Here is a 63,354-nt window from a genome sequence, read left to right on the forward strand (position 1 = left end):
GAAATAATGGGAGGGGTCACCCAGGCAATGATCCTTATTATGAAAATTAGTGACTCCTTTTCATCTGTGAAATGGTGGAAAGTATGTAAATGGCAGCCTTTTTCCTGTTTTCTCTGCCTCCCACAACCTAATAATAATGCAACCACAGTTTGGTCTGTTTCCAGTAGACATTCTTTGTATTCAACCAACCTTCCGCTCTCAACAGCTGGAAAGTGATCTTTCCTATGTCAGCTTGCTTGCCATGAGGGTTACTAATATCCCTCTTGGGCCTGCCTCCATTCTGCTTGGCTACATCATGAAACAGGTTAGGGGGCTTTGATCTTCACTCCTTTGTACTTCTGTTTCACAGGGCACAGACATTTGCAACAGGGGAGGCCTGAATAATAATGCAAATATCTGCTCTATCAGTATTCCAGCATTACTATGAAACATAAAGCCATTAAGGGGGCTGTTCTGAATGCATAGGGTTGCCAGCTCTGGACTGGGAAACACCTGGAGATTTTCTCAGTCTTCAAAACCACTCTCATCGTCAATGATTACCTTTTCATTAGCAAGTTTTACTTAAGCAGCCCTGGCTTTAGGTACATTAATCAGTGCATGTTAATTTTAACCAGAACAGTTTCAAGGTAAGGGCAGATTTGCTTAATTTTTGAGGGGATTTTGGTTTGAGTATAAGTGGCAAAGAAAAAGATAACATTCAAAATGACCTTTCTATTTAACAATGCCTAGTAGTTCATGCTCATTAAATTGCAAGATTTCTTACATTTTGGCACTATCTCCAATTATAATGCCAAAAATTAAAATGTTATGTTGGAAACCAGAATAAAACAGGAGTCCAGTGGCACTTTAATGACTTACACAATTTATTTCAGCATATGCTTTCATTTATATATACAACAGAAGTTGGGGGCAGGATCTTCACTGGGTGTCTGAGACGCCAAACAATTTCCATTCTAGGACATGTTTGTCTTATTAGGAAGAGAAGCCGAATGGAGAGGGGAGGATAGCTCTTCATTAAACTGCTTCACTTAAATTGTCTGTTTAAAGTATTTTTGTTGTACGAAAGGGAGAAACCATAAACAGAAAAGAAGACCAAGTAGGGAAGGGTATAAGAAGAGCCATGGAGAGTCCAAAGGGTCCGCTAGGTGGAGAAGTGGCAGAAGAAGCTGATCTGCCTACCCCCCTCCCATTTAAAGACCCCTATTGATCAGCTGATCAGCAGGGGTATTTAAATGGTGGGGAGAGGGTTGCCTTGGCACTGTCTCTTTAATCCGCCTGATCCCAGGCAGGCAAAAGAAGCGTCTCTGCCTCACTCTCAGGCTGCCTTCCCTCACAGGGGAGGCAGCCTGAAATTGAGGCCAAGCCACCTCTTTCCTCCACCTGAGTCTTGGACAGGGGAAAGAAGTGGCTCTGTTCCTCTGCCTCGCTCTCAGGCTGCCTTCCCTCACAGGGAAGGCAGCCTGGGAGTGAGGCTGAGCTGCCTCTTTCCTCCATCTGGGTCTCAGGTGGGCAAAAGAGGCAGCGCTGCACTGGCTGGCATGTGGGAGGGGTGGCTTGCGTTGCCCCATAGGCCATGCAGCACCCTAGACAGCCACCTACATGGCCTACTCCCATGCACCGGCCATGGGTATAAATCCAATATCATCATCATCTTCTCTTCTCTATACTGCCACGCTATTCTGGCTAGTCTTCCATTTAAAATGGAAATTTAATTTTAAAATTTAAATTTAAATGGCAATATATAGCAAACTAGATTTTTCCCCCCCAGGAGGACAATTTTTTTAAAAAAAACAAACACCTTCAATCACATGTTAGTTTCAGCATGAATTCCTCATGGAGATATTACTAGCTTCAGGTTCTCATTTACTTACATTTAACATAATGCTTACATTTAACATGAAAGGGCATCAGTGGCCTTAAAGGCCATTTGCAGATAAGAGCATAACCTCAGAGCCTGTGTCACTGTTAAAGGTGTCTTTTCCTTTTCCTTTGACCTTCTTTACTTTCCCTTTCAGTTTCTTCTTCACAAGCCTGTGGGATCATCTGAGAGAATTTACCCCCTCTAAAGTTAAATGTGGCTGTGTTTGTCTTTTTGGGCAACTCCCTATTTACATAAATGCTAAATTTAATACCATTACGGTCACTGTTCCCTATCAGTGCTATCATGTTTACATCTCTCACCAGGTCCTGAGCATTACTGAGGAGGACCAAGTCCAGGATCACCTCTCCACTGATCTGCTCTATGGCATACCCCTTGAGAAATCTAATCTCTTTTTCATGACTTGAACACATTGACCTATCAATGTGCATTGTGTAGGTAGATAAAATAACCTATTATGGCACACTTATTTCATCTAGCTACTTTTCTTAATTCTTTTGCTGTTTTTAAATCATCCTCTAACCTTTGAATGGGCAATAACAAACTCCTAGAGTTAAGCTTCCTTTTGGGTTCACTATTTCCACCCACAGGATTTCTATAAGCGATTCTATTTCTCTTACATTCTCGGTTTTACTGGACTGTATACTCTCTCTGACACAGAGACCCACTCCACCTCCAACCCTTCCCTCCCTATTCTTCTGATATAATTTATATCCAGGAATTACTGTATCCCACTAATTTTCTTCATCCCACCCAGTTTCTGAAATGTCCACAATGTTTATGTTCTCCTCTGATGCTAAGCATTCCAGCTCCCCCCATTTTGTCTCAGACACATCTAGCAGTTAACATCTATAATTCCCTACACATGTTAGGCCTGCAACCTTCCTCCTGTGGCCTCTAGACCTTGCTAGGCAATCAATATTGTTTATCACCCTCTCAATGGTCAGTTTGGTGTAGTGGTTAAATGTAGGCTTCCCAAATCCCCCGCTTCGGCGGGGGACCCCAGATTTGGAGACTCCTCCCCCCACTCGCCAAAAATCTGGAAAGCGGGGGGAATGGCGGCCCTTCCCACCCAGCCCCGATCCCAGCAGCTTCTCCTCTCCCCTTCCTGTTTCGTCTTCTTGCCCTTCCCGCAGATGCCTCTTTTTCAACCCCCATGCGTCATCCCGGGTTGTGAGGAAAGTGGGGGGGGGGGGCTGTGAAGAAGGAAGGAAGGAAGGAAGGAAGGAAGGAAGGAAGGAAGGAAGGAAGGAAGGAAGGAAGGAAGGAAGGAAGGAAGGAAGGGGGGAGCGAAAGAGGGAGGGCCGGCGATGTGGAGCGCCTGGTGCGGCCGGAGAACGTGAACGGCAGAGACACGGCCGGCAGGAAATCCAGCCCTTTCCATTTTGCTGCAGGTACGACCAGCCCTGGCCCTTCCCTTCTCCCTCTCCTCCACCGCCTCCTCTCCAGGTCTCTTGTGGGGACTCTTCCCTTCCCTCCTCGAAGGTGCTGTTTGTTTATCTTAAGGCTGGAGTGGAAGGAAGGGATCATTTTTCTGGCGGCCTCTTCGGGCTCATCCAGGCTTTGTGTGTGGAGACGAAAGGTGGAGACTGGCATCAGTACCAGTGTGCCCTCTAAGCTGCGGTAGTGTGAGCTAGCCCACAGATTTTTAGCCTCCAGCTCACACATTTTTTGTCTTAGCTCAGGAAGGATGACCCTAGAGCACAATAATTTATGCAGTAGCTCACAACTTTAATACCGGTAGCTCACAATTTTAATGCCAGTAGCTCACAAAGTAGTTTTTTTGCTCACAAGACTCTGCAGCTTAGAGGGAACACTGATCAGTACCCAAACTGGATGGAAATATGGGGCCAGGGTTATGGCTCAGTAATTAGACCTTTCTTCCCCCCTCTCCCTTGGGGAGCTGTTTTTTGAGGTAGAGGCACCAAATTTTCAGTATAGTGTCTACTGCCTCTCCCCAAAGTACCCCCCAAGTTTCAAAACAATTGGACCAGGGGGTCCAATTTTATGAGCCCCAAAAGAAGGTGCCCCTATCCTTCATTATTTCCTATGGAAGGAAGACATTTAAAAAGGTGTGCTGTTCCTTTAAATGTGATGGCCAGAACTCCCTTAAAGTTCAATTATGCTTGTCACACCCTTGTTCCTGGCTCCGCCCCCAATGTCTCCTGGCTCCACCCCAAAGTCTCCTGGCTCCACCCCCAAAGTCCCCAGATATTTCTTGAATTGGACTTGGCAACCCTAGTTAAATGTGTGGACTCTTATCTGGGAGAACTGGGTTTTATTCCCCACTCCTCCACTTGCACCTGCTGGAATGGCCTTGGGTCAGCCATAGCTCTCATAGGAGTCGTCCTTGAAAGGGCAGCTGCTGTGAGAGCCCTCTCAGCCCCACCCACCTCACAGGGTGTCTGTTGTGGAGGGAGAAGATGTAGGAGATTGAATGCTGTTCTGAGTCTCTGATTCAGAGAGAAAGACGGGGTATAAATCTGCGATTCTTCTTCTTCATCCACTTCCTTCTAGAACAGTTAACAGCTACCCCTTCATTTCAAAGAAAGGAACCATTCTGAATTTGAGACATTTAATCTCTTGTTGGCTTTCTCCCAGGTTTAGTTTAAAAAGTCCTTTGCTACCTTTTTGTTTTTAACCATCAGAAGCCTGGTTTCTTCTCGGGACAAGTGGAGGCTGTCTCTTTGGTACAGGTTCTGCTTGTTCCAAAACCCATTCCAGTGCTTAACAAACCTCCTCTCTGCACCATCATCTAAGAGAGCCAGTTTGGTGTGGTGGTTAAGTGCACAGACTCTTATTTGGGAGAACCGGATTTGATTCCCCACTCTTCTACTTGCACCTGCTGGAATGACCTTGGGTCAGCCATAGCTATCACAGGAGTTGTCCTTGAAAGGGCAGTTTCTGGGAGAGCTCCCTCAGCCCCACCTACCTCACAGGGTGTTTGTTGTGGAGGAGGAAGATAAAGGAGATTGTGAGCTGCTCTGAGACTCTGAGATTCAGAGTATAGGACAGGATATAAATCCAATATCATCATCTTCTTTTTCTTTTTCTTCTTCTCCTCGTCCACACACTGAGACTCCTAATTTGTGTTTATTCTAGCTGGCCCTCTGCGCATGAAACAGGCAGCACTTCTGAGAAGTTAAACTACTTTGTTGCACAACAGCAAAATTGCAGCATGCATGCCTTTGCCAAGATATCTGAAACACTAAATAGAAAGATCTTCTATTACAAATGGTCCATATTAATAGAAAGAGAATTAGTGTCGTTTTGAACATTTGGTTGGACACAGACAGGAACTGAAAGTGGATGGAAAACAGCTTTGCTTCCAAGGGTGTATATCCACACATTTCTTTTGTTCCACTGCCTCCTCTGGTCAAACCAGCTATGCAGATTTTTGGAATGATGCTCAAACTTGCAAAACTAGTTTACTAGAGACCAAAATGGGACACACCACACACCCACCACTCACATTCATCTTCCAAACTGCCTTAAAGAAATCTCATAACAATGCTGAAAAGGTGCAATCTTGGCCTTCAAAGCTATTAACAACCTGGGATTGTTCTTAAAGGGATGTCTAGTCCCACACTAGTCACAACTAAAATCTGAAGCTCTTCTTCATATGTCACTTCCAGAAGTAGCCCCTGGGAGGCAACATTGGACAGGGCCTTGGACAGTGACACCAAAACTATAGAGCAGTGGTTCCCAACCTTTTTGGCAGCAGGGACCAGTCTTGTGGAAGACTGCTGGGTTTTTTGCCACCCCAGGCTACCCTGCAGCCCCATGCCTGCCCCCCATGGTGGTCTTTAAATAGGGGGGGGGGAGAAACAGGGGGTGCTTCTGCCATGTCCCCACTAGGGCCAGTAAGGTGGCAGAAGCAGCTGATCTGCATCCTCCTCCCATTTAAAGACCCCCTCCAATCAGCTAGGGCTGCTAATCCCGCAGTCCGGGCAGGGAATCTCCTGCCCAGGAGGTTCTCAACCCACAGACTCACATCAGGCCGGCAGGGGGAACCTCTCCTTGCGATGACGTCACTCGGAAGTGACATCATCAAAATAGCAGCATCCTTGTGGGACCGCTCTAGGTGTTTTCAGGAAAATTCTATGGTTTTCTCAGATGCTCAAGCCATTTGGGAGGTTAAAACTCTATGGACTATAGAGTTTTAACCTCCCAAATGTCTAGAGCATCCGGGAAAAAACATAGCGTTTTCCCGAAAACGCCTAGAGTGACCCCACATGGGGCGCCGCCATTTTGATGACATTACTTCTGGGTGACGTCATTCATCTTGCATACGCGCATTGCGTGCGCGAATGTCCCCCGCTGGGGGATGAAGAGGACTTGGCAACCCTACAATCAGCTGAGGTTGTTGGGATTGGGGAAACCCTACTTGGAGGAGAGCACATGCCAACACACCATCCCGCCCCTCTCAGCTTCCTGAGTCTGTGACCTGGGAAGCTGAGAGCACCATGCCTGTGCAGCCTGGTTGCTAATAGCCCGCGGACCAGTATCAGTCCATGACCTGGGGTTGGGGATCACTGCTATAGAGCTCCTCTGCCAGGGAAGCTGCCCTTAAGCCTTCCCTGAGGTTCCCTTCCCTCTGTAAATTTTATTTGTGTGCCTACCCTGCAGTTTTTAGACTAACAGTTCTGCTTGTTGAAGGAAGTTTGAGTCCAGTAGCATCTTTAAAGACCAACAAAGTTTAATTCTAGGTATAAACTTTTGTGACCTGAATGAAGTTCTGCTTATTGTCCTTTTAAATATAAATGTTTAGCTCATCTTTTGAGCAGAAGAGCATAGGAGCAGTTGACGTGGATGAGACCAAAGGTCCCTGTAAGTCCAGCATTCTGTTTCACACAGCTGTCAACCTGATTCCCTGAAAAGGCTACAAGGAGGGTACTCAAGTCAAAACCTCCTCTTTTCTGTTGTTCCCCAAAACTCATATTCAGAGTAGGGTTGCCAGGTCCATCGTGCTGGTAGGGGGATTGTAGGAGCATTTCACGGGGGGGGGGGGGGGACACACCACACAATGCGCTGACATCTTTCAGAAGTGACATCAGTGACACCTAGGGTTGCCAAATCCCCTGCATTCTCCGGCGGGGGACTTTTATGTGTGCACAAAATGATGACATCATCCAGAAGTGACATCATCGCACTGACGATGTCTCACATGGCTGCTCTAGGTGTTTCCAGGAAAATTCTATGGTTTTCCCAGACACTATAGCAATTTGGGAGGGAAAACTGTATGGTACAATAGGTACCATAGAGTTTTGCCCTCCCAAATCGCTAGAGCATCTGGGAAAACCATAGTTTTTTTCTGGAAATGCCTAGAGCGGCCACACACAACATCACCAGTGCAATGACATCACCCAGAAGTGACATCATTGCACCAGCAATGTCAGGGGAGGTTCTCCCCGCCACCCAATGTGAGTCAGTAGGTTGGGAGCCTCCAGGGTGGAAGAACCCCCGCCTGGTCCAGGGACTTGGCAGCCCTGGCAACACCAGGGGTGACCTCAAACCACAGAGTTTTGCTCAAAAAGTACAGTATTGCCCCCTCCCCATCACCAATGTGTTGATATCACTTCTGGGTGACATCAGCATGTTAGGTGTGGCAACACTGTTTGGGGGTGGGGATTTCTTCCTGCTAGTCAGCTGGCCAGTAGTGGGCAGGAGTCCACAAAAGCCAGGGATTCCCTGCCCCCCACCTAGGAAATGGTATCCCTTATTCAGATAATTATTGCCTCTGAACTAGGGAGGCATTTCAGCTCATCTCCAGACTACAGAAATCAGTTCCCCTGGAGAAAACGGATGCTTTGGAGGGTGGACTCTGTGGCATTGTAACCCACTGAGGTCTCTATCCTCCCCAGCCTCCATCCCTAAATCTCTAGGAGCTTCCCAACCTGGATGTGGCAACACTACCCCCCCCATCCCCCATTGGTGGTCAGGGGGGACCTGGTAACTCTCCTCTGAACATTTAGTTATTGTGGCTAATAGCCACTGATAGGCTTGTCCTTTCCACATTTGTCTACTACCTTTTTAAAGCCAACTAAAACTTGTGGCTATTACCACACCCTGCATCAGTAAGTTCCTCAAGCCAATCATTGGTTCCTTTGTCCTGTATGTGCCTTTACCCAGGCATAGATGGCTTTAAAGGGGAATTAGACATGTTCATGGAAGATAGGTCTATCAATGACTACTAGCCATGGGGACTATACAGAATATTCACATTCAGAGGCAGTTAACCTCTGAATCCCAGAGTCAGGAGGCAACATCAAGGGAAGGCCTTAGCCTCTATGCCCTGTTGCTGGACCTCCTGAGGAACTGGTTGGCCATTGTGTGAAACAGGATGCTGGACTAGAGAGATCACTAGTCTAGCAAGTCTCTTTTGTTCTTATATGTATATATTTGCCAGTCAGTTTTAGGAGTTTTAGTGTTATGAGAGAGAGGGAGAGGGAGAGGGAAAGAGAAGAGAAAGGATCTCTTTATCCATTATTTCCACTATGCCCCCATCTGGTCTTTCTTTTAAATTAAAAAGCTCCAACTCCTAAGCTTTTCTTTGTAAGGAAGATGCTCCAAACTGCTGGTCATTTTGGTCATCTTTCTCTTTTTGGATTATTGTTGGCTCACACCTTTCTCTTCTTTGTCAGCAACCTTGAGGGCTAAAAACCCCTAAAAGGCAGGGTGTATCTAGCTCAAATAAATAAAAGTGAAAGAAAGTGGAATGTGGGGAGGGGTGCATAAATAAGTGGTCATGAGATCGTTTCATGGAATGCTCACATCCTGAGGAGAGAGAGCCAATAAATGTTGTTGTCCTCAGCAGCTGCACTAGGGTTGCCAACCCCCAGGTGGGGGCAGGGGATCCCCTGGTTTGGATGCCCTCCCCCCGCTTCAGGGTCGTCAGAAAGTGGGGGGGAGGGGAGGGAAATGTCTGCTGGGAACTCTGTTATTCCCTAGGGAGATTTATTCCCATAGAAAATAATGGGGAATTGATCCGCGGGTATCTGGGGCTCTGGGGGGCTGTTTTTTGAGGTAGGGGTACCAAATTTTCAGTACAGCATCTTGTGCCTCTTCCCAAAATATCCCCCAAGTTTCAAAATGATTGGACCAGGGGGTCCAATTCTATGAGCCCCAAAAGAAGGTGCCCCTATTCTTCATTATTTCCTATGGAAGGAAGGCATTGAAAAGGTGTGCTGTTAGGGAAACTGCTCTCAAAATGAGATTGGGGAATTAGACTGAGAGACAGCTGGCCCAATAGGAATCTTTGTTATCTGTGTATACCAGGCTCAACCATTCAGATAGTCAATGCTCAATAAACTGGACTCTAATTTAATAAAATCAATTGTAATTTATTTGAAACAATAGTTCTTTCACACAAGGTACAAAAACAATCACACATTCACACAGGTCTAAAGAAACATAGAGAGATCGATAGGGGTACATAAAAGGATGGACATACAGGGTGATACTACCTCTCGCAGACTCCAAGGAAGACTCCGATGGCGACGAATGAGGGAATGGGGGAATGGACCCGAAACTGATCAGGAATCGGGGATGGATCTATACAGCAGGATAAGGGGGTTGCTGAATAGAGAGCACACATGAGTGGAGTTGGGTCAGAGGTTAAATAGGCTCCCTCAGACCCTTCAGGGGCTGGGAGGTCTTGGGGAGGAGCAGGGGGAGGCTCTGCGATGACCAAGAAGGCTGGACATCCCTTGCTGACACCTAATTGGATGCCAGTTTTGACCAATGAAGTTCACCTTAGTCTGGTGAAGCTGGAAATTTCCAAGCTGCAATGCTGCCTGGGGCGGCTCCAAGGTATTAGACTAGGGTGAGAATGGAAATGGCTGGATACTTAAGGTTAAATGGGATTATCTGGGAAGGTGACAATAGGGAATCAAATGCTGGCCTAGGTACCACCCGGGTTAGACAAAAGACTTGATGAAGACAGGAGATGTCCTTCCTCTTACCTCATCTTCTGCTGGGCAAGATTTATTGTTCTGGTATTGCTGAGCAATTAGGATCAACAGTGGAGCTATTAATCCATTCATGGGGTAAATGGGTTGCTTGCAGGCTCAGGGTGTGTACGTGTGACTTTCCCGCTAAGAAGGAATGAGTCCAGCCTGGCAGGGTATGCTTGGGTCAGGAAAGCAAGATGGATTCTGCTGTTGTTAGCTTTAGGTCCATGGAGCCAGGCTGGAAACATGGTGGCCTGGCTTCTTCCACTGCAGTGGCCAAGACTGGGCACACAAGGAGCAGCTGGAGCATGTCTGTAGTTCTGGCTAACACTCTTCAGAGATGTAGAATGCAAAGCTGCCATATAAGCCTTAGAAACTGTAAGCAAAGTCCACTTCTTAGAGCAGATGTGTGAGAGTCAAAACTCCAGGCACCCTGGCAACCACACTGGCGATCATGATGTCCATGTGTATGAAAAGTAGGGGGCTTTTCCTCACAGTGCCGTCCCTTTAAATGTGATGGCCAGAACTCCCTTTGGAGTTCAATTATGCTTGTCACAGCCTTGATCTTGGCTTCACCCCCAATGTCTCCTGGCTCCACCCCCAAAGTCTCCTGGCTCCACCCCCAAAGTCCCCAGATATTTCTTGAATTGGACTTGGCAACCCTAAGCTGCACTGAGAGGCCCATCCCACAATTCTTTGTATTGTCACAAAGGATTCTGGGATACTGCTTCCAGACTGCGCACAGGTCTCTAAGCGCAGGTACTGTTGCTCAACTCTAATCCTGATTTTTCAGTACTGGCATGGGAAAATATCTGCCCACTGTGAAAAACAGGAAGTTGGGCATATAATGAACAATTCTATAATTGCTACTTTGCACACACAGTGAAGCCCACAGTCCTGCACCCCACAATCAAAGCATGACTGCTTGTACATTGAGATATATTGGCCATTACCTTCCTACAAGAATTAAGCATGATCACTCAAGGGAACAATCTTAAGGAGATCTATATAATTAGTCAGATTTTTAGTTTTTCCACAAACTGTTCAGCTCCACATCCCAGCCAGCATTTTTGACTGAAAGGAGACTGACACAGAAACCCAACAGGTCCTCAGGCACTGCACGCTACATTTTTCCCATGCTGATAACAGTCAAAAGGCTCCTTTGAGAAGCAGGTGAATTAAGATCTACTTATTGGTGCTCCTTCAAAGCTGCTCCTGCATTTTTTCTTAAGGCACATTTCGCTGTGCCTTGGAGGAAAGTTTTTACTCACAATGTGCCAAGAAAAGCAGGCTTGTTACACAACAGCACCTCCAATCATACAGGCTTATTTACCACACACACAAACACACACACAGCAGGCTGATGCGTCGATTGACACAGGAAAGCTGTAATTTTCCTACCTCAGATCAAAAAGCTGAGAACACAGAAAACTAAGATCATAACAGGAAGGTGATAAGAGAGGGAAAGAGGGTTTCTTAGAAATGTCTTGGGGCCATATTTCCATATCCATAACTTGGCACCACCCAGTGAGTTGATTGGCAGTTAATTCCAGGCAGACAAAGATGTTAATTCTGCATTTGCACAATGCTTAATTAATTTACTGAATTCACAGACAAGATGTAGAGAATGGCTATTGGCTTAGGCCCAAACTACATGTTACTTTTTTTGTTTACCCTAACCCAGCTCACTTAGCCTGCAGCAAGGCAGCAACTGTGGAGAACTGCTTTTTAAAGCACCGCAGGGGCCACGTTCCACTCAGGAGCATAACATGTTCTCCCCTGCCCCTCTGTACCTTCTTTGACCCACATTAGACCTCTACTGCATATACAGATCCAAAACAGGAAAAACACAAGCCTCTTCTAGACCATCTGGGCTCCAGAAAATGGTACCACTCCTCCTCGCCCTCATTTCATGGTCTGGAGCCGAATCAAGTTCCTGTAGTGCTTTACAAAGTAGTTCCCTGCTGTGACAGGAAAGCAGGTTCACACTCTATAAAAATCATACTGTGTATCTTGGCCTTTACATGGCTTCAAAAGAAGACAGAATGACTTCATAAAGAAGGAGTTCTTGAAGAAAAAGCTTCTTGAGGACCCAGTTTTGATACGAGGTCCATTTGACCAATGTTTATTACAAAACTTTGGTTAGTTTGTGAAAACAGGTTTCAGTTCAGAGCCAGTTTGGTGTACTGGTTAAGTGTGCTGACTCTTATCTGGGAGAACTGGGTTTGATTCCCCACTCCTCCACCTGCACCTGCTGGAATGGCCTTGGGTCAGCCATAGCTATCACAGGAGTTGTCCTTGAAAGGGCAGTTTCTGGGAGAGCTCTCTCAGCCCCACCAACCTCACAGGGTGTCTGTTGTGGGGGAAGAAGATATGGGAGATTGTAAGCCGTTCTGAGTCTCTGATTCAGAGAGAAGGGCAGGGTATAAATCTGTAGTCTTCTTCTTCTTCATTTGTACCCCATCTTTCACCCCCACTGGGGACCCAAAGTGGCTTAAACCATTCTCCTCTCCCCCGTTTTATCCTCACAACAATCCTGTGAGGTGGGTGAGGCTGAGAGAGGATGACTGGCCCAAGGTCACCCAATGAGCTTCCATAGCATGACTGGGGATTTGAACTTGGCTCTCTCATAGATTCCCATATACAAAGAGCCACTTTGGTGTAGTGGTTAAGTGTGTGGACTCTTATCTGGGAGAATCAGGTCTTTATTCCCCACTCCTCCACTTGCTGGAATGGCCTTGGGTCAGCCATAGCTATGGAAGAGGTTGTCCTTGGAAAGGCAGCTGTTGTAAGAGCTCTCAGCCCCACCCACCTCACAGGGTGTCTGCTATGGGGAAAGAAGATAAAGATTGTAAGCTGCTCTGAGACTTATAGTGAAGGGTGGGATATAAATCCAATATCATCTTCTTCATCATCCAATACTGTTAACCACAACACCACACTGGCTCTTTATCACATAACCATCTGCTCTCGGTGTGGCAAATGCACCCTGTTTGGGTTCAGTATCAATCCCAGGAAGTGCATGTTTCACTAACAGTCCCCTTGTCTGGATATCACTTACTTTAAGTGTTTATGAAATGCAAGTTTTCCCTGCCTGCCCGGAACTAAAATGCAGCAGGGGTTATCCAGTACCTGGCAGGCTACAGGATAGGACTGGTGAACTGTGCTTGGCTCCGTTGTGCAGCCCTATCATTATGAAAGCCAACTGTAACCACTTTATAAGCACAGCGAGGCCAACAATCACACACAAGTCTCCCAAAATAGCAGCTTCAGTCTCAGTTATAATGACAGAAGGACCACCATGAATGTTTAAAAGGGCGGTTCTTCTTTGAAACCCACCAAACTTCTGTTGCAAGTCTCTCCGTGTCTATTAGTAAGACTGCTGCAAAGATAAGATAGGATGATCCTATCTTGAGTTCCTTGGGAAAAGGACTGAATACAAATGTAGAACAAAGCAGGAGTCAAGTTGCATCTTTAAGACCAACAAAGTTTTATTCAGAATGTAAGCTTTCGTGTGCTAGAAGCACATTTCATCAGACAATAGGATGGAATGGCAAGCAGTCCTAAATATAGAGAAAGTGGGCAGTGAATGAGTAAGCAAAATCATGGAAAAGTTTGTTAGCAGATTAAAAGAATCACAATTAAATGGGTGACCTCAAAGTTGCTGTTTTGCTGTGAAGAAACTTCAAGAACAGAATGGAAAGGGAAATTGCTGAATTACAAATTATTTTGAAACTTGGAACAAACACCTCCCCAGGACTGAACAGGGATACTGTTTTTTATTACATATACTAAAACCACTTTCACCAAGTATAGCCAGCTATATATCCACAGTATTCCAATGTATTTCTCTTTTAGAATAGTGTATCAGAATAATGTTTATTTGTATTGACATACTCAAATAAGGGATATTGGCTGTTTATCTCATTACATATACTAACCCATATTCCACTATATTTTAAAGTATACTTTTTCCTAATGGCAAACTAGAATGATGTTTATATGTGTTTTACATATTTAAATTAACCTCTGAAAAACTAATACCCTCATTTTAAACCCAGAGCTAACATTACAACAGACTCTTATTTATTACACTTCATATCTAATAACATAGACATCAATCTGCTATTCCGACTTTTATTGCCGCCTTGTTGTTGCAGTCCAATCAACACAAACTAGCAAACACCAGACCCCAAATTGTGATTCTTTTAATCTGCTAACAAACATTTCCATGATTTTGCATACTACGGTAATTCACTGTCCACTTTCTCTATATTTAGGACTGTTTGCCATTCCATCCTATTGTTTGATGAAGTGTGCTTCTAGCACATGAAAGCTTACATTCTGAATAAAACTTTGTTGGTCTTAAAGGTGCACCTTGACTCCTGCTTTGTTCTACTGATTCAGACCAACACAGCTGCCTACCTGGATCTGAATAAAAAAGTGATAAAGGAACTAAATTTGGCCTTACAAAATGTTAGTGCGGCAACACTCTTTGATGTCACAGAAAGAGGCAGACTTCTAAAAGGACCAAGTGGAAAAAATGACCCAGGTCAGTAGTTCCCTCCTCTCACCTTCTCAGGATACACATGGGGGAAGCTTCTCACACTTGTCTCCCTCCCTGACACCAATCAACTTTCATTTCTTTATGGTTCTTGCCTCTTCTTTTCATGTCAGTGCACAATGGGTTGCAAGGTGTACAGTTTAAGTCTGAGATGAGTGCCGGGGTTGATCTAAAGCTCATTGATGTAGATGTTAGTTAAGGCACTAACAGCTTTCTGAAGGACAAAGGTAGTAACTGAAGGACAGCAAAGCACTTGCTTGGATCCACCTGAGTGCTTCTGCAGATGGAAGGATTTCCGCCCAGGGAGACGAACCTTCTTGCCTTCCTTTTTCCTGCTGTAGTGCAAAATGCCTGCTGTTGTGGCCTCTCTCACATGGTAGTCAAGACTAGCCACAGTTTTGCCCTCTGGCCCAGCCAGTCAATGAGGCAAAATCTGGCCAGTCACTCACTAGCATGGCACCCCATGGTCAAGCTCACAGGGGTATCTCAGTAGCATACCAAGAAGCCAGGTGTGTGGGGAAGGACCAGTGCAGACTATCTCCAGTTAAACAAGACTGTTTCTACCAGACTCAGGGGATTGCAAAAGTCAGGATCTAGGTGCACTACGGAAAATAAAAAATAAATACACGATCTAACTAAATTCTAGGTTGCATCAGATTGGGATAGCTGCAGGATGCCCTCGCTCTGGTGTACCCTTCTTGTGTCATTCCCCTCTGCCAGCCCCCATGGCGAACACACGCTCCCCAGATTTAGAATCCCAGAATTGGAAGGGACCTGTAGGGTCATCTAGTCCAAACCCCTGCACAACGCAGGAAATTCACAAATATGTCTCCCTAAGTTCAATGCAAACCACCCCGTTAAATGTCTGCCGTGAAAACCTCGTGATGCAATGTCACCCCAGGGTCAGAAATGACTACCTTTACCTTTTTAAGTTCACAGGATCAGCAATGCTGTCAAATGTCCATCTAGCCTCTGTTTAAACACCTCCAAAGAAGGTTTAAAAATCTTCCACAAGGCAGCCAAAAAGGAAGCCCCAAACAAAGAAACAGTTCCCCCTTTTCAGACCTCACCCCTATATGTGCTTGGGGGCCTTCAGCCAATTAAGCTATGGGCCACCAGCTCACCAAACCTGCACCTTCCAATTTAAGAGTTTTTAACACGTGTCCTCTCTCTCCCAGCTGGAAAGGATGTCCTGTGCTCCTTCTACCTAGCCTTGAAGACTCCTCCTGGATTGGATTCCATGACCACAATTGTCAAGGCATCTCCTGTCCAGTATTCCCTCTAAGCTGAGTTAGTGTGAGTTACAGATTTTTAGCCTTCAGCTCACACATTTTTGTCTTAGCTCAGGAAGGATGTCTCTAGAGAACACTAATTTATGCAGCAGCTCACAACTGTAATGCCAGTAGCTCACAAAGTAGAATTTTTGCTCACAAGACTTTGCAGCTCAGTAGGAACATTGCTTCTGTCCCCCCCCCCTGCCTTTCATCTCACTATAGTCCCCCCCAAAAACCCCAAATTTCAGGGGGCATTTTGTGCTGCAGTGAGAGGCATGTAACTTAAGGGTAGAAATCCTTTCATCTGCAGAAATTGCTGGTGAGTCCAACCCAATGAGGAGGAGGAGGAGAGATTGGATTATACCCCACCCTTCACTCGGCGTCACAGACCGATTTACAATCTCTTTTCCCTTCCCCTCCCAGATACCCTGTGAGGTAGGTGGAACTGAGAGAGCTCTGACAGAAATTGCTCTTGAGAAGAACGGCTCTGTGAAAACTTATGACTGACTCAAGGTCACTCCAGCTGTTGCATATGAAGGAGTGAGGAATCAAACCTGGTCCTCCCAGATAAGAGCCCACGCACTCTTGAAGGGGAGAAGGGAGAAAGAAGATTGTGTGAGCCACTTGTGGGAAGGGCGGGGTATAAATCTTAAATAAATAAAATAAAATAAAATATTTGAGGGGGATCTCTGATAAAAAAGCTGGAGGTTTCCCAAAGACAGTGTTAGTGACTGGCATGCTCAGTTTTGTGGCAATATCTCTCCTGCTCATGCTGTAAGAGAGCTTTAGGACAAAAATACAGATATGCAATCATAGAGCATGTATCACGTTCTCAGGGTGCAGGCAGGCAGAAGTCCAAAGCCAGTCCAAGATCAAAGTCCAGGAAGTCAAGCAGGAGTCAAGTCACCAATGCAGAATCACAAACCGGAATCAGAAGTCCATGTCCTAAAGCCAAAAGGTCAGGGTGCCAAGGAAATCAAGCAGGTCAGGATCAGAGATCAGGATGCAAACCATTGAATAGACTTGCTTCCACAAGGTTACCAGGTCCTGAGTGGGAGCTATATGGGAGTCTCAATCAGCCTGCTCCCTGGGTGGCAGTGATTCTGCTAGAACTCAGGGCTGAGTGATCTGAAGCATCGGCGTGCCTCATGTCTTCGCTCTGAAAGTTCTTTCCGGAGCCTGCTTCAAACTCTTGAGAAGATTGATCATCAACAGCTGACACTGGTGCCTGGAGAGTGATTGATGGGCCAGCTGCTGTTTGTTCAGCTGAGGAACTGGCTGGCCATTCTTCCAGGTCTGTTAACTCTTCCAGCTCCTCCTCGTCAGGGCTCATGACAGCATGACTGCAGATGCTGATGAGTAGGGCTACCCCCTTCTTTCCCAACAAGCCCCAGAAGGATATAGACAAGCTGGAATGCATCCAGAGGAGGGCGACAAAGATGGTGAGGGGTCTGGAGACCAAGACCTATGAAGAACGGTTGAAGGAGTTGGGCATGTTTAGCCTGGAGAGAAAGTGGCTGAGAGGTGATATGATCACCATCTTCAAGTACTTGAAGGGCTGTCACATAGAGGATGGTGTAGAATTGTTTTCTGTGGTCCCAGAAGGTAGGACCAAAATCAATGGGTTGAAATTAAATCAAAAGAGTTTCCAGCTCAACATTAGGAAGAACTTCCTGACCATTAGAGCGGTTCCTCAGTGGAACAGGCTTCCTCAGGAGGTGGTGGGCTCTCCTTCCCTGAAGGTTTTTAAACAGAGGCTAGATAGCAGCAGTGAAGATCCTGTGAATGTAGGGGGCAGTATTTGTGAGTTTCCTGCATTGTGCAGGGGGTTGGACTAGATGACCCTGGAGGTCCCTTCCAACTCTATGATTCTATGTTCCTTTTTAGAAGACTTCTAAAACTGAACCTCGGCCTGATTTCTTGGCCACCTAACACCAAGTAGATCATCTGCGAAAAGCAAAGCATTTTCTTCTCTTTGGATTTAGTGACCAAGCCAGACTGCTCATGAGAGAAATCCCAAACAAACCTGGCATTTAAAAAACAACATCCCTGAAACTTAAGAGAAGCGTACTGCTTCTAAGTCATAGATATATAAGCAAGAATGAAAAACCTGTATACTGAAAACAGCTGGCACTGGTTAATATTTATGGACCTCTGCTGTGACGACTGTAAAACTGCTGAAGACATTGAGAGAGAAGAGGTGCCTTTGCATCAATTCGGCTTTGGCCTATGTGATCTGAAGCATCTCTTACCAGTATCTGAAGCATAAAATCCTATTGCTTCTGCTTAATTGCCACGTCCAAGTAACCCTGCGCTAGAAAAAGAGAAGTCAAGCAAGTCACCACAAGGAGCCAGCTTCTTTCTCCTGCACAGTCCAAATGACAAGGCATATTAAATCCATATTAGTGCATCCATTCTTAGACAAAGAGACAGTAGGGAAAACCTGGTCATTTTATTCAGGCTAGTAAAGAGTAAGGATTCTACAATATGATTAAAAGCAGGAAATCCAAAGAAGGGACGGGGACTGTGCTCACTTCCTGCTCTTGACATCCAGCCAAATATCTGCAGTCACATGGGTGCTCATCCACAGTTGGGAAGTTTCCCTGAGTGCACAGAAGGAACTTCACGTGCACCCTCATACACATGCAGCATTTGCTAGAGATGGTCAGCTGGATGCGGGGGTTGTTGGGAGAAGGATACTCAAATCCTGATTCAGCGCATATCCTCTTCGCTAGGAACAAACAGGGAGATGGTTTTTTGTTTGTCTATTCATTGACCCATTTATGGTTGCTGAGCAGGTTCCTTCAGCAATAACTTCCTAACTGTAATGTACAGTTGGTGCCAATAGGTTTTGCACATAAAAGCTCCCACATAGACCCACCTGGGTATACCACTGCTCCACTCTGCAGGCAATTCTTTATACAGCTAAATTAGTCATGTATCGTGTCAACCAACTAATCAACAAGTCAGTCATAGATTTTAAAAGTCCTAACGTCCATGCAGTCCTCAGCAATATTGGTGGTAGTGGAAAATGCCATCAAGTCACAGCTAGGTTCATGGTAATCACGTAGGGTTTTCAAGGCAAGAGATGTTTCAGATGTGTCTTGCCATTGGCTGCCTCCATGCCACAACCTTGGTATTCCTTGGAGGTCTCACATCCAAATTCTAGCCAGGATGACCCTGCTTAGATTCTGTGATCTGATGAGATTGAGCTACCCTGGACTATCCAGGTCATAACCTCAGCAACATTACTTAGCAGCATTTCTGGTGGCTAATCTCTTTGCACACATAAAGTTTTGTAACACAAACAAATGCAGACCAGTTCAACCTGCAGTCAAGTCACTCCATGCCAAACCAAACAGACCCAGCGATCAGCTCACACGATTCCCACCTTTGAATACAGTATGTTCTACTGTCAAATATTTCACTGTGGCAGACACAGCATATCTAGCAATCACAATCCTTTTTCTCTCTACTTAGGCACAGGATATGTGGGTTTTAGCATTTCAGATGGGCTACAGTGACCCGCCTGTCTGTCAGTGACTGTTATAGTAATTGACTCAAGAGACTAGCTATAAAACCCCTCCCATTTGCCAGCCTGTACAATGGCCTATGACTCAGGGGTGGCCAACAGTAGCTCTCCAGATGTTTTTTGCCTACAACTCCCATCAGCCCCAGCCATTGGCCATGCTGGCTGGGGCTGATGGAAGTTAAAGACAAAAAACATCTGGGGAGCTACTGTTGGCCACCCCTGGATGTTATTGGTGAATGACATGGACATCTTCCATTTCTTTTGGGTAACAAAGCCAGAATCATTGCAGTGTGATCTTTCTGAAATACCAGAAAGTAAAGTATCATAGCCATGTGCTGGGTCTCTTGCCTCTTCTCCTTGGAACACGAACACAGACACACACACACACACATGAAGACTGACATCTCTTGCCTGTGGAGTTCATAAACCCAGAGAAAGCTTCAGTGATCTGAGTCACAGTGGCCCAAGGTAGCAGGGTGTGTGGCTGAAACACCCTGGAAGACCAAATTCTGTGAACCTCCTCTGCCTTCCAAGTCATGATTGTGTCAACAAGCTACATTGGGGATGACCATACTTGTTCATAGTAAAATATTCCATTAAAAAAGTACTCCTAAGTGACAATGCAGTGACAGCAGAACTATTCCTCAGCCACGCTTGCTTAAGAAAGATGCCCCAGATAGCCTTTCTTACTAACCAGGCACTATGAACCACTGTGCTTCTCCGATCAGGAGTTAAAAAACCCAAAACCAGAGTAGAAAACAAGCAGCATTAGCTACATTCATGCGTGTACCACTACTCCATGTTTGCTGTCAGGAAAAAGGGCCTTCAGACAATCTGACACTGAGTTCCATAGAATTCTGGTTCAAAGGAGTTATTGGAAAGGTTACTAAGATTGAAATTTACATACTTAGCTCAACTATTGTTCTAACACATCAATGCTTTAAATATTTGAACTTAAATATATTCCCTGGCTTTTCTCAGTAGAGACCCTAAACAGCTTTTCACATGGTTCTCTCCTCCTCCACTATCCTCACAACCAAGGACAGATTGGGAAGGCAAAATGGTCCAGGGAAAGAGCCACGCCTCCTCCTTGGCCACACCCCTAAGGATAGAATGGCTGGCTTATGTTGAGGACTTCTGCGAAGCAGTCCTGCACAAGGCAAGGAGAGCTGGCCCAAGTGGCTTTTAATGGCCGGTCCACCTCTGTTCACAACCACCACCTTGCAATGTAGGTTAGACTGAGAGATTGTGACGGGCCCAGTGAGCTTCCATGACTGAATGGGGATTTGAATCAAGGTCTCCCAAATCCTAGGCCAACGCTCTGACAATTCTATTATGCCAGATCTCAACTTTCCATTTCCCCCCCCACCAAAATGCTTAGCCTAAGACAGAGTTTAATTAAGGTCACAAAGAAAGACAGAGTTTAATTAAGGTCACAAAGTAATATAATGAATTTTCAAGGGTACGGACATTTTGTATATCTTGTAGAAAAAATAAAATAATCATACTTTATACCAAGTAGGACCATTGGTCTGTCCAGCTTAATATTGTCTGCTCTGACAAGCAGCTGCTACTTCAAGTGGAGAGGTCCTTCCCAGCACCTGCAATCTCAGACCCTGTAGTTTAAATGAAGATGCTGCAGCCTGAACAGTAGCTATTGTATAGCTTGTGCAGAACGTAGCCATAGCTTAGTTGAATGGCCCATGAGAGCCACAGGGTAGTTAACACATGCTAAAAACTTCAAGCTTTCATTGTGCACCCGCCTGAAAATGCCCTATGATACGTGTGACTGCTTAAAAGCTGGAGAAATAGTCTGTACTGTGTCATCCCAAATTACTGTGCAGATACATTTGCTGTTATACCAAGTGCCAGGGTTTCATATCCCTAAAATCTGCTGGAATAGCCTTGGGTCAGCCATAGCTCTCGTAGAGTTGTCCTTGAAAGGGCAGTTTTTGTGAGAGCTCTCTCAGCCCCACCCACTTCACAGGGTGTCTGTTGTGGGGCAGGAAAGTAAAGGAGATTTTGAGCAGCTCTGAGACTCTGAGTGAAGGGCGGGATATAAATCCAATATCATCATCTTCTTCAGTACATAAAGGCTTGGATCCCAGACCCAGCTTGTCCTTAGGGGAAAGAGGGGGATTTTTGATTATTTCCTCCCCCAGCTACTCCTGGGACCCCCTCATCACCCAGGAGCTGTATGGGGGGGGGGAGTTGCTGCAAGAGGAGGGAAATCAGCAAAAAAATTAACTTTGTCCTTTCAGCCACTGAAATCTATTTGGGCAGGTAGGGCTGGTGCTAGGTTTTCTGGTGCCCTAGGCAAGTCACCCACTAGTGCCCCCCCATTATTAAAAAAATAGGAAAAATGAAGAGCACCAAGCTTGAAACTTTTCACATTTTTAATTTACTGATTTTTAATTTTAATTTTTTTTTTTTAAAAAAAAAAACATGTTCTAAATAATTGTGAGAATAAGTGCTTGCCAGCCACATCAGGAAGGAGGGCGGCAGGACTGGATGAGGTGATAGGCCACGTCACACATTGGGGAGAGGGGGGTGGCTTGGCTTTGTTGAGGGCAGCTTGGTAGTGGGAGAGGACGAGGTGACAGTGGTCAAAAACCAGAGTCATGCGTTGGGGAGGGAGTGCCCAGCGGTGCCCCCTAGGCCAGGGGGCACCCTAGGCAAGTGCCTACTTTGCCTACTCCCACGCACCGGCCCTGTATGTGGGATCCAATGCAGGGAGACCTTACCATAAGTGACGGGATGAAACTCTGCTACAACGCACAGTCTGAAGTGAGACACAGGGATTTGTTGTTCATTAACAAACCTTTCGCAGACCTCTCTGTACCATTCTACCCTTAACTCCTCAGAGGAAACAGATGGTAGATGCGATTTTGGCACCAAATGACACCAGCATCCAAACAAGAAGCACTCCGATGTCTGTTTGCATTTCACACAGGTTAGCAAAAAAAGGAATTTCACCTTTACTATACAGAAGACCTTATAGGGAAACCTGAAAGGATGGATTACAGACTATAGCTTAGTTTAAAACCCATTTGAGTCCAAAAGGTTTGTGTCCCTCTGGCCTCTCATTGTACTGCCACATCAACTGAGATTTAAGAAAGGGGACCAAGATCAAGGCCAGAGAGTTGCAGGTCTGCTAGTGGAACAATTTATTGTTTCAGAAGCCAGTGATTTACTTTTTGTCTTGATACCATTAGGATTCCAACCAAAAATAATGCACTGAAATAATGATTGGGGACCCCTGCCCTCTGCTAAGACCGTGTAGGATCCTACAAGCACCAAGAGCCAGTTTGGTGTAGTGGTTAAGTGTGTGGACTCTTATCTGGGAGAACCGGGTTTGATTCCCCACTGCTCCACTTGCAGCTGCTGGAATTGCCTTGGGTTAGCCTTAGCTATCATCACAGGAGTTGTCCTTGAAAGGGCAGCTTCTGGGAGAGCCCTCTCAGCCCCACAGGGTGTCTGTTGTGGCGAAAGATAAAGGAGATTGTAAGCCGCTCTGAGTCCCCACTCCTCCATTTGCACCTGCTAGCATGGCCTTGGGTCAGCCATAGCTCTGGCAGAGGTTGTCCTTGAAAGGGCAGCTGCTGTGAGAGCCCTCTCCAGCCCCACCCACCTCACAGGGTGTCTGTTGTGGGGAAGGTAAAGGAGACTGTGACCTGCTCTGAGACTCTTTGGAGTGGAGGGCGGGATATAAATCCAATATCATCATCTTCTTCTTCACCCATAATAAAAAAGTTAAAGGTAGTCCCCTGTGCAAGCACCAGTCGTTTCTGATTCTGGAGTGACTTTGCTTTCACAATGTTTTCATGGCAGGCTTTTTAACGGGGTGGTTTGCCGTTGCCTTCCCCAGTCATCTAAACTTTCCCCCCAGCAAGCTGGGTACTCATTTTACTGACTTCAGAAGAATGGAAGGCTGAGTCAACCTGGAGCCAGCTACCTGAACCTAGCTTCTGCCAGGATCAAACTCAGGTCGTAAGCAGAGCTTAGGACTGCAGTACTGCAGCTTTACCATAAGAACATAAGAGAAGCCATGTTGGATCAGGCCAACGGCCCATCAAGTCCAACACTCTGTGTCACACAGTGGCAAAAATTTTTATATACACACATACACTGTGGCTAATAGCCACTGATGGACCTGTGCTCCATATTTTTATCTAAACCCTTCTTGAAGGTGGCTATACTTGTGGCTGCCACCACCTCCTGTGGCAGTGAATTCCACATGTTAATCACCCTTTGGGTGAAGAAGTACTTCCTTTTATCCGTTTTAACCTGTCTGCTCAGCAATTTCATCGAATGCCCACGAGTTCTTGTATTGTGAGAAAGGGAGAAAAATACTTCTTTCTCTACTTTCTCCATCCCATGCATTATCTTGTAAACCTCTATCATGTCACCCCGCAGTCGACGTTTCTCCAAGCTAAAGAGTCCCAAGCGTTTCAACCTTTCTTCATAGGGAAGAACATACCACTCTGCGCCACGGAGCATCCATAATACCCGGGGTCATAACCAATGACAACAATTAGCATATAGAAGAAACAAGATACAACCCCTTTTTCAGAGAACGCATCACTCATTTGTTTGTGACAATGGCCACCAACTTAGGTGGTTTATGTCTATCAACCAAAATAAAACTATTATGCTCAGAGGGGAAGGGCAAGAGCATTTCCCTCTTACTCTTCTGGTAGGAGGCCAGGAGCACCTGGTTGGCCACTTTGGGAAAACAGAAGACTCAATGAGATGGATTTCTGCCCAAGCCATAAGGGACCTTTGTGCAGTTTTAGAGCAGACTGAGATGCCCATGACTACGCTGGGTGCAACCAATCAGGTTGCAGCAGCTTTAGCCCACAAATTTCTCCATTTGGAGGCCACCAACCCAGGTTTCTTAGCACAGACGCTGCTAAATGAAGAGGGGCAGGGACATGCTGGTTTGATCTTCTCCCAACCCCTTTCTTCTCTTGTCACTTAGCTACACCAACCGATGAATGGTCTCCCACGTCATGACTCAGTTACCAAGCCTCAAATACGGGGAGGAGGAGACTGGCCCAACTTTATTTCACTTGTTCTTTCCTGGCCTCACACGGAAAGAGCTTCAGCCACTCTACCCAACACTGCGTGCCTACACAGCGACACAAAGATACCTGCGAAGCAAGCAGGGTAGTACCATTGCATTTTTTATCCCAATTCACTTCCAAAGGTGTCAAAGCAACCTACACAGGTCTCCATTTTATCCATATGACAGGCAAGTGAGGTAGGTTAGACTGAAAGTGTGGGACTGGCACAAGAGCCTCTGGTGGCTGAGTACAGATTTCGAACTAAAGTCTCCCAGAGCCTAGTCTGATCCTCACTAACAACATTGGCTCTTGCAATTCAGTCAGTGTTATGCTGAAAACAGTGTTACAGGGTGCTGCTTGGTTCAACTCTGCACAGAGGCCTATTAAATATCCAAACAGCAATACTGACCACTGGCTCTATAAAAGGAATGTGTGCATGTATTATTAGATCACATTATTTCAGGCAAAAGACTTTTCCCATCAACTGATTAGATATACTGCCTATCAGAATTTAGAAAGCCAGTCAGCATCCATTTAGTTTAGCCAGGCAAGAGGAACTGTTGTGACTTCCCGCATGAGTGAAAAAACAGACCGAGGACTGCCAAAGGAAAGAAAGGGATCCTAAAATAAGTAAAAGGAAGGTCAGAAAGAAGGGCTCTGAACAAGACCACCCAGAGCAGTGAATATTCACAAGGGCTACAGCACACACAAAAGTCAAGTGCATCAAGAGATGCACAACTGTAGGTGAAACCTACAGCACAAATAACTTGGCGATACACATTGGGATCTAGTCCACCCCATGACATAGAGACTCACAGGGAGGCCTTCATGATATGTGAACTTTGGCCATGCTGCACAATGACTATAAAGTAATTTAATGAAAAATATTTCCAGCTCGCAGGAAGAAGTTGGCTATAGTTTGAACTGGGGGAATACCACCTGAAACTGGTTAAGGCGTATTAGAATGCGACAGCCCAGATCTTCCCAAATATTACAATTCAGTTAAAATTGCGGAAAATCAACTAGGTCTTAGCCAATGTTCCCTCTAAGCTGCAGTCTTGTGAGCAAAAATTCTACTTTGAGCTACTGACATTAAAGTTGTGAGCTACTGCATAGTGTGCTCTGGGGTCATCCTTCCTGAGCTAAGACAAAAATATGTGAACCAGAGGCTAAAAATCTGTTAGCTAGCTCAGCTAACTCAGCTCAGAGGGAACACTGGTCTTAGCCTCTTGAGGAAGGCTTTTATCTTTCCATGAGGTGCAAAGGTGGCAACTAAAAAGACACACTCAACATTTCATTCTAAAACTACGAATTACAGCCACCATTGCATGTCCTGTGCCAGGACAGTGACACAAGCAACTGCTGAGCTCTGTGTAATTTTATTTTGTTTTCCACCATTGATGGGTGTGGAAAAGAGTTACAAAAATGGTCACAAGGACTTTGACTAAAACCAGTTTGCAGTGCATTGCTTCGGCAGGTTGGTGGGTGAAGGTTTCCGTGGAAAGAAACTTCCAGGGGGTTCTTTTTTCTTCCTGCCTCCTTTCATATTCTCAAAGGCCTCTTCTCAGGTCTCTTGTTCCTTTCTCAGTGACCTGTATCAAATAAGGTTTTCCAGAAAACTAAATGGCTATTCCCTCCTTCCCCAAAAGGTGAAAACCTGAAGGCTGTACTTTTCCACCATTTCATGCCCTGCAGTTAATCACATTCAGGCGATGCTGAGGCCACCGAACACTTTGGTGAGTTCTGAGGATGTGCAACTGCTACCGCACCCACGTACTGAAGGTCTTTTCCCCACTACTGGGGCTATTCATTTTTAAGGAGTTCAGAAGGTCTTTGATTCTTTCACCGGTGCTTCCCTTCTTTCTCCTTGCAGCCTTGCTGGCATTTTTTGCAGTCACTGCTGGGAGAAGGGTTGCCATTCCCCAGGGTTGGCCACTGCTAGGAGGGCCGGTGCCCTGATGCAGAAGCCAGGCACTCTCTCTGGCCAGACTGATAAATCGTTCGAGTTGTGTCACATTGACGTTCCTGCTGATGTTGAGGCTCTGCTCAAAGGGATTTTGTATGTGGAGTGGAGAAGTGTCAGGCTTGTTTTGCTCCTTCCCCTGCAGAGTTCAAAGGAGAAAAACTTTTAGCATACACATGACACTTTGTGTAATGCCATGACCTGGAGTCGATGTGCAACTGCAGCTCACTGATTAAAGCAGACTTCTAGCAGGTGCTACACAGAACACAAATGTTATCTACCAAGGTGTCTTAGAGAAACAACTCAAGTGCAAGAATAGAAGAAGATTATGAAGAAATTGGATTTATACCCCGCCCTTCACTCTGAATTTCAGAGTCTCAGAGCAGCTTATAATCTCCTTTACCTTCCCTCCCCCACAACAGACACTCTGTGAGGTAGGTGGGGCTGCGAGAGTTCTCACAAAAGCTGCCCTTTCAAGGAGAGAGAGCTATGGCTGACCCAAGGCCATTCCAGCAGCTGCAAGTGGAGGAGTGGGGAATCAAAGCTGGTCGTCCCAGATAAGAGTCCGCGCACTTAACCACTACACCAAACTGGCTACAGTACTGTAGCTGCATTCTAAAACATACAGCATGATAAGACACGTGCAGGATTTCCAAACATACCAATAGAAAGGGATACAGACTCCACCTCCTCTGTCACAGAGACATAGTTGGACATGAAGAAGTCCAATAGGGCTGTTAGCTAGACTCCACAAGTCAGTGGTGTAATATACCAGCTTGTCAAGGGACTCATGCTCTGATCGAAGAGTACTGATGAGGAACTGTTCATGCAACGGATCCTCCCCCTCCCCCTTCAAAAGCTGCTTCGGACGGTCATGGGGCCTTAGGAACAGAATGAGATGTTGTACCAGTGTGTGATCACACACACATTTGGACTGCAGCAAGGGGCAATGACAAGAAACTGCCCTCTTCTGTTGGAATGGAAATTGCCCCCCTCATTCTTCTGCAAGTGCTTGCTCTCTTCCTAAAGGTGCTCACATAAGAGGGGATGGGGATGCTGCCAGTTTCTTCTTGAACTACAGCCCACCACCCCCGTGCACTTTCATCTTGCTCAGTTCCTGAGGGCCTTCCAGTCCTAAAAAACTATTTGTTTTTGAGTGCTCTTTCTAGGAAGCAAGCGACGCAAGAAGAAACACAGTTAACAATATTGCAGAGAAAAGAACAAAACTGTGTGGCACTAAACAAAGGGTAGATATATTGATACAACATATATCTATATCGGTACAATTCATAAAAGTACAAAAGTCCCTCTAGGAGGGACGAGACAAGCCAGAAAACTCTGGAACATTTGCATTGTAAAATTGTAGGACTGGTGCCCCGATCAACAAGTGTATTATTAATAGCGTGACTAATAAAGCCATGACGCACTGAATTGTGGAGGAAAGCCTTCGGCTGAGGAAGGTAGTGATACTGAAACCGGTCCCTTTGGCTTAGAGTTTACTAATGACATTAACTGAAGACTAATCTGCTGATTTATATCTGCAAGTACCCAGATTGGACACTTTGATATCAAGAGACTTTGTTGCATTTTGGATTTCAGAGACTTTTGCACCTGTATGGGTTTATGTATGGCTATTCTGGATTAGAGAGACTTTTGTACTTGTGAATTGCACTGATATAGATATACGTTCTGTCAATATAGTTACTCTTTGTTTATTGCCACGTAGTTTTGTTCTTTTCTCTTTCTAGGAAGCAGCCAGGAAGAACAGGGCAGAAGTATCAAAACTCTTCCATGTAATGGGACAAGCATGCAGCATTCCTTATTCAGGAGGTTTAGCCCCTATACAATACAACAAAGTTGCTTCGCTGTTATGTACAGTTATGAAGGAGGAGCAGAAGGAGGAAAAGATTGGATTTATATCCTGCCCTTCACTCGGAGTCTCAGAGTGGCTTAAATCTCCTTTTCCTTCCCCTCCCCACAACAGACATCGTATGAGGAAGGTGGGGCTGAGAGAGGTCTTTCAAAAACTGCTCTTGAGACAACAATTCTGAGTGAAGTTGTGACTGACCAAAGGTCACAGCAGCAGCTGCATGTGGAGGAATGGGGAATCAAATGTGGCTCTCCCAGAGTTCATGCACTAAACCACTACACCAAACTGGCTCTCTAAGAATGTAAGAGAGGCCATGTTGGATCAGGCCAGTGCCCCATCCAGCCCAACATTATTGTGTCACACAGTGGCCAAAACCCAGGTGCCGCCAGGAGGTTCACCAGCGGGGCCAGAACTCGAGAACCCTTCCTACTGTTGCCCCCCAAGCACCAAGAATACAGAGCATCACTGCCCCAGACACAGCGTTCCACCAGATAACACCAAAAGGGATTCCCACCCCAAACAGGTGGGTTTACAAATGCCAAATTTGACATCTCTTCAAAACTCAAGACATTTGACCACAGTTTGGAGAGTTACCAACAGAGATAGAACAGTCAAGTATTTTTTACCTTGCGAATGTTTAGTGAATGCTTATTAAAAGCAAAATTCCCGAAGTATTCAAAGAAGTCACCCAGCAGCACATCTGAAAAACAAAAAGAATGTAACAGAAAGGAAGGAAGAGGCCACAGTTTATACTTGACTGGTGAAAATATTGACAACCAAGTTCCTTACCCAAACTCTGTGTGTTTCCTGTGGGCTTAATTTTGTTCAAGTTGCTAACAAACGTGCAGTCATGACCTTCAATTACCTGCTTATCTTGTACATCTGAAACAAAAACAAGCCAGCTGGAATTATTCCATCTGAGCAGGGCACAATTTTACAAGTTAGGCATAATGAGATTATGTGCAAAAACAGTTTAGATAAGCATATTTTACTGGGCAAAGGAGCCAGGAGACATTTGTATGATAGATTAATGACAACTATTACAGTTATTTTTTTTCAGTTATTAATAGAATTTAGATGGTGAAACTTCAGATAAGTGCCCAAAGGGGAAAGGGCTATACTCCCAGTTTTTAAATGCATGCACACCTTTTCCAGTCTCCTTCAACATTACCAAACACCTGCTCTGCTTTGAAATGAAATTAAGGATATGGACTTCAATGCTGTTTTCAATGTTTTGGTGAAATGATAAAAAAGCACATGACCTTTGTGAAGTCCAGAATAACTAGCCCTTTCAATGGGCAGCAACTGTATTTTAAATGCGGAGGAGGATTTTACAGCCAATGCGGAGGAGGATTTTACAGCCAATGTATTAATAACCAAGAGGCAGGCTTTTCTAACTGCTAGTGTTAATGGGAAGAAATGGTGCAGAAATTGCACGCACATTATTGACCCTGAACAGTAAAGTATTCGTTGCTTTTCCTTAGACTTTGTTTCCAATAAAGAACACTGGTAACATGCATCCTAAGTTGTATGGGGAGGGATGGTGGCTCAGTGGTAGAGAATCTGCTTGGTAAGCAGAAAGTCCCAGGTTCGATCCCTGGCATCTCCAACTAAAAAGGGTCCAGGCAAATAGGTGTGAAAAACCTCAGCTTGAGACCCTGGAGAGCCGCTGCCAGTCTGAGTAGACAATACTGACTTTGATGGACCGAGGGTCTGATTCAATATAAGGCAGCTTCATATGTTCAAGTCCAGAACAATCATTAATTCAATCAAACTGGAGCTTAAATCACTAGATTCTGTGGTACTCTGAGATCATTTTAACAATTGTTATGATCTGGTTACCATTCATGTTGCTAAATTCTCAAGTTAGCATCAGTGAAGGTCCAGCTGTGCTTAACACAGTTAATACAAATTATATGCAAAGTATGCCAATGATGACACTTAACAGTAATTAACATTACACAGCAAATCCCAAGAGTTCAAAGAACTTTATGCGCTATTCCAGTATTTCTTACAACAAACTTTATGGTAAACCAGTACTGCCACCCATCTATTTTAGATAGTGACTGAGGACAAGAGGACAGCACCAGTGAGTGCATGGCTTTTTACAGGAAACTCCTTGTCTCAGCTGGGAACCTCCTGTCTTAACCACAACATTATACCAATTCCCAGGGCTATTTTTTGTAGCAGGAACTCCTTTGCGTATTAGGCTACACACACCCCTGATGTAGCCAATCCCCCAAGAGCTTACATGAGGCCCTGTAAGAAGAGTCCTGTGAGCTCTTGGAGGATTGGTTGCGTCACGGAGTGTGGCCTAATATGCAAAGGAGTTCCTGATACAAAAAAACCCCCCTGCTAACTCACATGACTTTTGCATGCATGTGCTTAAAACTTAACACTTAAAACTATTCTAAATGAGATTTTTTTTAAAAAAAAATCCTCAACAAAGCTGTCTTTGAATTAAGATGTGGGTAGACTTTCACTTTACATTCTGTAATTTGGTATGGACTGCCCCCCCCCCAGGTACATTCCACACATGCCTCTCATCAAGGGTGCATGCATGTAAAATGGCAAAGATATCCCGAGGAAAGGATCAAATCCTCATTTCAAAGTTATCAGAGAGTGCCACATGAGCATTTCATATATGTAACTGAATGAGAGTCTCGTATTTCAAATTCCAGTACCGACAGCCAATAAGATAATAATGTCAAATGAGAAGGAGCCTTTAGAGTTCATCGCCACTAGCCCAGTGTGTACCAAAATCAAATCTGCTGCTTACCTGCGAGCTCCTTCAGGTGATCCAAGGCTGGAATAATGGGGGGATTTGTCCTTTGCAGAAAAAACAGAACCATCATTGTCAGGGAGAAATTTGTAATCCATGCGCCAGGAATGCTACTTGTGAGCCCGTGGGCCCGCGCCCAGCACCGGACACTGAACACAAGAGCTCTCACGCGTGGATCGAGGCTGCCATAGATATAAAGAAGCTCAGAACTTCGCATGGCAATTCTGTTGGAACAGAGAAGGTCAAAAGCAGAAAGGATCAGTACTACTGAAACTGAGAGACTATGTATTGTAATACTGGACCTAAGAATATTTTCAGCTTTTCTACTGTAATGCAGAGAGATCAAAGTTAATACTTGAACACCTCCTCCCCCTACAAGAGCCCATATGCCAGTTACAATCAGAATGACCAGCAGCATTAGTGGCTCCTTCATCACAACAGATAAGGAAATGGATGGGAAGACGCAGGATGTCAGTGACCGGGACTGTACCATCTGGGGCAGCAGTCAAGGGGCAGCATGATCACAAGAGGGGCTAAACATGGCTGGCAACACACACTGCTGCAGATGGCCAAACTGCAATTTTGTCCTGAGGCACAGAAGTCACTGTGGCTAATGTAACAGATATTCAGCAAAAGATGAAGGCGCTTGATTTTCACAGTACATTTAGCTCTGTAATTCTACGGTAGGAATCTGTATATAATCTTGGCATTTTCCTGTATATGGATAATGGAATGTGAAAGTTTTTTAAAAATTGGTAACGTGAGGATAGAAAGAATGGACTTAAGAAATGCTATTCTTAAGAATCCTGCTCCCCCTACCGGCCACATTAAAGAAAAACAACTATAATAATCGATAGATCCAAGAGGGCAGCCGTGTTGGTCTGAAGCAGTTGAACAAAGCAGGAGTCAAATTGCACCTTTAAGACCAACCAAGTTTTATTGAGAACATAAGCTTTCGTACGCTCCCTAAGCACACTTCATCAGATGAGGGGATCGGGTATTGTGGGCTGAAATACATGCAGCTTGTTGTTTAAGAGTGCAAACTGGCTGTGGTCACATGATAAAACAGTGTGGCTTGGCCATTTGGTCTGGATAGCCTTAAAAAGTAATAAAGTTCCCTGCCAATTGGTGTTTTTGCAAATCACAGAAGGACATGTATTTCCTAGTTGTAGGCTACCTAATTTACAATTTCAGCCCAAAATACCTGATCCCCTCGTCTGATGAAGTGTGCTTAGAGAGCACACGAAAGCGTACGTTCTCAATAAAACTTGGTTGGTCTTAAAGGTGCAATTTGACTCCTGTTTTATAATCATCGAATCCTACTGCTTAAGTCTATCTTTTACCTGACCTGTATTAAATGACTGGCAAATATTTAAGCCAAACTTGTTTCATACATCACAACATAACCATTGTTTATTACAAAACTTTGGTTAGTTTGTGAAACCAGGTTTCAGTTCAGAGCCAGTTTGGTGTAGTGGTTAAGTGCACAGACTCTTATCTAAGAGAACTGGGATTGATGCCCCATTCCTCCACTTGCAGCTGCTGGAAAGGCCTTGGGTTAGTCATAGCTCTCGCAAGAGTTGTCCTTAAAAGGGCAGCTTCTGTAAGAGCTCTCTCAGTCCCACCTACCTCACAGGGTGTCTGTTGTGGGGGTGGGGGGGAGGCAGGTAAAGGATATTGTGACCGCTCTGAGATTCAGAGTATAGAGCGGGATATAAGTCTGATGAAGTGTGTTTAGAGCACACAAATGCATACATTCTGAATAAAACTTTGTTGGTCTTAAAGGTGCACTTGACTCTTGCTTTGTTCTGTCATTCACAAATAATCATCCAAATCCTGGTTTGCCTCAACATATGTCCACTCCACTTTTTTCACTCTTTTCCCCACCTGCCCTACAGAGACCTAGTAAAGTTTCCCAGACTGCACTGAAGTCAGGGTACTGCCAGGGTTCCTGCATTCATACGTTACACAAAACCACATTTAAGATGTCATATCCAGTGCTATGTCCCCCAGAGGACCATTGCTGGTGGAGTCATTTGCATTCAGACAGTCACACTTGGTAATTTCATTAAACCATGGTTTCTGAACCAAGTGAAAGAATAAGCTGGATCAATTCAATACACAGATCAAACTTGTATCCTTTGGAAGGAATATAGTTGACAATGTTGCAGTGTCTACAAGAATAGTAGAAAAGCAGAATTTCACCACTGCTCAACTATTCCTTATCAGTTTTGGAAGCTTAGGCTAGCCAAGTATGCAAATGCTCAGAAAGTCAAAACATAACTGAGGCTAGCTTGACGTATTCCTATATTCCCTGTTGTCTCCACCCTCTTGGAACTGAGGCCACCCCCATTGCCCTGCCCCCAAGCACCATCATCTCCCTTCTGCAAGTCCTTAAAGAACATCTTTCATCCTGGGCTCTTAACTTCCTTTTTTGCTTTCCTGTGCTGTTTCTAAGATTCTTGATTTCATTCAGTTTTTTAAAAAAGATTTGTCCTAGCAGCTGAGGCATATTAATTTTTAGAGTTATCCTTTAAGATCTGGGAATTGAAAGGAATACATTTTGTTATGAAATGTCATTTTTTCCCATGCTGAGGGAAAACTGACTTCCATCAAAGCACAAAGAGAAAAAAAACAAGGAATGCCACATAACCAGGGCGCTTTTTTTTAGCAGGAATGCACAGGAACACAGTTCTGGCTGGCTTGGCATCAGGGGGTTGGCCTAATATGCAAATGAGTTTCTGCTGGGCTTTTTCTACAAAAAACCCCCTATACTAAACAATGGTGATGTCAGGGGGTGTGGCCTAATATGAAAATGAGTTCCTGCTGGGCTTTTTCTACAAAAAAGGCCCTGCATGTAACTATAAGCATAATCCAATCTCACAGGATTATTATGATGGTAAAATGGCAGAGAGAACTGCCCTGAGATTCTTGGGAAAAGGACAGGATAAAAATGTGCCAGATACAGAATGCTTAGCATGCATAAGCATTTGCTTTTTGATTTTGATAGCTGCTTGGCATTGCACATTTCAGAATGCATCCTCGTTGGATACACATCCCTCAACTAGACTCCTAGGCCTGCAAAAGGAGGAAAGCTGACAAGAGATGCAACATCACCATGAGAATGCATGGTAGCTGGCTTGAGGTTGACTCAGCCTTCCATCCTTCCGAGGTCAGTAAAATGAGTACCCAGCTTCCTGGGGGGAAGTGTAGATGACTGGGGAAGGCAATGGCAAACCACCCCATAAAAAGTCTGCAGTGAAAACGCTGTGAAAGCAACGTCACCCCAGAATTGGAAACGACTGGTGCTTGCACAGGGGACCTTTCCTTTCCTAATTCCTTGGAGTAATTGAAGAGGGGAAGGATATGTGATTTAAAGAAACAAAAGCTTTTAAAAACTTTTACCTGTTATTAGATGTCAAATCACATTGAAATCCTGAAGGCTGATGGGAAAATCTCACCAATGGACAGCGAGCATTAAGTATTTTTTGCACACCAACACATCCAGGGCCAAAGTTATCAATGAACTCCCCGATCACATAAAGAATTCTCTGTGTTGCAACCCGTGCAGAAGGCGCTCTCTTCATCTGATAATGCAAGTTAAAGGCACCTGTTTTCTAACACAAGAAAGATAAAGGTAAGTCACTATTTTCTGGAATAAAGTTATGTCCTATAATATTCCAGGTTCCTACAATCACTGGTGGTGTTGTTGTTTTTTAATACAAAGGACACAATCCAGAGATTTTACTCAGAACTGCCACAAGTACACTGTGGAACAAGAACTACGGCAGTGACAAAGATATATTATCCATTTCCCATTGCTGGGTATCACACATGGACCAGCTCAAACACACACGCTGTCTGATCCAGTCATAGTGGATATTGGAAGAACCCTGTTTGTTTTTTAACTGGGAAGGGGGAGTCACTGCAATCTTATGTCTTGGTCTCTGACTGCATCTTGCCAATGCTGGGTACAGAGCAATATGCACTCATGCACATTTGCTTTTCACAGGTGAAAACAGGACTTGGTTGTCTGCACAGAGTACTAGATTTCAGCCATTGGCCACACTCCAAAGACACCATTCACAAGCATTGCAGGCATGCAAGTGTGGAAAAGGTTAAGTAGAACATCCATATACTCCCGTAATCCAGGCAACCACAAAGCCATGGCCATTTCTTCTGATACAAGTACATGCCTCATCTCAAAAAAGCAAGGTAGGCAACACATGGCACTGGGGGGCACGTTTACATTTTATCATAGAATCATAGAGTTGGAAGGGACCTCCAGGTTCATCTAGCCCAACCCCCCCCCCGAACAATGCAGGAAATTCACAAATACCTCCCCCTCACATATCCCACCCCATGACCCCTGCTCCACACCCAGAAGATGGCACAACCCCCGACCCCCCATCCCCCAAAACCCTCCCAGCATCCCTGGCAAAACTGGACTGGAGAAAAATTGCTGCCTGATCTCAAAGTGGCAAACAGCACTTTCCTGGGTGTGTAAGAAAGGGCCATGAGAACTAAGCACTGATCCAACCCTTCCTGCCCTCCTTCTTATGATCTACCTAAATTCAGAGAATCAGCATTGCGGTCAGATGGCCATCTAGCCTATGTTTAAAAACCTCCAAAGAAGCCCACCACCTCCTCAGGAAGCCTGTTCCACACCAGCACAAAGACGCCACCAATCTGTCGCTTTCTATCTAAGTTCTTTTCACCAAACGATGTATGCAAAAACTGTATCATTTAAGCTGCGTAAACAGAAGTTGCATGCTTAAAACGGCTTCCTCTTCAGGTGTGGAAATCACCAGACTTTCATCAGGTTGGTAATTTCTGTTGATAAACGGGGCCCAATTTCTTTGGCTAACGGCAAGCTTTCCAAGTGAACAGAACAGCTGGTGCATGTCTCTATGATAGCAGCGCGCATTCTAGCACCAATCTATCATAGTCTCTCTCCCCCCAAAAAATATTCATTAGGACAGGAGGTAATTCATATTATCTGGGGCCCAGAAGAGGCACACCCTGGGACTTTTCAGCACCCCAAAATGCAAGTCTTAAGGACAGAGGAAACTTTCAAATTGGTGTCAGATGCAGGATGAAGACCTGAAGCAAGACGGAATGGTCAGCAAAAACTGGCTTTATTTAATTTTTTATTTATTTAGCTAATTTATATTCTGTTCTTTCCCATGAAGGGCTCAGAGCAGAGTACAGCACATTAACAGGAACAATAGTAAAGCATAATAATTAGCTAAGAAAAACAACAATTAAAACAATAAAATCCATTAACTATAAAATCTGTTTATAGTAAACTATACAATTTCAGCAAGGGGCATGAATGGGCTCTTAAAATACCACTGGTGGTATTTAGGACTACTCTGCTATACCCTGCAAGTTCTGGGTGTATAACCATTCAACATGATTACAAATAAAATTTAAACCCATTTTTTTTTTCAAAAACAAACAAACACCCTAAACATCAACAGCAGAAGAGGAAGAAGTTTATCAGAGTGAGGGGGAAATGGCAGGGAGGAAAATTTAGCATAGACCAGCAGTACTGACTCCACAGATCACATTTGCATCAGCTGAGAGAGCCACATGGCTACTGTAAGCCATACACATCACCCCAAACAGTAACAGATAGCTATAACATAACGCTTAATTATTAGGTTATCTCCCTGTTACCACTGTGTATCAGGAATGAGGGGGGAAGGGCTTTCAAGTCAGAGTGATGACACAGAACAACCTGCAAACTTCTGAGTTCTCCAGAACTCTTAAACCACGTTCTCCAGAACTCTTAAACCACGTGTCCTGCTCTAGAGAAGCAATATATCCTACCATCACCCTAGATCAGAAGTACTCAGCAGCTTCCAAAATATGACTGCAACACGTTCCTCAGCTTAGGTTAGATCAGGGGTGGTGAAACTGGCTCAGGAGCCACATGTGGCTCTTTCGCACATATTGTGTGGCTCTCAGGCCCAAACCACCCCATCGGCTAGCTTGGAGAAGGTCTCTCTAAATCACTTTTTCAAGCCAAGCCAGCTAGTAACTTGGAGAATGCAATTAAAGTTAAGGTTGCTTTCTTTCCACCTCCCTCCCCTCAACAATTTGCCTTTCTCTCTCTATCCCTGTCTTGTGGCTCTCAGCTATCAAGTGGTCATGTATTGCGGTTCTCCAACATCTGATGTTTATTCTATGCGGCTCTTGCGTTAAGCATGTTTGGCCATCCCTGGGTTAGATGAACAGAGCTGGAGAAAGACCTTACCCTTCTGGTAGTGCTTTTCCCAATTTCATTAAGGTCCAAAAACATGTCTAAATCACATCCTAGTTTGCCAAAAGTGTTCACAGAAGAGCCAAAAGGCTTCACGATGCAGTCTGGAAAATAGGCACCTGCAATGTCTTGAATTAAGGAACAGGTCAGAAACCGGAGTTTAGTGTTTTCTTCGGTCAGCTGATATTCCTCGGTGAGCATGTGCAACTGGTCATTCACCTGGACAGGAGGGAGGGAAAAACCAGTTACTTGTGCTTCAGACCAGAACCCTAGGAACTGAAATACTATGATCTTCCTTGTGAAACAAGTAATTGTACATTACAAGATATGCAGAAGAAGACTCTATGGCACAGAGAGTGCTGAAAATAAATTTCTTAGCACCTTTAGTTTCCATATCCATTCTTCAAACATCATGGGAAACAAGCAGGAAAATTTAGCATAGACCAGTAGTATTCACTCCGTAGATCACATCTGCATCAACTGAAAGAGTCACATGGCTACTGTATGTCATACACTTCACCCCAAACAGTAACAGATAGCTATAACATAGCCCTTTTTAATTACAAGGTTATCTCCCTGTTACTGTTGTGTATCTGGAATGAGGAAGGAAGGGCTTTCAAGTCAAGAGTGATGACACAGAACAGCCTGTAAACTTCTGAGTTCTCCAGAACTCTATTAGGCTGAATCTTAAAAAATAAATGCTTCTCTGAAGATCCCTTCAAGTTTTACTGTAGTTTCTGTATGATAAAGGGTGGTCAGACCCTCACTCTGTACTAAGCTTTCTACTTGCAAAGAGCTTTGCTTCATGCACTAAGTTTCAGCAACGGCACACCCCATTACACAACCTTATTCGGCAGCATATTTTGACCCAGCCCCATACACAGGACCTATAAATCTCCACTATCTTATTTTTTGTGAAGACAGGTGTTTGTTTTAAACACTGCTCATTTTTGAAGGCAATGGGAATTTATAAACCATCACAGTCCTCTGACAGCTTTATTCTCATTACTCTACAACCTCAAGTTCTCTCAAAGCCTGACACCCACCGATACTGCAACAATACGTTGCACAAAAGTGTACAGATAATACAGAGATGCAGCTTAACAGCAAATAAATTTGCAGTTGAGGGAAAAAACCACAGATGTGAATGACAGAAAGAATGAAATATACTAAGACGGGTATATTAGGACAGTGGTTTTAGGGGAAACCTCTGAAGCAGACCAGAGGTTCTTCAGCAAGAAGATCCATATTGGAAAATGAGCTTTCCCAAAAGACAAGCTGCTCCTCACTACCAGTTTTCTCCCATACTGAACAGTCTTCAGGGTGTTGTGTGAAGGACATTAAGTTGGGCCCAGCATGTCTCTAACCTCCATATAATCTGAATTAACTACCTGTTCTATCTATGCAACACAGAAGCATTTATGGAAAAACTCATTGGTATGGAAATCGTTTTGTAAAGCTAGGAAGTTGGAAAACTACTGCTAGAATTCAGATTTCTCAAAATGTCATCATTTTTTCCTTGAAAAACCATAGTGAAATTGTATTATGATTTTGAAACTGCTGCTTAACTAAGCACCATAAAGCTATTGAGGTGGCTGAAGTGTTATGTTTCTGGATTTAACCGTCTGGATGCTCTTAATCTCTCTGTTGTTACTACAATCATGTAAAAATTAACTGCTGTCTATTTCATCATCAGTGAGAGAGAACCTTCTCTGCCCTATTTGTAAGGAAAGGAGTTTCCAGGAAAAATAATCAGTGACTTCTACTGACCATAAATCTATTGTATTAACAGTCATTGCATAAGGCTAAATTCACTGCATAAAGCTAGTTATTTTTTAAAGAATATAAATAGACTGTAATTATTTACAGTGAGCATTTAATGTTAAAAATACATTTTGCCATTTTAAAAATCACAACAGTTCACTGCTGCTCTCTTAACATTGTCAGTTTTCTGAATGCACATCAGCACAAAAATCAGGTTGCTTTATTTCTATATATAAAAGAAAATATAACCATGAACTTACACTTTCAGCGTTACATAATTTCGTGATCAGTTCTTCCAAAGGAGCAGTGGATAACTTATGAAGGTGAACTGGCATCTGATCAGAAGCTTGACTTGGTGGATTTTTCAATGTTAAAGTAAAAATTCTAGATTTAAATGGAACAGGACACTCATCCTTAAGCTGTGGGATAACAGTGGAATCCTGCAATGATGCTATGCTGTCTTTCTCAGAAAATTCTACAACAGCATATGTGCCCTGAAGCAAGATTTAGAAAAAACAGAAAAATTGACGTTATATATGTGACACAACAGAATTCAACTGAAAACAGAAGATGCATATGTTAGAAGATTCTTCTTTTTAACCATAAGCATGATGCAGTGATGAAACAATTTTTTTACTAATTATTTTACACTGTGCCCCCATCCAAAGATCCCAAGCATGATATTTTTACCCAGTTAGCCCCACAACAGCTGTGCATAGCCAGACTTTTTCCATGCTGTCCTTTCAATGCCCAGGATCTCATTCAATGTTGACCTCTCAGCTACTCTGTGTGACTTTAGCATGCCAGAGATCCACAACCCAGGTGGATGTTGCATGCTGCAGGCACAGATGTGTTAATAATAATAATAATAATAATACTTTTTATTTATATCCCGCCCTCCCCGCAGAGCAGGCTCAGGATGGCTCACAACACGTAAATACAATGTACAATAAAACCGTATACAATAATTACAATTTCAATTATAAAATCATCCTTAAAATCATTAAAACTTACATTAAGATTAACATTATGGTGCTATAGTTAAGACCTTCCATAAAATCCAGTGACTAAAACATAAAACATATCCAGCAGGACTTTCTTGGCTCGGTATTAAGTGAAGGCTATTTTAAAGAGGTTGGTCTTGCAGGCCCTGCGGAATTGGTCTAAACATCGCAGGGCCCGTACCTCCTCCGGGAGTTGGTTCCACAGTAGGGGAGCTGCTATGGAGAAGGCCCAATCCCGGGTGGTCTTCAATCTGGCCTCCCTTGGCCCAGGGATATTCAGCTGGTTCTTTCCAGCTGACCTCAGCGCTCTCTGGGGTTCATACGGGGAAAGACGGTCCCTCAAGTAGACAGGTCCTCGGCCATATAGGGCTTTAAAGGTAATAACCAGCACCTTGTAACGAACTCGGTACACCACCGGCAGCCAGTGCAGTCCGCGCAGCCCTGGCTGTATGTGCTCCCATCTTGGGAGCCCCAACAACAGCCTAGCCGCTGCGTTCTGCACCAGCTGCAGCCACCGATTTCGGCACAAGGGCAGCCCCATGTAGAGGGCGTTACAGTAATCTAGTCTCGAGGTGACCGTAGCATGGATCACCGTTGCTAGGTCCTGGCACCCAAGGAAGGGGGCCAACTGCTTCGCCCGTCGAAGGTGAAAAAACGCGGACTTGGCAGTGGCCGCTATCTGTGCCTCCATTGATAATGAAGGCTCCAGAAGAACCCCCAAGCTCTTGACCCTATGGGCCGCTTTCAGCGGTACACCGTCAAAAGCCGGAAGGGGGATTTCCCCTCCCAGGGCACCACGGCCCAAGCAAAGGACCTCTGTCTTCGTTGGATTCAACTTCAACCCACTCAGCTTGAGCCAACCTGCCACGGCCTGCAATGCTAAGTCCAGGTTTTCTGGGACGCAGTTAGGCTGGCCGTCCATTAGTAGATAGAGCTGGGTGTCATCTGCATAATGGTGGCACCCAAGCCCAAACCTCCGGGCAATCTGGGCAAGGGGGCGCATGTAGATGTTAAATAACATCGGAGAGAGAACTGCACCTTGTGGCATCCCGCACACTAGTGGGTGCCTCCAGGACAGCTCTCCCCCAATTGACACTGGGGGTGTCCAAGGCTAATTGCATATTGTATGCCAGTTCCACATTTGAAACAGGCCTCAGATAATTGAGAATGAGGGATCAGGACCAGTGTTCCCTCTAACCTGAGTTAATGTGAGCTAGCTCACAGTTTTTTAGCTCCTGGCTCACACATTTTTGGCTTAGCTCAGGAAAAATGGCCTCAGAGTGAACTAATTTATGCAGTAGTAGCTCATAACTTTAATGCCAGTAGCTCACCAGACTCCACAGCTTAGAGGGAGTATTTGATCATGACTCACCCAAGATAACAAAGTAAGTGCCAGGGGAAGCTGGACTTGTGAACTAAAGTGTTCCAAATATATACATACTATAGTATAGTGGCTGTAGGTTGTTGTTATGAAATCCCCTTCATAAAAATTTTTTAATAGTTAGATAAGCCTTTGGTGAATTTAATCTCAAACAGGAGAATCTCAAAGTTGCCTGCAGGTGTCTTATACATAATTCCCATTGGTTGTTTCAAATAAGGCTTAAGAAATGAAAAGGTCAATATAGAAATCCAAATAATATTAGTACTCTTCAGCTGGAATAGTTAGCTGTTAAAAAGCCATATCATTTTGGGCAGACATTGTCTACCTAACAACTAAACTGATATTTATATTGCAGAAGGTAACATGCAATCACAGCCTATCACTGAAACAGCAGATCACACTCTCCAAATACTTCTGTGTTTCATTTTGAAAACTGTAACGAAGAAATATGCCAGGAATTACAGCAGCATTAAGACAGCCCTGGAGTGGCTGTTGATAAAGATTATGATATAGCTTTACTATTAACTTATTCACTTACAGCAATAATTATTTCCAGGACAATAGCCTAACAGATACACAATGAAATTACACTGTGATACAGAGAGGCAAGCAAACTGATAAATCAATTGTACTGATCTGGTTTCCTCTTAGCCATCCAGCAAAAGAATTATTAAAAAAAACCTTACTAAGGAGTCATACTACTCTTGAGAAAACAGTGGATAGATAAATCAAGTTCCAACTACTCTGTCACATGCAAATCATATAAACTGGTGTCTAGATTTCAGTTGCTGGTGTAGGTACTTACATAACTTTCATAAAAGAAGTGATTCTTAATGTTTCCATGAGATGACAAGTATTTAAGAAATTTCTTCTCATTTATTTTGGATGGGCAGTCTATTAACACTGTCCGTTGAGCTTGTTCCAGTCTTTCTGCCATGATTTCACTGAATGTCTTCTTTGGGGCACTAATCTTGGTGGCTAAATGGGGGAGAGGAGAGGTGGATAAATACCTTTCTATATTAAAATAGTACAGTGTATGGCAGATGTTCACAGTTTGCAGTAGTACATACATATACTAAATTTTAAAAACCAAAGATAAGCCTTAGCTGACACCTCCCCAAAATATGCAGTACAATAGTCCCCCACCCCAACTTATTTTATTTATTTATTTATTCTATAATTTATATCCCGCCCTTCCCACAAAGTGGCTCAGGGCGGCTCACAACAACGACAAAACAATAAACAAGGTACAAAGTTAATACATTTAAAAGTCAAAACATTTAAAAAACCTAAAAACCTTAAAATCTTAACATTAAAACTATCCAGTATATTTCACTAAAATCTGATAAGCTACATTTATCTAGTCGGCATAAGCTAACCGGAAGAGGGTTGTCTTACAGGCCCTGCGGAACTGAGTAAGATCCCGCAGGGCCCTCACCTCTTCCGGCAGCTGGTTCCACCATGTGGGGGCCATTGTAGAAAAGGCCCTGTCTCTGGTTGTCTTGAGACGGACTTCCTTGGGCCCGGGGATGGTGAGAAGGTTTTGAGTCCCAGACCTCAGTACTCTCTGGGGAACGTGTGGGGAGAGACGGTCCTTCAGGTAGGCAGGTCCCAGGCCATATAGGGCTTTAAAGGTAATGACCAGCACCTTGTACCGGACTCGGTATGTTATTGGAAGCCAGTGCAGAGCCCGAAGGCCCGGCTGGATGTGCCCCCACCTTGGGAGGCCCAATAACAGCCAGGCCGCGGCATTCTGCACCAGCTGCAATTTCCGGGTCCGGCACAGGGGCAGCCCCATGTAGAGGGCATTGCAGTAATCCAATCTCGAGGTGACCGTAGCATGGATCACTGTTGCTAGGTCGTCGCGGTCCAGGAAGGGGGCCAACTGCCTTGCCCGTCTAAGATGAAAGAACGCGGACTTGGCAGTGGTTGCTATCTGAGCCTCCATCTTTAGGGACGGCTCCAACAGCACCCCCAGGCTCTTGACCCTGTCCGCCGCCGTCAGCGGCGCACCGTCAAAAGTCGGCAGGGGGATTTCCCCCCCCCCCCGGTCCACGACGGCCCAAACAGAGGACCTCTGTCTTCGCAGGATTCAGTCTCAGTCCACTCAGTCTGAGCCACTCAGCCACGGCCTGCAATGCCCGATCTAGATTTTCTGGGGCGGAGACAGGTCGGTCGCCCATAAGTAGATAGAGCTGGGTGTCATCAGCATACTGGTGACACCCCAGCCCATACCTTCGGGCAATCTGGGCAAGAGGTCGCATATAGATGTTAAATAACATCGGGGAGAGAACCGCTCCCTGGGGCACTCCACAATTAAGTGTGTGCCTCCGGGATAGCTCCCCCCCAATCGCGACCCTTTGTCCCCGACCTTCAAGGAAAGATGAAAGCCACTGCAAGGCCAGCCCCTGAATCCCCGTGTCGGCGAGGCGGCAAGTCAGTAACCGATGGTCGACCGTATCGAACGCCGCCGATAGGTCCAACAACATCAGCACTGCCGAGCCACCCCGATCCAGATGCCGTTGAAGGTCATCCACTAGGGCAACCAACACCGTCTCCGTCCCATGACCTGGGCGGAAGCCGGACTGGAGTGGGTCAAGGATGGAAGCGTCCTCCAGGAAAGTCTGTAGCTGCCTCGCCACTGCCCTCTCGATAAGTTTGCCTAGAAAAGGCAAATTTGAGACCGGCCTATAATGTGCCAATTGGGCCGGGTCTAAAGATGTTTTTTTTAGGAGGGGACAGACCACAGCCTCTTTAAGCGGCGCTGGAAAAAGCCCTTCCGTCAGGGATCTGTTTATGATGTCCCGTACAGGATATCTGAGATCCCCTTGGATCTCATTGGTCTCCATAAAATTCTGCTCTGAAGAATAGGAGGACTTTGAAGAACAATATGAGGGGGTCTGCAGTGGGACAGGGAAACTGACAATTTAGTATGGATCCAACCCCTTCTCTCTCTCTGACATGTGTGCACATTTCACCTCTTGCGGCTTTTTAAATTTGTATTTCAGCACCTGGATCACAGGATGTAAAACTGATGTTTAGGAGGAATCATGGCATCCAAAGTCACTTGTTCAGCTCTAACACACCATCTGGAAATCTGTTAAAATAGCTGAGTTATCACAACACTGCATCCCCCTGACAGTGCTTCAAGTTGCATAGCAATACAGTAAAGATACACGGACATGTGGAAGGAATAGGAGAATTCCTGGTCTTAAAACCTAATTTAAAAAAGCTTTGTGCAACAAAGTCACAAACACTGCCCCCCACCCCCTATTTGCCTTCTAGTTCTGCCAGCTCTCCTCACTCCTGCTTTCCTTGCCCAAAGCCTCTTTTTGCTCCGCCAATGTGGTCTACAATCTCAGGACTCTTTTGGTCACATTGTTTATAAATACATCTATGAAACTGCCTTATGCTGAGACAGCACATTTGGTCTATCAGAGTCAGTACTGTCAACTCTGACTGGTTGTAGTTCTCCAGTCTCATCAGAAGTCTTCCACATCACCTCCTACCTGAATCTTTTAACTGGTGGTACTAGGGACTGAACACGGGATCTTTCACATGGAAGGCTCTACTACTGCACTACAGCTCAATGCTTCTCTTTTCACCTTGGTACTCAAAAGCATAAACAGAAAAAGCATAGGTAAATTCCATTCAAAGTACTTCAAAAGCTCCATTTAACTATAAATGACACAGGCCTTGTTCCGTATAAAAACTGGCTGGCTTGAGTCCCTAACCTAGACTGATTTGCATTTGTACTAGTATTATTATGATCTTATTATATAAATCAACCTGTATAATGAATAGGCATCTCTACCTCCTGAGAAGCGCATGCGCCTTAGATGGCCCTGCAGGCTGTTCCAAAATTTTCTATAATTCAGATTGAATAATATTATTGGGACCAGCAGTAAAATATGTTGAGCATACCAACATAAGCCAAAGAGTAACTTCAACCAGCAATAACGTTAATAACTACCACTACATTAGATGTCAATACATATCAAATTGAATTAAAGTTCAATACCAGCACCTTGAATTGAGTCTGGAAGCAAACTGAAAGCTTATGTAGCTAGAACAAGACTAGACTGATACGGTCCTTATGATCCACTCTGGTCAGCACTATGGCCACAACATTCTGTACCAACTGCAGCTTCTACACAGTCTTCAGGGACAGCACCCTGTACAGTGCATTGAAGTAATCTAATTTAGATGGATCTAGGCAAGCACCACCACAGTGGCAAGGTTTTTCCGGCTCACCAGCCAAAGTTAGGGAAAGGCACATCTGGGCACCACTGCAACCTACTTATCCAAGAGGACACCTGGGTCCAGGAGCACTCCCAAGCTATGAATCTGCTCCTTTAAGGGGAGCACAGACCTTCCCTCCACTGGTAGCACCACCATTTTGTGGGGATTAAGGTAAATGAAACCTCCACATTCAGAAGGGCTATACTTCTGAGTACCACATGCTGAGAACAAGCAATGGGGAAGATCACACTTAATGAGCTAAATACAGAAACTTGAACTATATGGACTTTCGGTCTAATCCAACAGAACAGTTCTTAACTCTATATCAGGGATGGCCAACGGTAGCTCTCCAGATTTTTTTGTCTACAACTCCCATCAGCCCCAGCCAGCATGGCCAATGGCTGGGGCTGATGGGAGTTGCAGGCAAAAAACATCTGGAGAGCTACCATTGGCCACCCCTGCTCTATATGACAGTGTTGGTCAAATATAACAGTCAAGTATACTTGGTCAAATATACTTGCAAATACCCAAGAAATAGTACAACTAAAACAATGTAAGATTTTCAGTCCATAGAAGACCTAGTAGTACAGTACTCCTACAATTTTGCATATGAATCCTGCAATGCGCAAACCATCCTAGCCTTGACTTTTGAATGCTTAATATCTTGCAGCTGCATGATATAAGGTCATGTCTACAAATGCAACTAATAAGGTGGTACATCTTAGGCTTCCTGAAGGAAGAATCACAATTGTCAATACTCTCCTGCATTAAAAACTCTCTAGATAATGAGATGCAGCACAGCAGGAAAGCAGCTAGTCTGAAACCTCTCCCTGATAAGATTTTTTTTTCCTCCTTCATCATTGTGAAGCATTCAAACACAGCATACTTGCTGTCTGAAGTGGCACAGTGTCTTCTACTTTTACTCTGCTGCACATGTGAACATTCAGTAAATGTATGTTAACATCCTAATTAGCAAGCAGCAGCCAGAGATGAAACTTAGGCTTGGTTCCTTCATTCACGAAAGTGAAGTATCAATGTGATATGAGAATGGACTACACCAGTGTTTCCACAGTAATTTTGATATTTTTGTTATTATGTATTTTCTCAAACAGTGGAAATTGATAGTACAACTACTTAGATGGGAGGTCGAAGAAATTTTTGGATGCTAAAAAGAGGTCGGCAAAAGGCTGGCAACCACAGGAATGCACTTTTCAAACAAACTGCTGAGAGCCAGTTCGGTGTAGTGGTTAAGTGTGCGGACTCTTATCTGGGAGAATCGGGTTTGATTCCCCACTCCTCCACTTGTAGCAGCTGGAATGGCCTTGGGTCAGCCATAGCTATCGCAGGAGTCGTCCTTGAAAGGGCACCTGCTGTGAGAGCCCTCTCAGTCCTCAGAAAAGGGTGTCTGTTGTGGGGGAAGAAGATATAGGAGAGTATAAGATGCTTTGAGTCTCTGATTCAGAGAGAAGGGTGGGGTATAAATCTGCAGTTTTATGTTCCTCTCTGTAACCTTTCCTCGTCTGCAAACAGAAGCGAGCGAACAAGGAAGTCCCCTCCTTGCTATGCTAACTTGCTATTTAAAGAGTTTTTAAAGTAAGAGCATACTAAAATGTGATCGTCCAGCGTCAGTCTGAAGACCCACCGGCTCAAGGTTCTGCCACCCGGTTCCTTGCACGTGTGAACCAAGTCTTAAGCAACCCACTCAACACGTGAAAAGCGAGACGGAAATGGCTTGGGAGTTCTTGTGGCTCCTCACACTCCTCTCCCACCCCGGACTGTTAGGCTGCTAAACTTCCAGCAAGAATAAGGAGACGACGCCGCCAGCAAAGCAAAAATGAAAGGACGAAGATGTTGGGGCCGAAGGGATTCCTCTTACCCGACGCTTCCTCGCTAACCGGGACTTGCTGCTCCTTTAATGCAGCTGCAGCAGCTTCCGTAGAACTGAAGCGCCCCCCCGTTATTCTCAGCTTTGCCTTCACCCGGCGGGAAAGGAGCAACCGCCGGCATTGCAGCAGCAGAGGCATCCGTCCTATGGGGGCCGCCATTACCGGAACGCGGGAAAGGACCGCTGCGCGCATGCGTCAAGTGACGCCACTGGTGTCTTACGGACTGTCGTAAGGGTCAATCTTCCAGAATGTGGCTATTTCCTGGTTCACATGAAGAAGTGGACGGAGGTTGAAATTGTCTCGTTGGTTCAGGCGAAAAGTAGGTTAATTTTTCTCTCGCGCGCCTGATGTAAGTCGGCAAACTGAAAAGTAGATGGGAATACCTCTGTAGATAAGAACATAAGAACATAAGAGAAGCCATGTTAGATCAGGCCAATGGCCCATCCAGTCCAACATTCTGTGTCACACAGCGGCCAAATATATATATATATATATATATATATATATATATATATATATATATATATATATATATATATATATATATATATATATATATATATATATATATATATATATACACACATACACACTGTGGCTAATAGCCACTGATGGACCTCTGCTCCATATTTTTATCTAACCATCCAGTCCAACATTCTGTGTCACACAGCGGCCAAATATATATATATATATATATATATACACACACATACACACTGTGGCTAATAGCCACTGATGGACCTCTGCTCCATATTTTTATCTAACCCCCTCTTGAAGGTGGCCATGCTTGTGGCCGCCACCACCTCCTGTGGCAGTGAATTCCACATGTTAATCACCCTTCGGGTGAAGAAGTACTTCCTTTTATCCGTTTTAACCTGTCTGCTCAGCAATTTCATCAAATGCCCACGAGTTCTCGTATTGTGAGAAAGGGAGAAAAGTACTTCTTTCTCTACTTTCTCCATCCCATGCATTATCTTGTAAACCTCTATCATGTCACCCCTCAGTCGACGTTTCTCCAAGCTAAAGAGCCCTAAGCGTTTCAACCTTTCTTCATAAGGAAGGTGTTCCAGCCCTTTAATCATTCTAGTTGCCCTTTTCTGAACTTTCTCCAATGCTATAATATCCTTTTTGAGGTGCGGCGACCAGAACTGCACACAGTACTCCAAATGAGACCGCACCATCGATTTATACAGGGGCATTATGATACTGGCTGATTTGTTTTCAATTCCCTTCCTAATAATTCCCAGCATGGCGTTGGCCTTTTTTATTGCAAACACACACTGCCTTGACATTTTCAGTGAATTATCTACCACGACCCCAAGATCTCTCTCAAGATAGATGCGCTCCTCTGTAGTTTCTGAGCTTTCATAGAGACCTTTCACTGTTCAAAGCACTCCACAGACACGGTCTTCTCGTAATATTTGTAAAACAACTTTGTAAAGGTAGAGTAATATTTGTCAGAGGTATACTGCTTCTGGACACGAGGGTTCCGTTCCTAGCTATAATGTCTAATCGCAGTTGCCGCTCCTATCAGTCATTAATTTATTCCAGTTTTTCTAACTATACCCCCTCTCAAAAAGCCCCAACAAATTATTACATCTTTGTAAGTGCTAAATATAAGTAAATTACATCTTTGTAAGTGCTCAGTGTGCTTCTTGTATTTTACTAAGTCATTCTTAACAAACACAGATCCACTGCTTGGCATCTGGTGAATTCATGACAGAGATCTTAAAGCATTAACCTGTCACCAGAGCTTGTTTAAATGCCATCGGGACTTGGGATCAGTGCCCCTTCTAGGCCGAGTCAATTTGAGCTAGCTCACGGGTTTTTAGTCTCTGGCTCACATTTTTGTCCAAGCTTAGGAAAAATGGCCCCAGAGCAAACTAATTTATGCAGTAACTCACAACTTTAATATCAGTAGCTCATGAAGTAGAACTTTTGCTTGCAAGACTCCATAGCTTAGAGGGAACATTGCTTGGGACTTGTGGAAATTAGTTTTGTAAGCTAATTTTCTTAACACAGATCCACTGCTTGGCATCCAGAGAATTCATGTCCGAGAGATCTTAAAGCATTAACCTGTCACCAGAGCTTCTTTAAATGCAACTGGGACTTGTGGAAATTAGTTTTGTGGAAATTAGTTTTATAAGCTAATTTTCATAACTACATTTAAGGATAGAGCCCTACAACATAACTGGTGCTGTTGATGGCATTGATCAGTGTCACTGAATCTTTCTGTTAGATCTGAGGCCAGTAGCACCTTAGAGACTAAAAAGAGTTTGTAGACTTGCCAGCATCCTTAGTACAGAAACAAATATGTGGTGGAACAACAGAATTAGTTCCATCTGAACCATGAATGTATGGACTTTATAAAGTAGCAATGACTATAATTCACAGTAGGCAATTGTTGCATTTATTGCAACACAAAACTGCACTATCCTGTTGTATTTGGCCATTTGCCATTTGAAGAGCTTATGAGTTCTATTGGACCCTGTTCTATTATTAGAGAAACAGGTAGTTTCAGTAATTAAGTATGCTTTTTACCAACCATATCTGATGCCATACCTTTTAATCTGCTCAGAGACTGTCCAAACTGATCCCTGAAAACTCAAGGTTTGTCTAATGTAACATGCTTTATCCTGGGCTAGCCTTGGAAAATTATTCAGACACTGCAATTAATGCAAACTATGGGAACTCGCTTGTTATCAGGCTGTCCACAGGGTGCACATTTGCCTATTTTATTAATATTTTATTGGCTGCCAGTTGATTCCCAAGGTGCTTTACTTTTAAAGTAATTCCTTACATAACTGGAGGACTGATTCTCCCTGGATGGGCTTATGAAGCTCAACACAACATTGCCTTCTACCCTGCAAGGATACAAAGAAAGGCTGTTCATTTGTGGACAGTTATAATAGCTACTCTGACACTATGGAACAGTATCCCAGAGGAAATTAGAAGATCTACATCCCTTCTGCACTGTCTGAGGTGCTGTAAGACTAAACATTTCAGAATGTCATTTGGCTTGTCTAAATGAGGGGTTTTCAACTGACTTTGAAGGACAGTTGCTTGGGCTGTTTTTTGCTTGGTTATTGCAGGCTACGTTAATGGCTGTTCTTTGTTGTTTTAGTGATGTGTTGTTTTTATTGTTACCTCCCTTGAGTCCAGTTTTCTATGGGGAGGGGAGTGGGTATATAAAAGTTTTAAATAAATAAATACATGTATCTGAAATAAAGTCAATTATATATCACTAAAGCACCACCTGTCAGTCCTAAGGGAAATCAACCTTGACTGTTCCCTGGAAGGTCAGATGCTGAAGCTCAAATACTTTGGCCACCAAATGAGAAGGGAGCACTCACTGGAGAAGATCCTGATGCTGGGAAAGACAGAAGGCAAAAGAAGAAGGGGACGGCAAAAGATGAGATGGCTGGACAGTGTTCCTGATGTAACAAACACGGACTTGAGCAGACTTTGGAGGATGGTGGAAGACAGGAGGGCCTGGCGTGACTTTGTCCATGGGGTCGCAAAGAGTTGGACTCAACTGTGCGACTGCACAGCAACAACAACAAACCACCGCCTGATTTTCTGTGTTTTATGTTAACTCATCAGACCAATGATTATCTTAAAGGTAACAGGATCTGTCTTCAAACTGGGAGGTTTCGCAAAGGCTTTCACTCTTTGTCCCTTTGCCGCCCACATTATTTGATGTCTCAGACTAGGAGGATTCCATGAGCTTTACAAGTACCACAGGGCAGGCCTCCATCAGACTCCACAGGGCTGTCTGAGGTTGCCAGCGAGGATGAGGGTGGACACGTGAGCTTCAACCAGAAGAGTGATTTCTGTCTTCCACACCCAGATATGTAGGGGGACACCCATCCTGTTAACTTTCTTTGCTCCTGAAGTCATATTGAAGGAATTGCTGAAAGTAATGCAGCATGTTAAAATGTACATTAATGAAGTAGTCACAGAACAGAAAAACTGATATACATGCCATCAGATGAGTCAAGTGCACCTTTAAGACCAATAAAGTTTTATTCAGAAATAAGCTTTCGTGTGCTCCAAGCATACTTCCTCAGACGAGGAATCAGTTACAATCAGCAGAGCTACATATAGCTGGTAAGCAGTGGTTTAGAATGCAAAATGGTACACATTTAAGATCCAATGACAGAATAGGAAAAATTAATAAATTGAGCAAACCTTTGATCTAGGTAGCATGAGTATGAGAAAGCAATAAAACAGTCATATGTCAAAATGTGAGAATGTCTGTTAATCACTCTATTGTAAAAGCCTGGGCCAAAAAGAGGGCATTCCTCATCTGATGAAGTGTGCTTGGAGCACACGAAAGCTTACATTCTGAATAAAACTTTGTTGATCTTAAAGGTACACTTGACTCCTACTTTGTTCTACTGCTTCAGACCAACACTGCTACCCACTTGGATCTATGCCATAACATATACAGCAAATATATACCAGTCAGGCAAACTTAAAGCATTTGCTTGGTTCTTTCCTTCACATAACATGAATTTTCTCATTAATCTTCTGATGACATACTGTACAACCTGGTCATGTGTAGCGATGTGGGCTGTCCAGAAAAATTAAAACTGGAACATTTTATGGATGGAGTTGTCCACTCATCTATTTCAACAGAATTGAATTCTCATCTGCAGAGGTCACTGGGACACCTCATTACTTGCATTACTCCCACATCAGATTGATGATTATAAGATTCTTTCTACCATATGAGGGAAGACATATAATTGATTTTGATTTGACCTGCAGTCAATCAAATGAATCTGCATTTTGATTTTTAAAGATGTGGAGATATGTGCTATGTCTGAGGTTTTACTCCCACCTACTCCCTTTTACAAACTGATGAAACGTACATGTATTCTTTCACACAATTCCTAGAGGTAATTACTTGAAAAACATCATTACTTTTAAACTGCCAAGCTTGCTTAATATTGTATTGGTAATGGCCTCCACATATTATTATTCATTTTATGAAACAGAGGTTCTTTAGAACCAGTGTGGTGCAGTGGTTAAGAGTGGCAGGCTATAATCTGGAGAACCAGGTTTGATTCCTCACTCTATACAGGGCTGGATCGGGGGGGGGGAGGGGACAGAGGGGGGTGCTTGCCCTGGGCACCTACGGAGGGGGGGGGCGCCAAATTGGATATGGAGTCCATTGTATTCTATGGGACCGTAAGATAGAATGGCACATAAGGGAGCATCATTTTTTAATTTTGCCCGCCCCCCCCCCCTCAGAAAACATGTAGATCCGGTCCTGACTCTATATGAAGCCTGCTGGGTGACCTTGGGCCAATGTTCCCTTTAATCCCCTCCCCCTGAGCAGAACAGTTCACTTCCTGAGCAGACTATAACTGCTGTGATCTTAAAATGGACAGTGGGCAGTGCAAGACCCTGCATGGCTCCAGATTGCTGCAGAGCGGGGCTTCCTGTCCTCTGCACACATCATAGTGAATGGTGCCTTGGGCCAGCCATAGTTGTCTCAGAATTTTCTCAGCTCACTTATCTCACAAGGTGCCTGTTGTGGAGAGAGGAAGGAAAAGGCAATGGTAAGCTGCTTTGGGGCACCTTAAGGTAGAGAAAAGTGAGGTATAAAAACCAAATCTTCTTCTTCATCTACTAGAAACAGAAAACTTCATATAAAATAAAAATGAAGCACTGGTCACCTCCGGCCAAGTGGTCTTTAAGACTTGCTGTGGCCCTAAACGACATGTTTGTTGCATCCATTGCAGAGCCTACATTTGCACAGATCTTAGTCAAAAGATCAGAATATATATATATAAATCCAACCTTGAACTCTTTGATGAAGGCTGAATGAGTCTTGGGAGTCTCATGGTAGGACTGATTCACACAACCAGTTAAAGATGACGGGCTGCCTCCCCATCCCCCAGACCAGCTTGGATTCATGCGCACTCACCATTTATGAACACTCTCAACCAGGGCTTTTTGTAGAAAAAACCCAGCAAGGACTCATTTGCATATTAGGACACACACCCCTATGTCACCATTGTTTTGCATAGGGCTTTTCATGGGAAAAATCCCCAGCAGGAACTCGTTTGCATATTAGGTCACACCCCCTGGCACCAAGCCAGCTGGAACTGTGTTCCTTTGCATTCCTGCTCAAAAGAAGCCCTGCTCACTTTTCTCAACAGCATAACCACCACAACCAGTGCCTCAGTGCTAACATACACGTACTCCACACAAAGGAGGACTTGGGATGAATTCCTCCTGACGTCTCCAAATAACTTAAAGTGCAGCATTATGCACAGTTACTCCATACTAATTCCATGGATTTCAATGGGCTTAAACTGGAGTAACTGCATAGGGTTGTGCTGTTCAGCCAGTTTTGTAAGTCACTCCTCTGCTTATCCTCTGGAGAGAGGCTACCAGAGTAATCGGTACTGAGTTAAATGAACCAACGGTTTGACTGACAGGGCGGCCCCATAGGTCCTTCATGAAACCACAAATACCAGCTGACCACCTGAAGATCCAGTCCCAGCTTTTAACACGTGGATCTCATCATGAACTATTATTAAAGAAATCATGACACAGCAGGGGAAACTAAGTCATCATTTGAATCTTAGGTAGCTATAATAATAGCTTTTCAGGGTTCTGGCTTTCTTCTAGTTGCCTCCCTCCCCCAACACTAACATGCTGTAGTACTTTTGGCTTGGACTGGCAACTTCTTAAAGAATTGAGAGGCTGGTAACTGAAATTCCTAGTTGACACAGAATACTGAGATGTTTCAGACACACCCACGCCCACTCACTATCACGGGTCAATTACTGGTCATGGCGTTTCCCAAGGGAACTGTGAACTCCACCCATCTGAGATTACAACCTCAGTCCCTCACTCCTTGGCTGAAAAGGTATCAAGAACCCATGATCCTGCCAGGGGCTATTGACTGCCCACTTCAACCTTTGAATCACCCCTTGAATTCCAGAATTGCTGTCCCAGGATAGCATATTGTGTAAACTGTGGTTGAACGGGTATAATTAACTCTGCATATTATGCTATGAAATTCATGCTAATAATTTCTTCAGTCCCACTTGTCACAGTTTTTCATGGCCGCCACAGACATTTTCACTTTGCAAGGTTGTGCTTCACCTTTATGATATCTGATTCGACCCCACCCAGTACTTTAGTGGCTACAGAGTCAAGCCACTGGTATTTAGGGAAGTACTCAAGTGATATATGTGTCACCATACTTTTGCATTCAGAATTGACCAAATGTCTCCCACAAGTTATCCCTGTGAGCATTTATGGGCTTTTTTTTCTTTAAAGAAGATCCTCTCTGGATCTTTAGAGATGCCTTCTCATTCATGATAAATCATCTCACATCAAACTGAGGTGTCTCAGACAGAGCTCAAGACAATCTTTCATTCCAGTGCTTGGACAATAAGGTTGTCATGAGTTCAAAAGTTGCTTTCCCAGGATAACAGATTGTGCTAAAGAGATTTTAACCAAGGATACATCTGATACTCCATGTGTGCTGTTATCTTGGATTTTTCATGCATGAACAATAAGCGACAGGGGGCTCTTAGGAGATACAAACTGGATTATCGCTGAATATATATGGCCATTTCTTTAAAAAAAATGCATGCACAAAAAATGGAAATGTGTACATTGTCAGCATTCTTGGCTCCATCCATCCAGAAGTTCTCCTGTGCAAGCTGTGTTGAAACGAGCAGTGCAAAACAACGGATCACATTTCAGCTTTTTGCAGCTCATTCATTTCAATGCGGCCCATGCAGAGAACTTCTAAGATAACAGCTCTTTCTGATAAAAATTAAATACATAAATCAATTTCATAAAATAACATAAGGATTCTTCAGTGAGAGAATGTCTAGCTCAGGAGTGGCCAAACTACGGCTCGGGAGCCACATGTGGCTCTTTCACACATATTGTGTGGCTCTCAAAGCCCCCAGTCAGCCAACTTGGAAAAGACATCTCTATCTTTACATTTCTCCAAGCCAAGTCAGCCGGAGACTTGGAGAATGCATTTGAAGTTGCTTTCTTTCCACCTCTCTCTTCTTTTCCCTTCCTTCCTTCTGTATTGTGGCTCTCAAACATCTGACATTCGTTCTATGTGGCTCTTACATTAAGCAAGTTTGGCCAGTCCTGGTCTAGATCTTTTTCAGTCTGTCTCTAGACCTGGCTAAATGCCTTGGTCATTTTATATGATGAATTGTGCAAGGAGATAGATGGAAGAAGTGTGTCCTTGTCAGTTCTCATGGATTTCTCAGCAGCTTTCAGTACTGCTGCTCATAGTGTCATCTAGCTAGTCTGGGGACAGGAGGGTAGAATCTATATATCCAATAGTGACATGTAGCCCCCAAATGTGGATACCTAAAACTACAAATCAGGACCACACAAGGCTCCCAGCCCCACCACCTACCACTCAACCTGCAGCAGCTGCCAGCGTCCTTCACTGCTATGCCTGAGCCCACAGCAACATCCAGCATCTGCCACTGCAGTAGCGGCCAGCAGCCTCTGCTTCCACTTGGGTCCACAGAGGCTGCCAGTGAGTGCTGCTGTCACACCCAGGCCCAGAGCAGAGGCTGGCATCCTTCTCTGCTGTCAGTGACAGTGGCCTGTAACTGCTGCAGCCTCAGCAGTAAAAATAACAGCAACCTGGGATCACAGTTCATAATACAGGAAATACAAACACTGGTATGTTGGCTAACACATTTAGTAAAACGTTTTTCAAGAATCATACAAATCTTTTGTCACATTATACAAAAGTACAACCTTACAATATTACAGGGCTTTTTTTTTTTGAGCAGGAATGCACAAGAACACAGTTCCGGCTGGCTTGGCATCAGGGGGTGTGGCCTAATATTGCAAATGTGTGAAACAATGGTGATGTCAAGAGGTGTTGTCTAATATACAAATGAGTTCCTGCTGGGAGCCAGTTTGGTGTAGTGGTTGAGTGCGTGGACTCTTATCTGGGAGAACTGGGTTTGATTCCCCACTCCTGCACTTGCAGCTGCTGGAATGGCCTTGGGTCAGCCATAGCTCTTATAGGAGTTGTCCTTGAAAGGGCTGCTTCTGGGAGAGTTCTCAGCCCCACCCACCTCACAGGGTGTCTGTTGTGTGGGGGGGAGGTAAAGGAGATTGTGACCGCTCTGAGATTCAGAGTATAAGGCGGGATATAAATCCAATATCTTCTTTTCCACAAAAAAAGCCCTGAATATTACAAACAAAAGTCCATCCAGTGAGTACCCAGATATAGACTCATTTTGTCAAAGTCTTCCTCAGGAGTATTCCTATTTACTTCAAAGTTATCAGCCTCTTGTTACAATTCAGTGTGTATATTGGGAGCAAACCAGGCCTTAACCTCTTTTCTAAACAGATGCAAAAGCCCTCTGAATTTGGCTGACAAAATGATCTCTGCAACCTCTTTATTTTTTTCAAAATGATCATCCTGGAATAAACCATGGTAATTACAAGATACAGCACAAAGCTGAATGGAGGTGAATAATTTTTAAAATCTTATTTATTAAATATTATTAAGAACTTTCCTCTCCATGCCACTTAAGTGTTTATCTTAGAAGCAAGCCAGTCCTGAAACTCTTCTTTAACCAGATGCAAGCATGGCAGAGGACACCAGCTGCTGCTCCAGATGCAGAGCGCCATTCTCTGCCATGGCTGGAGCTCTAGCAACTAGGCCCAGAGCAGCTGCTGACATTGACATGGAGTTCACTTGGCTCATTAACAGGCCCGCAGCCAGAAAATTTTGGGTGGAGGGGCCTAGGACCTGAAAATTTGGTGTGTGTGTGGGGGGGGGGGTGCGGGTGTTGCTCTCTCGCTCTCCTGCTGTCTCTCTGCCGCTGTTTCACTGTCCCCCTCTCTCTTGCCATTCTCTCTTTCTCTCTGTCTCCGTCTCTCGCTGCTGTTCTCTCTGTCTGCCGTTGTCCCCCCATCTTTCACACTGCCTCTCTCTCTTGGCCGCTCTCTTACTCTGTCCCGGTCTTTCGCACTACTGTTCTATCTGCCGCTTTCTCTGTCCCTGTTTTTCTCGCAGCTGCTCTCTCTCTCTCTTTCTGCCGCTCTCGCTGGTCCTGGAGGCCCTCCAACAGAGGGGCCCTACATAGGGGTGGGGGTTAATAGAGCAGCCTGTCCCCCATGGGCCTCCGTAGCTACAGGTCTGCTCATTAACTAGGTCATTCTAAGTATGTGCAAACAATGCAATTCTATTTTGGATGGATTTACTTCTTTCTCTATCCCACACCCCCTTTATTTTTTTTTATTTCAGATTTTTCTGCAAACTTGAGACTCCCAAACTTGAAAAAAGATCTGTTTAGTGTCAGTGTGGCCCCAAACCTCAGATTTATGTACCCACAGATGGGGCAGACATGACTGATAGTATATAGACAGATATAAATCCACCTTTCTCTTTCTTCATTGGAGTATACAGCAAAGCCAGTTATTTTTCCTGCCACAAGGAGTTCCAGTGTTCTCTGTGGCACTTCTCTGATATATTTTCTGTAGGATGAATATAATTATACATTTTCCCATGTAATGCTTCAAACATACGTGTGGCAACTGCTCTCAGCTGTCAGTTACTACTGTTTTACCACCTTGGTAAAGATGAGTCAAGGAGCAAAGGAACAGGTGAACCGCCTTCACTGATTTCTTCTAACATGTGCCGCATACTAAACTTTCTTTGAGCCCTCCTTCTTTGGAGTAATTGCATAGAATCTTGAGACACACCCTCCTAATCTACCAAAGCGACTTGAGAAAGAGACGCCTCTTCTTCCTGTGAGACTGGTCTGTAAGAAAACCGGTGTCATTATAATTAATTGTGAGCCTAACAGCCTTAATAAGTTGGGCAGATTTTGAAAATAATGACACCCGAAGGTCTAGCTGTCCACAAGCTACTGGTGTTCAGACTGATCCTATTACTTTGCTTCACCTGAACTGTCCTTCCTACAGTCCTTCATTTTGTATTCCTTCCTAGTGTCCGTGTTCCACACCTGACAGACTTGTTTTGTCTATTTCAGCAGTCAATTTTTAATACACTCTTCTCTTATACGGAATCCATAAAGGGACTAGCAGAGCGAGAGGACTGTGTGAATGATGAACTTTGTTGACTCCATCTACAAGAAGGTGAGTTTCAAAACTGAGGTAAATAAAAGGGGGAAGGACCTGAACTAGATCTGTATATGTTCAGGGTAGAAGGACTCAGGGATAACAATTGGCCAGAGATTAATATTCTGCTGCATTTTTCTGACTATTGTAGGTCTTTTCTTCTTGACCTGGAGACTGTTTTAGTCAAGCTGTGACTTGACACATCTTCTGTTTTGTAAAGTGATCTGTAGCTGATAAGCATCAGTCAGGATGAAGCTAACAATTAAACCCTCTGCAGAGTTAACCCATTCTGAATCCATGTGCTTGGACTGGAGTAATTCTGGATAGGATTACATTTTAGAACTATGGAAAGCTGGGTTCAAATTCCCACTCAGCCATGAAGGTCCTTTTCTGCCTCAGCCTGACTTATTTCCTTGGGTTGTGCTGAGGAAAAGTCTTGGTGCATTGGTCTGTCTGATGTTATACAGGTTTTAATTATTGTGATAGATAGACAGACAGACAAACACAGAGACAGACAGACATAGATGTTTTGTTTTATTGTTTGTTGTAACCCACCCTGAGCTTGCTGTAAAGAGAGGGCAGGCTAGAAATCAATCAATCAATCAAATAAATAAGCAAGCTCCTTGGAGAATAGACAGGATGAGCAGTTATTTAATTTGAATACTAAGCATTTAATTGAAGTTGCAAGTTACAATGTAGGTATAGTGGCTGGGACAGCATATGGTGTAATATGCAGTTTTCAGTTACCCATAACCCCCTTCCAAAGTATCTCTCAAAAGCTTGCATACCAAGATAAACTGGCCCATGCGAAAATACTCTTAGGCACACCATGCTTCTCTAAGCAATGGAAGGGACAGTGCATACCTTGGTTGGTTTCCTTTGGAAAAGGCAGCACTTCTAGCATTTCTAAATATTTGGTTTATTTACAAACATACAGATAGGGGCAGCAGAACCACTACTCCCTGTGTGTGTGTGTGTGTGTGTGTGTGTGTGTGTGTGTGTGTGAGAGAGAGAGAGAGAGAGAGAGAGAGAGAGAGAGAGAGAGAGAAACACGAACCTGTACAATAGATAGCAATCCAACTGGTATAGGTTGGAGATAAGTTGGTTTAAATGTTGACAGCACACAATTATTCTTATACAAAGAATAAGGCCCATTGTGGGGGAAAATACAATGGGCTACAGAAAGAGGCTCTTGGTGAGTGCTCCCCCACCTTCTCTACCATCTGGAGAGCAGTTGGAAATCTGAGTGATCTCCAATGGAGACTGGTAACAATGGTTCCCCAGAACGAAATGGCTGGTTTGGAGGGTGGAGTCTATGACACTGTACCTATCTAAAGTCCTACCCCTCTTCAAACCCCACCCTCTCCAGGCTCCACACCTCAAATCTCCAGGAATTCCCTGACCTGGAGTTGGCACCCCTATTTCCTTCCCAGCAACTGATCAACCTACCTTTATCTGCCCCCCTGACTTCAGCTTTCCATCTCCTCCCCACTCCCTGCAGTCTCTACCTAGGAAAAGTATTCTTTCTCAACAGTTGAGACCACAGCACCTTATATCATTCTCTTCCTTCTTTTAATCTGCACAACAACTCCATGAGGTAGGTTAGTCTGAAAGTCTGTAATTGCTCTGAAATCACCTAGTCAGCTTCCCTAGAAAGAACCTGGGTCTGGCAGACCCTGCTCTGAAGCACTGTTATCCACACTGGTTGCCATAGGAGGGCTGCTGCAGAACAGGAGCAAGCAGCCAGGCCTAGTTAAGTCATGCCAGTCAGGTGGCATCAAGTCACCCAGAGGGTGCTGCCAGGCCTAGGGTAGCCAACCTCCAGGTGGAGCCTGAAGATTTCCTGGTATCACAACAACTCCAGACAACAGATATCTCTCCCTCTGTAGAAAATAACTGCTTTGGAGGGTTGACTCTATGTCATTATATTCAGCTTACTCCACCACAAAATCCCCAGGAATTTCCCACCAACCTGGAACTGGCAGCCCCAATAAGGACTGGCCCCAGTGAGTTCTCCCTCAAAGGCCAATAGGCCTTGAAAGGCCCCCCCCCCTTTTACTGACAGAACCAAGCTTGGAATACTATGATTGCCTAGCAACAGCCACTGAGGGAAAATGGAGGACTCAGTGGGAAGGGCCAATAGGACATGAAAGCAGCTTTCCCAGTGACCCAATCCTCATCTGTCCTAGGGCCGAAGGGTGGTAGTAGAAGACGACGACATTGGATTTATATTCTGCCCTTCACTCAAGAGTCTCAGAGCGGCTCACAATCTCCTTTATCTTCCTCCCCCACAACAGACACCCTGTGAGGTGGGTGGGGCTGAGGACTCTCACAGCAGCTGCCCTTTCAAGGACAACCTCTGCCAGAGCTATGGCTGACCCCAGGCCATTCCAGCAGGTGCAAGTGGAGGGGGGAATCAAACCTGGTTCTCCCAGATAAGAGTCTGTGCACTTAACCACTACACCAAACTGGCTCTGTTGAGACTGAGTGGCATGCAGCTCAGCCAAAGGGAGGGTGAGTGAGTCATCACCAAGACAGCTTGCCTTTAATAAATATAGGATAGTTACACTTTTAACATGAAAAGCCATATCTATTGTATATGAATGTTTGGTGGGATGGTGCACATGGCATAGAGTGGCCTCCAGTAGATGTTGGTAGACAGTAATTGCAAATGTCTGCTAACAGCAGAGTGAATGCTTCCACCAGTCCTTCTGGCAGCAGAGTGTCTTCTCTAGGGAAAACACTAGGGATTTAATGAAGGCAGAGTCTAACATGTTGTGGCTGTGTTAAAAAGTGCTACTTTCTCCACTTCACTTCATCCAGCAGTAAAAAGACTGAACATTATAACCTGTTGCCTGTGGGTAGTCCCTTTGTCCACCTCATCTCCTGCAGTTCCCTTCTCTTTTGGGACTTTCCAGGTTTTCATCATTGCATTTTCTAGATTCACTTGCAGATCATGATAACAAGCAGTGGAAAATGCAACCAGTCCTTCAAGTACACAAGCCCCTGACAGGTCCTCTTAGCAAAACACCTTTTCATCCCCCACCCACCCAGAGCTCTGGGATATGGAAGCTGAGCAGGATTGGTGCTTGGATGGGGGCCACCAAGGAAGACTGCAGAGGAAGTCAATGGCAAGCCACCTTGGCTTCTCACTCACCTTGAGAGCTCTATGGGGTTGCCATCACTTGGCTGTTTCCACCACCAGTGGCTGATTTCCTGCCCACCCTTCCCACCCCTGATTTGTGTCTGGTGTGGCTGCAGTTAGCTGGTAAGGACACAATGCATATGCCCAACAATTTGATTTGTGGTACAATATGTTAAGGTTATGGGAAGCCCCCAAAAGCACTATCTATAGTAAATGAATAAAAGCCACTTAATATGTATCAGTTGCCTGCTTAAGCCTTTAATTGCATTTTGAATCCTCAATTGCCCACCTCCAACTAGGAAGTAGAGATCTCCCAGAATTACACCTGATTTCCATATGGCATCGACTGGCTCCCCTGGGGAACAAATGGCTGCTTTGAAGGGCTGGAGTCTGTGTGGGATTATACCCTGTGGTATATCTCAACAGCACTGGAAGAGATGGTACTGTGAACTTGGCACCATTTTACTGGTCCTGCTTTTAACAGCTGTCTGACACCAAAATTAAACTCCTCCTGTAGATATTAAAAAGGATGAAAGTAGTTCACTGGCTAAGTATCTGCATAACAGGTTGCTTTTAAAGGCATGGGAAACACAGCCAGTAAAAGGCTGCAAGCCCCTCATAAATATCCTTTTTGGAATAACTTCAGAAAAGCTTGTATGAACTTCATATAACTTGAAATTAATTCATTAATTGCAGTACTGTTACCTTTCACAGCAATTTCCCCGTGTTTCAACGAAAGAAAAGTATGAAAAATAGCCGTCGAAAGATTTTCTTGAAACCAAGCAAGCTTGGTTGTAGCTTGAGGCAGGGTTCCAGTAGTAGCAGCTGAAGGAATGGCCTACTAAATGTGTCAGCATATTTTGAAGTAGAGCAGCTGGCAGGGCGCAGTGTGGGTGGTATACAGTGCTGGCATTCCTGATGGCAATGGCAACAGCACTCCCAACTGCATACACTGGCCAGTGCTGTTGAGGAAAGGATGTGTAGGTGGTGCAGGCAATTGAACATGGGCATTAAGAGTACTTGCAAGCTGGAGAAGAATACACAAACAGATAGGTGTAGGGGTGAAAAGAGAGGACCGCCCACTTTCCACCCCCATTTTGGCTCAGCATGAGTTTCAGAGAGATTTTTCTGAAAATGAATTTACTTCTGAAGAGGCAGGTTTGGGGGAGTGCCCTGGAAGTGACATCACAGGAAAAGGTGGAGTTTTGGTTCAGTGTGCCCCAGAAGTGACATCACTTGGTCCATGACACCACAGGAAATGACATAATTCCTGTCTCCCGGCTCCACCCCAAGTCTCCTGGCTTCAACCCCAAATTTTAGTGAGCCACGAAGAAGTGTAAAAATAACTGGGCCATGGGAAAGAAAAGTTTGTGAAACCCTGCTCTATGGCATTATACCCTGCAGTGGTCTCTCCCCTTCCAAAAACCCACTGCCCCTAGGCTTCATTCCCAAAATTTCCAGGACTTTCCCAATCTGGAGCTGGCAACCCTATCTGCAAGTGGAAAACAAGCACAGTCTGCAAAGGGCTAATTGGGAACTCCCCACCTCTTATGCTTTGTTTTATTGGAGGGGGGGGGGGGCTTATGTGTATGAACATACAAAACTGACTTTATACTGAATGAGCCAACGGTCCCATCAAGTTCAGTACTGTCTAGACTAGCAGCAGA

At 44.4% G+C, this 63,354-nt stretch overlaps 1 protein-coding gene across 1 annotated transcript; it reads right to left on the reverse strand.

Annotated features, from left to right (window-relative positions):
• Positions 1-25,630: 25,630 nt before the first annotated feature.
• On the reverse strand, positions 25,631-47,652 carry MTPAP (mitochondrial poly(A) polymerase). Its single transcript, XM_060248231.1, has 9 exons — positions 47,418-47,652; positions 42,105-42,277; positions 39,175-39,408; positions 37,145-37,369; positions 34,288-34,499; positions 30,880-31,106; positions 28,890-28,982; positions 28,727-28,800; positions 25,631-26,369 (listed from the first exon to the last, which is right to left on the reverse strand). Exons 1-9 carry the CDS (start codon positions 47,617-47,619, stop codon positions 26,028-26,030), a joined length of 1,782 nt encoding a protein of 593 aa, XP_060104214.1. The 5' UTR covers positions 47,620-47,652; the 3' UTR covers positions 25,631-26,027.
• Positions 47,653-63,354: the final 15,702 nt, after the last annotated feature.

Source organism: Heteronotia binoei, chromosome 10 (genome assembly GCF_032191835.1).
Source record: "Heteronotia binoei isolate CCM8104 ecotype False Entrance Well chromosome 10, APGP_CSIRO_Hbin_v1, whole genome shotgun sequence".
In the NCBI taxonomy this organism is placed as follows: domain Eukaryota; kingdom Metazoa; phylum Chordata; class Lepidosauria; order Squamata; family Gekkonidae; genus Heteronotia; species Heteronotia binoei.

Coding starts and splice junctions, on each gene's coding strand:
- MTPAP (XM_060248231.1), bottom strand. CDS start 47,619: ATGCGCGCAGCGGTCCTTTCCCGCGTTCCGGTAATGGCGGCCCCCATA. Junction 39,409..42,104: donor ACTTCTTTTATGAAAGTTAT/GTAAGTACCTAC, acceptor ATCTTGCTTCAG/GGCACATATGCTGTTGTAGA. Junction 37,370..39,174: donor AATTATGTAACGCTGAAAGT/GTAAGTTCATGG, acceptor CCTCCTGTCCAG/GTGAATGACCAGTTGCACAT.